This window comes from Trachypithecus francoisi, unplaced genomic scaffold (assembly GCF_009764315.1).
Source record: "Trachypithecus francoisi isolate TF-2019V2 unplaced genomic scaffold, Tfra_2.0 Lachesis_group15, whole genome shotgun sequence".
Taxonomy (NCBI): domain Eukaryota; kingdom Metazoa; phylum Chordata; class Mammalia; order Primates; family Cercopithecidae; genus Trachypithecus; species Trachypithecus francoisi.
In genome coordinates this window covers 47,150,613-47,222,701 of record NW_022681460.1, presented here as the reverse complement: position 1 = coordinate 47,222,701, position 72,089 = coordinate 47,150,613, and positions in this window count along the sequence as shown.

Below are 72,089 nucleotides of genomic sequence, written 5' to 3'. Positions count from 1 at the left end.
GATACCACGCCAATGCACTGCAGGCTGCGTGACAAGAGTGAAACTCTGCCCCAAAACAAAAATAAAGACAAAAACAGAAAACAAATTAGATTTAATAATGTAGCAAAAAGTAAAATTTCCAATAAAGAAATTTTGACTCATTTATTGACATGTTTGACTCCTTTAGTGACATTTCCAATTTAAATTCAGGACTGTGTATTTTTACTTAACAACATCTGTATTACACGTCTATCATCTTACTTCCACACTAGCATAAAGTGCATAGAAATGCAAGATCTCACAGAAACTAGTAAAAGGCAAACTGAAACCACCAAAGATGACATTTTCAGCAATAGACTGGACATTAACATTGAATATAAGTAATTAAAAAATACTTTGGTGAGGATAAGTGTGAAAAAATAAAATATAAATGATATAAACTCTGACAATTTATAAAATAATACAACTAAAAATAGGAGGAGAAAATGAAGAAAAGTTGAAAAGAGTAGTAAGCTTATGATTCTATTCTGTAAAAGCTGGGAATCAGATGTGATTTAAATGGAAAAATCATTCCAATTAAGTGTATCCAAGGAATACACAAAAATGAAATACAAATAATTTAATGAACAAAATCAAGTTGCAAATAAGAGGAAGACATGGAGGAAAACAAAGAATGTAAGCTTATTTTAGGATTATTTACTATGGAGAACCAACATAAATAGTGTCTAAAGAAAGAGGGTTCTAAGTATACTATGTAATGATATATAGGCAAAGGAACTGTTAGACAAGAACAAATACTACTGATACAAAACATTCAAAAGGTGAAGAGGACAGAGCTTGCTTTAAAATGCTTTGTGTGTGTAAAATATAAATCATAACGTAAAATGACAGAACTGAGACACGACCTGTTCTGGTTTTTCAATAGGTATAAATGAGCTTAGTTTATCTATAAAATTAGAGTAGGTCATAAAGAAAAAACAAAAAAAAAAACCATAATTTATTTCTTCTTTATGACCTCCTCTAATTTTAGAGTAAACTCAACTACAATAAACTCAACTAAAATGAAGTAATTCAAAAGTTAAATACCAGAGTTCATAAAGTTTATATCAGACAAAGTATAAATCATGTAAAAAATGGAAAATTTTGGAGTCTTGAAGTAGAAAAATTGGTTCTCAGAAGAGAACCACTGTGCCCAGCCCCATTTAGTTTTCATAAAGTAGTGTATCATGTATTAAGATTAATATAATCAATATTTAAGTGAGACCACATTTCTGTTGGTCATTAAACTCCCCTCGAGTATTATGAGTTAGTACACAGTTTGTTGAACTAAAAGTGGTGTTAAATGTTACTTATCCACAGCAAATTATAGGAACTAAGAAAAGTCAAAATACACGTAATTAATAATTGTATTAACATCTAGTTTTAGCCATCATAAATGTAAATATAATGATTTTACATATGACCCACTCTTCTTTAAATTTCTGGAAGTTAGGCAGCTTTCTTATTGTTTACATGAATTTCTATATTCAATAGATATCTTACTCTCATCAGACTAAACTAGGTAGGAATAACTCTCATAATGTGATATATATATATATATGTATGTATTTCCCGGCTCACTGCAACCTCCACCTCCCGTTTCAAGCGATTCTCCTGCCTCAGCCTCCTGAGTAGTTAGGTCAACAGACGTGGGCCACCATGCCCAGCTAATTTTTTGTATTTTTAGTAGAGATGGGGTTTCACTATGTTGGCCAGGCTGGTCTTGAACTCCTGATCTCAACCAGTCCCTCTGCCTTGGCCTCCCAAAGTACTAGGATTACAGACATGAACCTCCATGCCTGGCCTCTTGTCTGCTGTATTAAAAAAAAAAAAAAAAAAACAAATTATTAAACTTCTTTCACTGTAACAGTTTCTTAAAAAGTATTGTTATTCCTTTCCACCATAGCACTTTACTATAACATTTTACCATATAAATAATTTAACAGATGTTTTTGATTTCTACTTCACAATATTAGTTAGAACATAGTCACTTATCAAGTTTACTTCATATTTGGATATTATTCTTACTCAAGGGATTAACTGTAGTTATTTCTTTATTTCCAGTGCTTGCTCTCTCACCAGCTGCCACTCTCCTTTTTTACTCACTACCCATCTTTATTCTTTTTCTTTGCTTGGATGACATCACCCCGATTTTCAGCTACTTCTCTTCTAATTATGATCCATGTCTCCTGTGTCTTGCACCTCTTCTGTTTCTGTTTTGTGCCTTGGGCAGTAATCAAATTACATCAATATATTTGCCAAATGCATTAACCTTTCCACATTCCCAGAGTGACCACGGTTTTGGGTATCAGATAAGAAATGGACTCTTTTTTGTTTGTTTGTTTATTGAGATGGAGTTTCACACTAACGCTCAGGCTGTAGTGCAGTGGCGCGATCTCGGCTCACTGCAGCCCCAGCTTCCCAGGTTCCAGCGATTCTCCTGCCTCAGCCTTGTGGATAGTTGAGATTATAGATGTGCACCACATGCCTGGCTAACTTGTGTATTTTTAGTAGAGACGGGATTTCACCATGTTGGCCAGGCTGGTATCGAACTTCTGACCTAAGGTGATCCGCCCTCCTCGGCCTCCCAAAGTGCTAGGATTACAGGCATGAGCCAGTACACTCTGCCGAAATGGATTCTTTTAATGCTAAATTTAAGCAAATATTAGTAGATTTAAATGACTTATGAGAAAATAAATTATCAATGTCAATAAGTACTTAAAACATGGTTTAAATTTTTAAAAAGCATTAAAGAATTTCAAAAGATGTAATTAGAGCCCTTATTTGATTCAGAGCATGTTTAATACAGCATATAGTGCAACTATTCTAATCACCTCTTTGAATATTAACATGGCAACTAGCACAATATACATACTTTGGTAATATTGACACTTTCCTTATTTATCATGTGAAACTGCCAGCTCAGGAAAGCACCACCTTCACACAATTGTTTTACTGTCTTACAGATTAGAGTTATCAAGGAAGGCCATCCCTTCTCTGAATTATTCCTATTTTGTTTTCCTAACAGATTTCAATAATACTACCATTATATTGTGACCATTCAGTCATATAATGTCTACAAAATTATTAGCATATTATCTTATGCTATTAACACGTTTTAGAAACATGTTTTAGAATATAAACAATCTTAACATTTGATTTTCTTCCCTTACCACACACAAGATAATTACAAATGTTAAACATAGTTAAAGGTAATATCTTAAGATAAAAAATCATTAGTGGATTGAAAAACTGTGAAATAATTGGCACTGACTGGAGTTTTTCTTTTGCTCATTTGGAAAAAAAAGTCGGAATTTTTCATATTTCTTTCATTAATTAACTCAATATTTGCTTCTTTTTATTTTGGACTAATCTGTAATGTCAGAGACAGTATTACCTAAAATTTCAGGTTAGCAAAACTTAAATTATAAATGAATAAACTCAGCAAAATGATTTTTTGTAAAAACTATAAAAATTTTGCTTGTCTTCTAACTAGGTAACATATAAAATTCCATATATAATATACTTTGTTTTAATATTCTAACAATGGGAATTCAATTATTGAAAGTTTAATACAAAACATTTTGAGTCTTGGTTTAGTAAAGCAAGTCAAATGTGGTGAGACACATTCCTTCTCATCAAAGACAAAATGGAATGGTAAAATGTTTTTGTAAGAGAAAGAAGACTAAAGAATTAAACTTAAATATAATGTTATTCAAATAATATAAAAAGTTTTAAATAAAATTATGTGTATTTTTTTCACTGTTATTCCTGAGTATCATTTCATCATTATTTTTGAACAGTAAAATTAAAGATACTATTCACATTGTAAACATCTTTATCACTTTGACAGTTTTTGAAAAATAATTAGATTTTTTTGACTCAATAAAATAATAATTCATATATTGATTGCTAAATTTTTCCAGCACAAAACAGTAAAATATTCTCATAAAATCGGACATGAAAATTTTACACAATATAAACATTCCTTCTAATAGACCACATATTTTAGTCTACTTCTACTTAGGAAGATATTGGGCTTAAACATTAAAAAAAGCACTTTAATTGTTCAGATTCAGTAAATGATGCAGTTAACAGGGACTGGAAATTATTCTCCTACTTGAACCAAACCAAAGTAGATAAAATATATAGAAAAATGGTTTTCAAGACACTAGACATCAAGAAATGAAAACTCGTGATCCCTGAGAAGTTGGAAAAAGCTAATAAAAGCCACGAGTTTGCTCCAGTTTACTGCTGTGAAAGAGTTTTTGGCCATACTGCAGAGTGTGGGAAAACAGGCAAAGCCCATGGAAACCCTGAGCAGAGGAGAAGCAGCAGAGGCAATGCTAAGAGGTGCCTGGAGCTCACACGGAAAGTACTAGAAATGAGGAAGCTGAACAGAGGAAACTCTGGCCATGGGAGGGGATTCTCTGTAAGTATTCAGCCTAGCACTGTTCAGTGAATGTAATTAAGAAAACTAGTGGGAAATATGAATAGAATCATTGAAAGAATTAGAAGTGGTAATGCCCAAAGGTATACAGGAACAACAATATTTATTCATAAATAATAGAAAAATGCAAAAAGAATATAAAACAGATTTATAACATTAATGAGTGCTGAGGTCAGTCAAAATATCAATTTTTAAAGCAAAATAGCAGCCATTTATCATAAGATCTCCGATTTATGATTTTAAAATAATATTGCTGCATGTATATGTGTACATATACATGCAGCAAAATGTACTAAAAAACCTTGTTTAAATAAAGGATTAAACATTCTTTTCAAGATCCCTTGTTTTTAATAATGTATTTTAAATATCTATTTCATCAGGGTGGACCTAGTTTTTGTGATTCCTGGATATCTAACCATTTAAGAATAGCCTTTTCAGTATGACAGGAGGAAAGAGATGGCCCTATAAGAAGTTCACACTGGTTGGGAGATGGGTTTATTTTATTAATATGCTTCATATTTACATATATCTATAAATCTATTGCTTTTGTTCAAATATTACATAATAACATTTTAAATAGGAAGAAAACAAAATGTTCACACTGGTTATGTGCCATAAGCATCTATATGTAGATAAGGAATCATTTAACATCTGAAAACTTCATGTAATCTCACCATAAGGATTTTTTAAATAATAACTTTAGGAAGGTGATATACAAAACTTGTCAAATGAAAGCTATAAAAGGCAGATCTATACAGGAATCAATGGAATACTATAGTCAGAAATCCTGAATTACCTAACTAAGTGAATGCATTTATATGAATTCATGAATTAGAAGTCAATTTTCTCCAAATGTATAAAAAGATTAAATGCTATTAAAGCAAAAATGGCAGCAGGTTTTCAGTGGAAATAGGAAAGCTGGCTTTGAAATATATATGGAAATTCAGTTGTTGACACTAGCTGATAATTTGAGGAAGTACAAGGTACAAGAAAGAACCTAAGAGCAAAACGTACTATAAAATGCAAGTATTAAGACATATAAAATAGCATGTGTTGAAAGTGTAATTTAACTTAACTTGGATGCTTTAGTTATTTTGTAAATTTATCTTTACTATTTCTATTGTTTTACATGCTTGATACATGAGATCTTATAGCACTACTTTTCTGACAGTCTTTCATATTAGAAACAATTCTATGGCCTTTTCTCATTCCTCTGTGTTGTTAATCATTAATCTCATCTAGAGCACAGAGTTTCTATAAGTGAGGCTATTTTTGCCGCATGTATTAAACCTAGACTTAAACACTTTGATAAAAAATAGAACAGAAAAAGAGACATTTAAAGACAAATATTTCATGTCTTTTTTATATTTAAATAAAATAACAGAATTTTGGCTCCGCTTAGTCTAAGTACCGATATTTTAAAAAGCTTAATAATTACTCTGGCTAGATTTGACAAACTCCACTTCCTCTTCTTTAATATATTAGGAAATGGTATTGTTCACTTAAATCTATTAAACTGTTTCATGTTATTTCTTCCTATCCTAGAATGTCAGCCCACATACATTATTCACATGAAGCAGAGTGAACTTTAAATAGTGAGATTATACTGGAGGGAAATGAGAAAGCCATCATTCTCAGTTTTACCCCATACTGCTATTAAAGGTTACATAGGTGGTGATCTTTCTTTTTCTTTTTCCTACTTTTTAAAAAACACTTTATTTCTCCTTTTTTTTTTCCTTCAGACTCTCTTATCTTATTCCTTTTCATCTGCCATAATATTCACATAATTCTGCTTGTTTTCTATATTGTGTGAAGGAACTGGTTGCATTATTTTAAATGATTTACCATCTTCATGTTGTGAGTTAGACATTTAAATAACTTATGATGAATAAGGTATTGTATGCCATAGTACTTTCTATTCTTTGTGTAAAATGTGATCGAGGTAAATTACGAAGTCAGTAAATATGACAATAGTAGCCTGAAGAATTTGAACACCAAGATTTATTCTTGTGTAAATTAAATCATTAAACAATGGCAATTGAAATAAAATGCTAACAGACCTTTCACTAAACAGTAAACTACACAATTATAGATGGTATTTCCTGACAATAATATGCCTGTTTATGAGCAAAATGTTTCTATAACAGCACTTCATATTTGATGATCGATAAATGCTTAAACACAAAGGGATAACATAAACGTTGCGCTTATTACTTAATCAGTTTGTGATTTATGATAAAATATTTAAACTCAAACCATAAAATAAAAATACTGAAATGTATGGTTTTAAATGTTGGTTGTGCATATAAAAAGTCGTAGTATAATCTAGAACCTTTAAAATTATTAACTACAATAATTGGTGTTACCCGTAATCACTACATCTACTTGTCCTTGATGATCTTTAATATGCTTCATGTCTGGGCACATTAGAAAAAATGTAAAAATCAAGAGTTTTCAAAAGTCCATAACTGATATACATACATCTTGAAACTCTTCCTATACATTACAGAAAGACCGTGAGTTTTAGTGGATGAAACAAATGCTTTGAGTAATTACAGATCTAGTTTTTTTTTTCATTCACTTGTATGAGTAGGGGCAAGTTATTTAACTCTAAAGTTCAGTTTTATCATTAGCACAAAGAGGGAATAAAATCAATCCTATATATATATATATATATATATATCTTTCTATAAGAAAGAAGCAATAGAATGAAAATAAGTTCATCTGTCCTCTGTTTCCTTCATTTTCTGAAAATGCTCCTTTCTACGATTACTCTTACTTCCCTCCCAGTTCCATAACTATTTTTTTTACATATTTTAATTTTGAATTTATTAAAGACAACTCTTGGGTTTTTGGTTTCCTAAGTCCTTTCACTGAAAGATCTTCAAATATTGCCCGTGGAACTACTTTTAGACCTAGTCAAATTTTTGAACTGTTGTGACAAGTATCTGGCTGATGAGTGGCATCTTTCCTTGGATATCTCATCATTACTTTGATTTCCTAGGTTATTACTGAACTGACTTGAAATGTTACATCCACACAAAATCCTTCACACACGTTTATAGCAGTTATTTTAATAATTAAAAGACAAAAGCAACATTATGATATTATATTGATGCAAATAAATAATTGATACATTCATGCAGCCATATATTCATACATACACACATGCATCAGGAGAGTAGACATGGCTCCCATGTAGAAGAATCCCAGATAATTTATGTAGTTATTCCATCTTACAGTAGAAGAAGAATAATTCCTCACTACTTAGTGTGGGCTGTGAATAGTGACTTCCTTCCAATGAGTATAGGACTTGGAGAGATCAAGTAGCTTTATAGTGGAGAACCGTCACCAACGTTACTACAGCCAAATAATCAAGATTAACATCAATGGTGATGTCATGTCTTTAGTTTGTTCTCTTTTTAGTAAATGATGAAGAGCACTTTACCTCAGTGATCTTCCTGATCTTCCTCCCTAAGACATATAACCTTAGTCTAATCATGAAAAAAAATCAGATAAATACTATTGAAGCATCTTATGTAAATATTGGAACAATATGCGACGAAACTACCAAGGTTATCAAAAATAAGGGAAGTTAGATAAATTGTTACAACCAAGAGGAGCTTAAAGTGACATGATGATGAAATATAACGTGGTATCCTAGCTAGGATATTGGAACAGAAAGCATTCATTACATAAAAACTAAGGAACTCTGGAAAACTATGGACTTTAGTTAAAAATATGAAAAAATATAGTTCCTGAAATTGATAGGATCAAAGCAAAATATTGGTAAAAACTCTCAAAAATTAGAACATATATCACTGAACTGGAAACCTGATAAAATGATGACAATTATAGACAATATATTCCAGAAAACCTATTACATACACATTAACAATTCTAGAAAACAAAACAAAAGTGTAAATGAAGAAATGAATCATCATAGAAATAATAGATCATGCAATATTATACATGAGAACCACATCTATAATATTATGGACTATATGTGTGGGTCATATGGACGTGTGTGTGTGTGTGTATATATATATATATAAAATCATTATTATAGATAAGTGTTACATCAGAAAGACCCATCTTCATATGTAACAGGGCAAGCACCCAGCAAACAATGCAAAGAAAGACCTACATAGACACAATTTAATATAATTTCAGCTGGGCAGCATGGCTCTTGCTTGTAAACCCAGCACTTTGCGAGGTTGAGGCAGAAGCATCACTTGAGCCCAGGAGATGAAGACCAGCCTGGGCAACATAGTGAGACCATGTCTGTACAAATAATAATAAACAATTAGCCAAACGTGTTGGTGTGGGCCTTTGGTCCCAATTACTTGAGAGGCTGGGGCAGGAGGATCACCTAAGCAGTGGAGGTGGAGATAGCAGGATCACCACTGTGCTCCAGCCTGGCTAACAGTGTGTAAAAATAAAATAAAATAAAATAATAAAATACAATTTTAGAAAACCACAGGATAAAGTAAAGTTCACGTAATTTTCATTAGGAAAAAATCAAAGATTATCCATAATAGAAATCAGTCATACTGGCATCAGGCTTCTCATCCCCAATACTAAAATCTTGTGGCAGTGTAGAAATATCCTCAAAACACTGGTGACAAATAAAAACAGTAACAAATACAGTGCAAAAACAAAGAAGCTTAGAAAAACTAAATACATAAACAGTGTATGTGTAAACATTAAAGTATAATTTAGAGAAAATCAAATTTAAACATTAATAAAATAATTACATTCAAAGTGTAATACAGGTAGTGTTAAAATTCCCTAAGATAGCTGACACATGGTTACAACTCAGGAATTTTTTTTTTAACCATTTGCTTGTGTCAGGGTTGAGACAAATGTATTTGTATTCTTCTGGCGGATGAGTGGCCTGTTGATCATTATCCTGATGTTATAGCTTTTTACTGCAACAGTTTTCTAGGGAGGGCTGCTCTTTGACTCCAACCCCTAGACCCTGAACTTTGACTTTGGCAGTTATACCACATGAAGCCTTCAAAATTAAATCTCAAATTACCTGTATCAATAAATACTTTCAAATTAAAATATACTTTAATATGTATTTGTCTCACTGCTCTGGACTCCTGCTTTTTGATTTGATTTGGTTACTTTGATTTGGTAGGTCTTCTTATTTTTATTTTTCCAGTTACCGGAAAACATTTGAGGAGTTTTTAAAAAATATTTTTCTCAGCATTTTTACCTTTTTTTAGTGGAAAGACTTTTGAGTAACTTAGTCCTGTTACCAGAAGTTAAAATAATCTACAAACGCAAAAATCTTACTTCTACCTATTAAATATACAAAACCATTGGGGGACTTAAGAGATGGATGAATCTGACACAATGGTACCTTGTCTACTTTACCTCTCTATACCCTGTCTCCATTAGTATATTTATATCCTCTGATATTATGGGGGATGACGAGCTAGCTAAAACCGTGCTCACATAGTTCACATAGTGTTTTTGGTATTAAAATTCTTGTATGGAATGCTTAAAAGCTCAGACTCTTGATTTTCCGATATTTTAATTTCATATTTAACACTTCTCTATGCAAGATATTAATTTGATTTTTAAATAAAACCCCAACAATTTGCCCTCCTCCTGCAAAAACAAACAGGAAAAAAAAAACAAAAAAAACAGGCAGGCTAGCAGGTATTATCCTGATCTTGAAACAATAGGAAAAGAAGGCATATATAATTATAAACCTAAAGGTAGTGATACAAATACATTTAGATGTGGTGAGGGAGGAAGTTGTGAGAGTTCTTATTAGATAGATCCTAGCTATTTCAATGATATCCAAGATAAATTTGTCCTGTTAGAATTAAGGGAATATAGGCAGTATAAAAACGGCGATGAGATTAAGAGTTAAAATTGAGGAAAATGGAAGAGAGAGTCATCAGGTATAAAATGATTCATAGGCTATATTAAGGACCCAGCTAGAATGTAAATCAAGGAATAGTAGTTAATTCATAGATTTCTGTGAATTTTTTTCTTCAACACTTTTGGGAAACAGTTGGGAATTTTATGGGTTAGATTGGTTGCCATTGTGGTTGTTTTGCAGAATGATGTTGGAAAGACAAGATGGAAAGAGAGGTCAGGTAGAGGACAGAGAGTAAATAATGTGATGGCTCATGTAGTGATATCTGAATAGGTAAGAAAATTAGGCCAGAAAGATGTAAATATTAACAAATGGCAGTGATGTTAGGATTGGAGACTTCATGAGTTTTCACATTACGTTTTTCCGTAAGATATTCAAAGAGCACAAAATACACACTTTAAATATATGTTTGTTGATTCGTGAGGCAAAATTTCATATCATTACATTAAATTAATGACTCCTTATAATCAAAGTTTTAACCAACTTTATTTTTTTTCTTTCCACAAATTTGATGGCAGGTAGTTTATTGTCATAGTTAACTTTTAGAGCAAAGTGTTTTCACCTTGTACTCCATTTGATTATCAACACTTTGGAAATGGATGATTAAGCAGGAACAAAAATAACTTCGCTGGTTACATTACTAATTATTGTTCATGTCATGAAACATACATTTGACCTGAGTTAGTATTCAGTTACTGAGAGAAGGGTTTTGCTTGTATTTGCTTTAAAAGTGGATGCAAAGAATGAACTGGTACTCTTAAGTGTGAAATTTCTTCTAGCATGATTTATGTCTAAAATCCTCTGAACCAATTTTGTCATTATATCACATTAACACTAATTGAACAGACTCAGATTTAGAGTCTTGTTGTTTGTAGATGAAACATAATTTAAATTCCAAGAAATGCAGACTGTCATTGCTTCTTATGTTAAATTAAATTGCTAGAAAATTATGCTGATATGTCTTAAAGTAACTAGAACTTTACAACTAAAAACTTTCTCTGAAACATTTAAGGAGTAATCACAATCATAAGGCAACTATTTGTAATCCCAGCATTTTGGGAGGCCAAGGCAGGTGGATCACCAGAGGTCAGGAGTTCACCAGCAGCTTGACTAACTTGATGAAACTACGTCTCTACTAAATACAAAAAAAACAAACAAAAAAAATTAGCTGGGCCTGGTGGCACATGCCTGTAATCACAGCTACTTGGGAGGCTAAGACAGGAGAATCCCTTGTATCTGGGAGGCAGAGGTTGCAGTGAGCCAAGATCGTGCCATTGCACTCCAGCCTGGGCAACAAGAGTGAAATTCCATCTCAAAAACAAAACAAAACAAAACAAACCTGGTTGCATTACATACACCTGTAGAACACACAGGAAAAATAATAGTATAATTGTTGGCTTCTGTTCTCCAGGACCCTTCAAGTTTAAGTCCTGTTTTAGACCCATATTCTGGGACTGTAAAGAAGAGAACGATATCAGTAAAGCAGAATCTAGTTGTAAAAAGCTTTAACACACACACACATGCTTATAGATAATTTACTAAAATCTTCTTTTACAGTGGCGCTTCTTCTCCAACTTTCATGCTTCCATGAATATCTGATACACTCTCTTCAAAAATGTTTATTTCCTTCTAAAGGAACTATTAGAGAGCTGAATCAATGCCATATTTACAAACTAGGTTGCTGTAGGGGGTTATCCAGGGTTTTGGTTATTTTTACATTTCATTTACTATGTTATAGCATTTCTTTTCAGAAGTAATTAGGTAAGGCCAAGAGCCAATAATTATAACAGAAATTATGTACAAAATCATAGTGTTCAGGTAATCAGGGATACCTTTGAAATCAATTCATGTAAAGATACAATGGAAAGAAGTTTTCTAAAAATAAGATCTTGCTTTCTAAATCTTCTTTTGTTGCTGTTCAGACTTGAATTATTATTGAAAGGTCGGGTTTCTATTGTATTAAATAAATGTTTAGCTAAATGGAGACTTTTATCTATAATTGAATAGGACTTACAGTATGCACTTTTCCAGAAATATTATAAACAGAAACATCAAACTTTTATTATTTTGGCCAGCATCTTAAAAATCAGTCAGATGTGTTTATGTAGGGTGTTATAATAAGAAAGGCTAAACATAACATATCCAGTTTAAATTCAGTGTAAGATTTAATCACTTTCTAAATCAAACTTGTATGACCATTTCAATCTAGACTGGAAGACATTTACATAATAGTCTCTTCCCAGGAAATAAAGTAGCATCAAAACACTGCATATAAACCACAAAGATATTAATATAAAATTACAATTAATTTGAAAGACTTCTAATTCTATTAAGTTATAATAACAGAATTGTTTTAAAATGAACATTTAAAAATCAGGATAACTTGAAGTTTATTTTAAATTTGTATTCTATAGAGCTCCATAGATTAATTATATTTTAATTTCTAGTAACGTTTTCATAAATTTTAGCATTAATAATTTTCTTTGAGCAAAAAAATCTGCATCCTTTCTTTTCTGAGAATTGGAAATGCTTTGTTACAAATAAGCAAATATTTTAGGGTTTGAATTACAAGAAGTCATCTCTGTTTCCATTATTCTCTCTGTGAACCCGACAGAAAATAAAACTTCTGGTAAATCCGTTAGTTAAGCTTGGAAAGAAACAAACATTTGAAGATAGCTGTAATCTTATTATTGGTCAATACATTTAAAAAGTATTATAGGTGAAGTCAAACTTTAAATACCCTTTAAAATATTTACCCATGTGGACTATGCACATTTTATTTTCTATACTATCTCTTATATATGGGTATATGCTTTTTCTGTGTTTGCTGCCACTACCCAAATTTGATAACCATTTCTTTTTACCTAGATTGTAATTATATTCTCTCTTTAGATAACCCCACTCCAGTGATTTTACTCTTGATTGCCTTTTCCCAGATTTAAACATCCTTAGCCAATTAGGAATCTGTTCTTATATTGTCTGTAGTGACTTCTCTCCATTTATTAGAATAACTCTATTTCTAGACAACCAAATCACCCCTGGGCAGCTTTGCACTATATCTTTATTCTGATTTATTTCGATTATAATTTTACATTATTTTACTATATAATATCTTATATAAATCTGTTAGTGAAAGTCTGATTCTCGGTTGAATCACATTTTCGTATAACATTAGCTGAATTTACTTTTTACCCATCACAACAGCCTTATGTTGCCACTAGTTAAAGGTTATTTTTTTAAATTAAAAATAGAATATAAAAGGATTTTAAAAATTGTTTTAACCAAACTCTTTTTACATACCATTTTTGTATAACTTAATTTTATGTTACACATTTTTAGTCAGGCAATTACAGAGGAAACACATAGATTGTCCAATTTTTACAATAAAATTATAAATAATTTATAATCCCTTAATGCATGACTTTTTATATACTTTAACTTTTTATTATTATGGACTATTTTTCTAAATAGTTGCCATTACCTGTAAATATAATACATTCTGTAGGTAATTATATCTTTATTTTTTCCATTTTAATGAGTTATAACTTAAATACAATAAATTTCATATAAATTAAAAACTTGGACTAGTTTAACACAGTAGACAACTGTGAAACTATCATTTAGAATGAAGGAAATGAACAGCTCCTTCCCCCAACAATGTTTCTGCATATCTTCCTGTAATCCAATTTTCCTCCATTCCAGGCACCCAATGATCTGGTTTCTGTCACTATAGCCTTCATTTTCTAGAATGTGTGTGCATATGCATCTGTGTGTATGTGTGCTTACATATGTATATGTGTGTATGTATATAGGTCTATATATGAATACATATACATACATATATGTAATTATAGAGTTTTTCTTGGCTGGCTTCTTATGGTACACATATTTATTTTGACATTAATTTATATCACGGATGTATCAACAGGCTTTTCTCTTTTGTTGCTAAATAGTATATTCCATTGCACAAATGCATCACAAGCTGTCCATTCACCTGCTAAGGTGAATGGCTTTTCACCTTTCTTAGTAATGCTTTATAATATTTGAAAGAGAGTTGCCTTTTTCCTAATATCCAAAGTAAAAAATTCAGTCTTTCATCAAGTATGACTTAAGTGTATTTTTACTAATTTATCAGTTTGATCAAGTTTCCTATTATTTCTAGTTTGCTGAGAATTGAATTTAAGAATTTCCTTTCTGTCTCTATTTCAATGATTATATTTCCTTGTTTTGTTTGTTATTATGGTGAATTCCATTAATACAGTTTGGATGTGTGTTCTGTCCAAATCTCATGTTAAAATGTGATCCCCAATGTTGGAGGTGGGGTCTAGTTGGAGGTATTGGATCATGGGGGTGGATCCCTCATGAATGGCTTAGTGCCATCCTTTTAGTGAAGAGTGAGTTCTTAGTTTGCATAGGATTTGATTGTTTACAGGAGCTTGGGCTTTCCTCCTTCACTCTGTTCTTCCTGTTCAGTCATGTGACACACCTGCTTCCTGTTCACCTATCACCATGGTTGGAAGCTTTCTGAGGCCCTTACCAGGAGCAGAGGCTGACTCCATGCCTCCTGTGTAGCCTACACAACTAGGAGCCAAAATAAACCTCTTCTTTATAAATTACCCATCCTCAGGTATTTCTTTATAGTAACAAAAACTGAGACACACACACTCTGATTTATTGTCTAATGTTAAAATAACTGAATTTCTGTTGTAAAACCTTCTTGGTTATGATGGATTATTCTTTCACATATTTTAATACAATTTCATTGAGTTTTGCTTTGCCTTTTCACACTGTTTTCTATCACCTTTGAGCGTATCTTGTAATTTTTTGTTGAATGCCAGACATGATGAATTCAATATAAATGGAGGTAATTAGACACTTAGTTTCAGGCTTTTTTGTTAATCTGGTTAGATGTTATATCCTCCTGATGGATTGATTATTTTATCACTATAAAATGTTCCTCATTGTCTCTGGTAACATTTGTTGTTTTGAAGTCTCTTTTCTCTGATATTATTATAGCTACTCCACCTTTTTTCTTTTACTTTTACTTTCAATCTACTTGTATCTTTGAATACTAAGTATGTCAGCTACAGATGGCATGCAATTGAATCTTGTGTTTTAGTTCAGTCTGACAATCTCTGGCTTTTCATTGGATTATTTAATCAATTTACATTTCATGTCACTATTGATATATTTGAATTTACATATGCTACATATTCATTTTCTGTTTTCTATATGTCTCATGGCTTTTTTTCCTGTATTTCTTCTTAAGTGCTTTCTTTTGCATCATTTCCTAAGGTAGAATTTTAGCAACAATTAATATTTTTTACTATTTTTGAGTTATTAGTGGTTGTTCTAGGATTTACCATATACATCTTAACTTATCAGATAAAGCTTTAGAGTTACACTAACTTAATTCTAGTATGATATACAACATTATTCCATAGATTTCCATTCTCTTTCCTCCCTTTTGTGATGTTACTGTTATGCATATTACATTTAGAGATTTAAAAAAAATCAATGATTCATTGTTATAATTATGACTTTATATGTTTTATGTGTTTTAAAGAAGCTGAGAGAAGGAAAGTACACATTGATAGGTTTTTGTTGTTAATCTTCTTATTTATAATTTAATGTATCTTTATTTCTGTGGATTTAAGTTTTCATTTTGAGTATGTACTTTTGTTAGTTTTAAAATATACATTTCCATTTTTAGGGAAGTTTTAGGTTCACAACAAAATTGAGCTAAGAATGCAGAGTTCTCATACACTTCATGTCTATACACATGCACGATATTCTCCACTATTAACATCTCATAACAGAGTGGTACCTTTGTAACAGTTGAGGAACCTATATTTACATATCACTGTTACCTAAAGTTTCTAGTTTTTGCTTACTTTAGAGTTACTTTTTGTGTTGTACATTTTATGGATTTGGACAAATGTATACTGACACGTATCGAGCATTGCAGTATCATAAATAATAGTTTTCTTGCTCTAAAAATCCTCTGTTTTCCTATGTTCTTCCCTCTCCACTAATTTCCAGCAACCACTGATCTTTTTTTTCTTTCTACTAAATCCATAGCTTTACCTTTTCCAGAATGTCATATGTTTGGAATGATATAGTAGGTAGCCTTTTTTGGATTGGCATTGGCTTTGCTTTTACTTAGTAATATGCAATTAAGTTTTCTCCATGTCTTTATATGGCTAGATGGCTAATTTCTTCTTACAGCTGAATAACATTCTGTTGTCTAGATGGACCACTGTTTATCTCTTCACCTAGTCAAAGACATCTTGGTGCCTCTAAATTTTGGTAATTAAGAATACATCTGCTGTGAACATCCATGCAGAGGTTTGTGTGTGGACACAAGTTTTCACTCCTTTGGGTAAATAACAAGAGGCATGATTGCTAGATTATATGGTAGTAGGGGGTTTACTTTTGTAAGAAAGCTGCCAAACTATCTTCAAAAATGGCTGTAGTAGTTTTCACTCCCACTAAACATGTGAAAATTCTTGTTGTTTCCCATCCTTAACAGTATTTGATGTTGTCAATGTTCTGGCCATTCTAACAGATGTGGAGCAATATCTCGTTGTTTAAATTTACAGTTCTCTAATGACATATATGTTGAACATTTTTTCATGTGCTCACTTGCCATCCATAATTTTCTGTGGCATGGTGTCTTTCAGATCTTTTGCCCAATTTTCAATCAGGTTGTTTTCTCATTGCATTTTAAGAGTTATCTGTGTATTTTGAATGATGACCTTTCATCAGATGGGTCTTTTGCAATTCCTTTTTTCTCCCATAGTGGCTGGACTACAATTTAGATGTATCTTCAATTAATCTATCAATCCTTTACCAACTTTCTTTCACCACAACTTTTACTGTGGCAATATTCTTAGGTTTGAACTTCATACTCCATTGCAAATGAAGTCAGTTCCTGTGAGAGATATTTGGAACTCTCTGGGTCCCTTCACCTTCTCCCATCCAGTAATATCTCTGAGCCACAGCTTTAGTGCTATACATGGGGACAGTGGTGAAACCAGAGAGTTCCCTTATTCCCCTCGCAGGACATCAACAAGGGTGCGGCTCACTAGTTCCATTAGGCTGCAACTCAAACCTGCAGAAGGGCAGGTGCAGAAGCCTGCGTGAGCACTTTTAGGCTCCAGTCCCATGGCACTATCTAGCGGTGTCTGCAACTCCCAAAGCCCTAGTGGGCGTGCGTTACAAAGCTCTTTCAGATTTGCTATCTGCAGATGGCTTGTGTGTCAATAAGAGGGGCCAGTGTGACAGCCTTCCGTATCCCGAACTCTTGCTCAGTGTCCCAAAATAATTCGATCACACGCCGGCCCGAAGGATGAGTGCAAGGTTTTATTGAGCGGTGGAGGTAGCTCTCAGTGAAATGAATGGGGAACCAGAGGCGGGGATGGAGTGGGAATGTGGTCTTTTCCTGGACTCTGGCTGCCCGGGGGCCGGACTCCTCTCCAACCGCCTCCTTGGCCGAACTCCCCTTGGCATCCAGATGTCCCTCCTTTTCTCTGTTTCTCTGCCGTGTTGTTCCACCGTCGCTGGTCTTCTGGTCCACTGTTCTGCTGGTCTGCTGGTCTCGAAGTTCAGTCGCTTATATATATTCCCACTAAGGTCTCAGGTTTATACGGGCACAGAATGCGGGGAGTGGCAAGCCAGGGTCGTCTTGGAAAATTCAACATTTTGGCACCAAAACAGGAGTGCCTGTTCTCACTTAGGTCTGCAGGCAGAGGCCCGAGGGAGGAGCCTTCGCCAAGGACCCCGCGCTTCTCTACACAGTGCTTACCTGCCTCCCTCCCTTATTAGTTGCATACTTAACTCGAAGTGAAAAGCCTTTAGAAGCTAAGCACTTGATGGAGATGGGGAATGATTAGGTATTTTTCTAGCCTACCTTTCCTAGTATGGAATCCCTGCTTCATGAGCTGGGGCACGACTATTCTCACAGCACTGCATCTAAGGTAAGCCTCTACTGTATGAGTAGGGGCCAGGCAGAGAGGAAGGAACTCTCATATCTTAACCATAATTACCCAGAACATAGCATTAGCAATCGATAGAGGGGCTTATGCTTATTATCTGCCCCTTCCAGAAAGATAGCCGTCTGACTGGGAGCTTAGGAGAAAAGGCCCCCAGTGTTTTTCGCTGTACCAAACTAGAGTGGAATTTTAATCTCATTGAGCTGGAAGTGCGAAAAGAAGACATGGGTCATGGTTCAAATAACACAGATTCTCAGAGTTCTTTGCAAATTTTAATGGATGTTCTTGAATAAATATTTATTTGATTTATGTTTTTATAACTATTTTGTGTTTCTAAATGGTTTTATGTTTTTAATTTTCATCAGTTTCACTGTTCAGTTGGTCCACAGAGTTCCTCACACTGTCGTGGAGAAAGTAAAACTCCTGCTAACTCCTTTTAATTGTATTTTACCAAAGAACTGGTCTGTGACATGGAAGGAAAAGACAAGACTGTGGCAATACTTTAGGAATATTGCATGAGAAAGTTCCTTAATCTTTAGATAACACTTTAACGTTGTGTCTGCAAACAAAATTATTCTGAAATGTATGATTGAATTAGCTACACCAATCAAAGAGATGGTCATTGGGATCAGACAACCTTCTCTGACTTAAAAAAAAAAAAAAAAATCTGTTCAGTCAAAATTCCTAGAAGATTATGCTGATAAAAACACAGCTATAATGAATTATTTTCAACTATTAAAAAGATGGAAGGAAACAGACCCAGACATGATAGATAATCTGGATTTTAGTCTTGATTATTTCTCTAACTGAATGTATGACTATGGAGAAAACAATCACATTTTTGTTCTTCATTTTATTCATTTGTAAAGTAAAGGAATGGAACACTCTTATGGGCCAGATTTGGATCCTCCTTATGTGGATTCTATTTACTGTACTAACTTCAAACACCATCTCCTTCTGGTGGATTTTATGTACCTTGCATAGATATGAAGTAGTGTTTGGTGAATACTTCTGGAATATTACTTACTTCATTATATCAAAATTATCTGTTTACTTGACTCTTTCCCTCATGAACTATCATCTTATAAAAGGTGGGGTTATCTTCACTGAAAAAGTTAAAGAATATGTTTTATATAGGAGACACTCAATTCTATTAATTCAAAAATTTAAATTAACTGATTTTTTTTGCCAACTTTATTCACATTTTCTAAAGCCTGTTTCTTATTATGATTTGATATATTTTAGAAATACTTCTGTCTCATAATGATTCACCTTTTTAATTTCTTTAAAAATTAAATAACTTTAATCTTTGACCTTTGTCTTTTTGGCTACCCTTTCTTTCAGTTTTTCCTAAGACATGCAGCTATACTTTTCAACTAAGAATTACTATTCAGCCGTGCAGTGCATAGATGGTATATTTTCCCAACTTTCCGGTAAATGGTTAGAAAGGACAAATACAGAAAGTTCAGAGAAACAGGTCAGGAGGTTATTCAGCTAAGATTGCAAGCAAAAGTATTTGTTAGTATGTCACTATTTTATAGCAGTTCCGAAAACAGAATTTAATCTTTGCAGGTCAGGACGCTAAACTTACATATTAAGCTATAAGTTGATTAGATACTCTTTTATCAATTTTCACCCAAACCTAAAAAAAATATATTTTTAAAAATCTATCCTGCTAAATTCTATAGTGTACATTGAATGAATAAAAAGTGTTTTTGCGGCCGGGCGTGGTGGCTCATGCCTGTAATCCCAGCACTTTGGGAGGCTGAGGCGGGCAGATCACAAGGTCAGGAGATCGAGACCATCCTGGCTAACACGGTGAAACCCTGTCTCTACTAAAAATACAAAAAATTAGCCGGGCATGGTGGTGGGCGCCTATAGTCCCAGCTACTTGGGCGGCTGAGGCAGGAGAATGGCATGAACCCCGGAGGCTCAGCTTCCAGGAAGCCTAGATCGCGCCACTGCCCTCCAGCCTGGGCGACAGAGCCAGACTCCATCTCAAAAAAAAAAAAAAAAAGGAAAAAAATTGTTTTCCACGGTTGGTAGTTTTTAGCACATTGCTTTTAAAATGTCTAGACAAAATTATTTTATTTATGCTTTTGTACATAAATATATTCATCTTTCTTTGTGTTGGATTGGATAAACAACTGTTTCCTCAGTATCTTTTCTTCTTTCCCACAATTAAGAAAAGTCCATTGGCCCAAATTCGTGTGAGGGGTAGTAGTAACCAGACATTGGAGATAGTTGCCTTTTTCTCCATTTGTTTATTTCAATAAAAGGACACCAGTCCTCCTGCATTGTTTCCTCATTGTTAACAATAAAAACCTGTCCTCTTCAGGTTCTTCAGAGAAAACACCTCAGTGACCAACTCTTCTCAAAAGTAAAAATTTCATATTACGGGAATAATTGCTCAAAAGGGTTTATATTTTATCTTATAATTACAGAATTGAAAATCGAAAACTATGACTTTCCTCCGTTGTAGGATGCATTTAATGGAAAGATATTTAAAAGTTATATAGTAACTTACTTTGTGATATTAAATAAAAATTGCTCTTTTTATTATAATTATTCTACCATGTTCATTCTTTGCTATTCATGAGGTACTGGAAAAAAATCATTCAGTTCCAATAAAAGACGACTTTCTTCTGAGCACTATATATTTTTGTTCATCCTAGTGACTACGAGAATCTTATATATTAATTACGTTTGATTTTCTATTTAGGAAGCAAGCCAAATTTGTGACACACTTCTACCCATTATATGAGTTTAGATACTTCACAGGACTTTATATTTTTCTTCTGAAGATAACCACATGTTTCTTATTTAATATATTTACATTTATGCATTTTACTATTTTTTAGTTATTTGATTGAGATGTTTATTAGAAGTTGATTGACAACTGTAATATTGCTTCAAGTATCTAGAGAATGTCATTCTCAGACATTCAAAGTAGTGGTCAGAAGATTGCTTGCAGGAGATTCAGAAAAGCAGGAGACTGACAAAGGGGCCCTAAATTCAAGTTTTCCACACATCCTTCAAAAGCCTTATTAATCAACAAGCTGATATGGAGAAGAAAGAAAGTTTCTCCTCTTCAATTAGCTTGATAAGAAAGACAGTTTGGCTATATTCACACTGACTGGATTTGGAGTTTAGCTCTGCCACTCACTAGCTGTGAAATAGTTGGCAAGTCAACCAACCTTTCTGTATCTCAATTTTTAGTTCTATAAAATTAAAAAAATAGTGAGACTAAAACCTACCTCAAAATGTTTCTGTGTGTGTAACCACTCTCCTACGCACTCAAAATGTTGAATAGAGCTTGGTGGGGGGTGACTACTAAGTGAATGTTAGCTTTTTAATATCATTGGTTAAAGGATATATGAAATAATTAAGGGCCGGCGTGGTGGCTCAAGCCTGTAATCCCAGCACTTTGGGCGGCCGAGACGGGCGGATCACGAGGTCAGGAGATCGAGACCATCCTGGCTAACATGGTGAAAACCCATCTCTACTAAAGAATACAAAAAGCTAGCCGGGCGAGGTGGCGGGCACCTGTAGTCCCAGCTACTCTGGAGGCTGAGGCAGGAGAATGGCGTGAACCCAGGAGGCGGAGCTTGCAGTGAGCTGAGATCCGGCCATTGCACTACTCCAGCCTGGGTGACAGAGCGAGACTCCGTCTCAAAAAAAAAAAAAAAAAAAGAAGAAAGAAATAATTAAGGAACTATGTAATTTTGCAGCATACAAATTCCTGTTGAATTGGTGTTGCAAAATACATATGTGTGCATGTGTATTTTGACAGGTTTAAATATATGTATATATATATATCATTGCTGTCCTATGATAGTAAGACATCTTTAGAATATGTGAAATTATTATTTCAACTTGAACTAAGAAAAAAGTTGGACAAAAGCAACTTTTTTCTATCATCTTAACATTTACAAATTTAGAACAGATATATTATATATTAGTTCACGTAGAAATTAATAAAAAAGAATGTGAAAGAATTTTAAATATTTGACTAGAAATATTATGTTTTAGCTATACTCTTGCTTTCTGTTTTCATAAATACATTAGTGAATCCTTAGGTGAATAGACCAAGGTTGATTATTACTTTTGTTTCAGTTATCTTTGAACAAGATGTAACATACTAAATCATCACATAATGTGTATTATATAAATGATATTTTTGGTTATAGTTCAAGTTATAATAGTGGTTACATCAGCTGGCTTTGAGTTTATTACAATGTCTCCTTCTTCCAAGTTTGTTAGAAAAAAAATTTATGTTTGCAGCATTAGCAACTAGTAGCGATCACAATGTAGTAGCAATCACAGTGACTGTTTATGACCCCATGATTTGGTTCTCAGCATGTTAATGATTCCTTAAAGAAAGAAAACCAATTTGAATATAATATGGGAACCACTTATCATAAAATCCACTAGTGAAACACCATGAAGTTTAATCCATTTTTAATTTTATGTGTTTTATGCTATAATTTCTAAGAGACTTGATTAGATTCAAGGGGAAAAATATGACTAAAATAAAAATAATGACTCACATTGAATAATTTTCTTTCCTCCAAATAAGCTATGATAATTGAAAATTGTGACTTTAAGGGTTAGGTTTCACTATCTTTAAAATGATCTTTTCATTGTTGACTAACTATTCAAATGAGCTCTGATTTGAAACAGTCATCCTTTTTAAAGGCCTTTGACAAATATTACTAGGTGCCCTGTATCCACATTTCCAGTTCCATTATTTGCGTCTATGAGTTGGTTGTCAGAATGAAGTGCGGAATCAGACTGGTCTTTTTGAGGCCATTCTGCCTTGAGCAAGAGATTATAATCAAATCCCTTTGTGTCTGATTTACACAAGTAACATCTCTGGACTTTGTAAGGTGTTACTATTCCCAGTTTCTGAAAATTAAAGCAACCTTTTCAGCCTCTTTTACCAGAACAAAATACATTTACTAAATGTTAAAAAAAAAAAAAAAAGGAATGTGACACCAAAGAGGTGCCAGTTCATGGATTCATTAAGGCTGGGTATGCACTCTGAGGCAGTGCTGCTTTTGCTAAAAGAGCTGTATTCCACTGTGGAGAGTCCCTTTCTGTGAGCAAGCTGACAGCTGGCTCAGTTCTGCTTCGACACGTAGCTGCCCAGGAGTCCAGCTGGCTGTTTCTGGGGATGTGGTCAACAGGAGGACTGATGAGATTTCAGTTAATCAAATTTCACACAAGCCAGTAAGTTTAATTCTGCAACTCCTAAGCAAAATCCTGCCAAGTCCACTTTATGTGAGTTTTGAGCTATGAACTTAAAAACCTGCTGTGGCTGCTCTCTTAGGCAAAGATTTTCTAGTGGTAAGGCCTTATGGAAAGGGTGCCTGTGTTACTCGTTTTTCAAACACTGGGGAACATACGAGAAGTGAAGTAGTGTCAAGGGAGAAATGTAATGCTGACTTCAATAAATCAAGAGGCTTCTCATCATAAGCCAAAACTATCAAGATGACTCAGTAGAGATCAACCTAGCTGATAATGAGATGGTTCTCTCTTTCATTTACCTATACATTAAAGGAAAGTCAATTGACTTCCTGGATATAGAAAGTCTACCTTCACAGTGGAGTAGTCAGTAAGAGCAGAATATAACTGCTCTTACTGACTCTAGTATGTTGCCCCTCCAATCTATCTTCCACATTTCTGTCAGAATGATTTTTTCTAAACATTCATTTAAGAAAGGAAGTCCTCTCTGACTTCAAACTATTAGATGGTTTATTTTGCTCCAGTTTTCCTAAGACTGATTTTCAATATATTCACAACTAGATCTATTTAATTTTCTCAGTTTAATCTTCATAACTTACATCTCATTTCCAAACAAAACACTCAAATTTCTAATCAGCATGTAAGTCTTAATTTTCTACAGCCTGAATTGTTTACTTCTTCATTTATGCAACTTTATACAATTATTACATTTAAACATGATTATTCATTTATTTGCAGAGTGCCTCCTATTATCCTGGATTTCCTGGAGAAAAGAGACTACTTGAGAGACAGTTTTTTAGTCATTTATCAATATTACCTTGAACAAATGCAAAAATATTGTTGTTACTTGCTTCATATCCATTGAACACATAAGTTAAACGTAAATTTTAATAAGAAAGAAAATTTTGACAGCAGGCTATAAGTATTGATTGTTCATTTTCTCAATTAGATTCTTTTATAAAATGATCAATCAGAAAAATATTATGCAGACAACTTACAATGTTTGGCATGCATCTCAAAACATTTGAGGCTGATATTCAGTATTATGTAACTTCACACAGAAATTACCCTTTATTTTTAATGTCAGAAGGAGAACATTCAGTTGGAAATATCAGGGGACTGACCACTATAAATCTTATGCTATTATTTTATAAACCACAATCTCTTTTATGAGTGAGTTTGTACTAATGGCTTTAGCAATCCATTATTCACACATTTTAAAATATGTTAATTTAGAAGCTATGTTTTCTACAACTTGAATCACCAGTTGTATTTGTTATTTTAAGTTAGCAAAATATTAGTAATAGATAAATGTATTTTAATTAACCAAAGAAAATGTAACACATAGTATTTCACGGTGATGAATAGAAGACTAGATATGTTGACACAATATTAACACATCATAACTTAATGAAAAGTAGATATCATCTCAATCATGGCTCTATATGTACCATTATGCTTCATTTAGGCGTATGTTTGGAAAATGATCACTCTAGTACACATACATAGTGCATTATTATTTGATGTTGCAAAAAGATATAATTATCTTTGGATCTATTTTCAGAAATTTGGCAGTGTGATAGATTAATTGAAATGCCTGCCTTCCTTCCTTCCTTCCTTCCTTCCTTCCTTCCTTCCATCCTTCCTTCCTTCCTTCCTTCCTCTCTCTTTCATTCATTCTTTCTTTCTTTGTTCATTCTTTTCTTTTCATTTTTTAAGTTTTTTTTTTTTTTTCTTGCTTGTGGCTATCCAATTGCGCCAGTACCATTTCCTACTATCTTTTCTCTACTCAATTGCTTTTGAGACATTGTGAAAAACAGATTGCACATATTTTTTAATAAATCTAAATCTTGGCTTGCTATTCTGTTTCATTGGCCTATGGTTCTCTCTCTCCCTCAATATCAAAAAGGCTTGATTATTGTTGCTATATAAAAAAAACTTAAATTTGGGTAAACTGATTTCTCTCATTTTATTCTTCTTTTAAATTCTATGCTGGATATTTTAGTTACTTGTCTTTTCATACATATTTTATAATAGTCTCTATATTTCTAAAAGTAGATGAATGTTTGATAGGACTGAATTCAGCCTGTATATTAATTTGTAGAAAATTAATATCTTCACTGAGTTTTCCAACTTATAAACATGGTATGTTTTCCCATTTATTTGTACTTTATTTTTTTCTTTCATCAATGTTATGTAGTTTTTAGTATACAAGTCTTTCAATAGCTTGTTAGATTTATGCCCATTTCATTCCCTTAGTGATTATAAAAGGTTTAGTACTTTTAAATTTGGTACCCGTTTTTTTGTTAATATCTAGAAAAACAATGTTTCTGTTTATCTTGTATTGTGTGATGTGCTGAACTCATGTTTCATTTTTAGGAGGTATTTGTAGATTCCTTAATACTTTCTGCATAGATAATCATGTCATCTGCAAATAGGGGCAATTTTGTTTCTTCATTTCTATATGTATTCTATTTTCTTTATTGCTTTATTGTGCGGGCTAGAGATTCCAATAGTAGTATATTGAATACTAGCAGTGAGATAGCAAATATCTTTGCCTTGTTCATGATCTTAGGGGAATGCAGTCAGTCTTTTAGCATTATAATTTCCTTAGTCCATTTTGTGTTACTCTAACAGAATATCTAAGGCTGGGCAATTTATAAAGAAAAAAGGTTTATTTAGTTCTGCAAGCTCAGAAGTACAAGAAGCATGGTGCCATTGTTTGTTTGGCTTTGGGTGAGGGCATCATGCTGCTTTCATTCATGGTGGAAAGCCAAAAAGGTGTGGGTGTGTGCAAAGAGATCATATGGCAAGGAAGAAACAAGAGAAGTTGAGGAAGCAAGACCCTTTTAACAACCCGCTCTCTTGGGAATGAACCTATTCCCAAGACAGTGACAATCTGCTCACCCCTGTAGGAGAGCATTAATACTCATGAGGGATCTGCTCCATGATTAAAAGACCTCCTTTGAGGCCCCATCCTTCAAAACTACCATATTCAGGATCAGATTAAAAAATGAGGCTTGGTAGGGACAAACCACATACAAAGCACAGCAATAATATTAGTTTTTATTTTTTAATTGTATTCTCTATAAAGTTGAGGAAGGCCTTTGCTATTCTTGTTGTTTTTAGAATATTTACCATGTATGGCTATTGAATTCTTGAGAATGGTTTATCTGCATCAATTCAAAATATCATTTTTTTCTTTAGTTTGTTCAAATAATAAACTACATTAATTTTTTTTCTAATATTGAGCAAACCTTGCATCCCTGGAATATATCCCAATTGGTCATTGCTAGAGTTTGAATGTGTTCCCCAAAATTCAGGCATTAGAATCTTAATCCCCAATGAAATGGTATTAAATGGTGGAAACTTATAAAAGATGAGTAGCTCATGAGGGCTCTGCGCTCATTAATGAATTAATGTTATTGTAAGACTGACTTTGTTGTAAAAGTGAATTTGACAACCACTTGCCTCCATGCTTTTTTGCCCTTACACATTTTATCATGGGAAGATGCAGCAAGAAGTCCCTCACAGAATGTACTCCTAGATCTTGGACTTCCCAGACTTTAGAACCATGAGCCAAATACATTTCTGTTTATTACAAATTACTTATTCTCAAGTATTATTTTATAGTGGCATAAACTCATAAAATGGGCAGATACATTTATGGTATATAATCCTTTTTATATGTTGCTGAATTCTATATGCTAATAATTTTTAAAGACTATATTCATGACAAATATTTTTCTGTTGTTTTTCTTTTCTTCTTTTCTATTTTTGTATTGTTTTTGTCTGGTTTGCATGTCAGGGTAATACTATAAAAAATAAATTTGAGAATATTATTTCATCTTTCTTTTTTGGGAAAATACTGTTTAGAATTGTTATTAAATCTTTAAACATTAGGTACAATTTTCTAAAGGAATAATTTCAGCCTGGAGAGGTCTTGAGTGTATTTTCACTTTTAAGAAATTAAATGTTCTTAGTAAATATAGTGCTATTAAAATAATCTCTTTAATATTAGGTAAGTTGTGACTGTGTTTCTTATTGAATTAATATATTTCATCTCAGTTGTCAGATTTATGAGTAGTACTCCCTAATTAGCATTTTAATGTCAGTAGGGTCTATAGTGATACCTTCTGTTTCATTCTTGTTACTGGTGTTGGTGTCTTGTCTCTTTTTTTGTTTGTTTGTTATTCTTGTTAAAGATTTTACATTTTTATTGACAACATTTTTAATCTTTTCAATAAATCCACTCTTTGTTTCACTGATTTTCTCTGTTGTTTCTGTTTTCCATTTTATTTATTTGTGATCTTATTTCTTTTCTTCTGCTTGTTTGGGTTGGTTTTACTCTTCTTTCACTTGATTCTTGAAGCTTGGATTACTGACTGACTTCATTTATTTTTCTTATGCATAAAGTTAAGACTAAACTTCTCAGCAGTGCTTTGGCTGTATCTTACATATTATGATGTGCTATATTTTCATTTTCACATTTATTTCCATTCAGTAGTTTTTATTTTAAAATGTTTATTCACTCTTCTTTTATTTATTTATTTATTTATTTATTTATTTTAATTTTTTTAAATCTTTTTTTTTTTTTTTTTTTTTTTGAGCTGGAGTCTTGCTGTGTCACCCAGGCTGGAGTGCAGTGGCCCGATCTCGGCTCACTGCAAGCTCCGCCTCCCGGGTTCACGCCATTCTCCTGCCTCAGCCTCCCGAGTAGCTGGGACTACAGGTGCCCACCACCTTGCCCGGCTATTTTTTTGTATTTTCAGTGGAGACGGGGTCTCACCGTGTTAGTCAGGATGGTCTCGATCTCCTGACCTCATGATCCACCCGCCTTGGCCTCCCAAAGTGCTGGGATTACAGGCGTGAGCCACCACGCCCAGCTATTCACTCTTCTTTTTATCTTTTATTTCTTTGCTGAGACTTTGTATTTCTTTATTAGGCTTTTTATTTTTTATGTTTCAAGAATTTTAATAACTGTTTGTTGAAACATTTTTATCATGGCTGGTTTAAATTCTTTCTCAGGTAATTACAATATCTCCAACACCTTGAGGTTGAATCTATTGGTTTATATATATATATATATATATATATATATATATATTCAGTTTCAGAGATTCCTGGGTTTTAGTATGTTAGATGATTTCCAATTGAAATCTGTACGTATTTGCTATTGTGTTGTGAGATCCTGGATCTTATTTAAACCTAATGTTTTAACTGGAATTTTTTTTGTAACATTGGCCTGGCAGGAAAAAAAGAGGCTCTGCCTCATTATTGCCATATGGCATTAGAAGTCCAAGGTCCCCATTTGGCTTCCACTGATAACAGAGGTGGGAGCTTCTCATTATGTATTGGTGGAAGTGAAAATTCTGGCTGGCCACATCTCTTGAATAACACCATGATGGACTAGCGTTATTACCACTGGGCTGAGGTAAAATACCTAATTCTCTTTTGCCAACACTACATGGATGGGGAGGATCCTGGGTTGATCCTGGGTGTATATGAAAGTCCAGGATTCCTGCATGGTTAACTGATACCAAATTAAGAGATAGTTGCATCAGTGGCCAATGGGGATAAAAGTCTCAACTCTCTACTTGGCCTTTTCTGATAAGACTCTTGGAAGTATTGGGAAAGTTTGATAAAGCCTTGCTAGTTTGGATGTCTAGTCTCCCCACATAGCCTTTTTCTGGAGTTGCTGAGGATGGAAGCACAGGTTTCTCCCTAACCTCCACCCCTGTGATTAGCTGAAATAGAATGGCTGTTGTTTAAAAGGTTTCTGTCTTGTTAGCTGCTCCTTTTCCTCTCTTTTGCTACTGAAAGCAGATAGTTAGGGAGAATTTTGTGTCTGCATCCTCAGTTACAAGTCTAGAATATAGAAGGCAAACAGAAAACCCAGTGAATTCACCCCTCTCATTTCATTGAGGTCTCAAAGTCCATAGTTGATTTTTCTTCTCCTCCTTTTAGGGTTTTCTTATATTTATGTTCTCTTTTCTTTTCTTTTCTTTTCTTTTCTTTTCTTTTCTTTTCTTGTTTTCTTTTTGACAGAATCTCGCTCTGTAGCCCAGGTTGAAGTGCAGTGGCGTGATCTCGGCTCACTGCAACCTCCACCTCCCGAGTCCCAGTTCAAGCAGTTCTCCTGCCTCAGTCCTCCCGAGTAGCTGGGATTAAAGGCATGTGCCACCATGCCCAGCTAATTTTTGTATTTTTAGTAGAGATGGGGTTTCACCATGTTGGCCAGGATAGTCTTGAACTCCTGACCTCATGATCTGCCTGCCTCAGCCTCCCAAAATGCCGGGATTATAGGCGTAAGCCACCATTCCTGGCCTTCTTATGATTATGTTGTATGTCCATGGGTTTTAGTTGTATTTAGCATGAAAAATAGGGAAAGTAGATCTATTCCATTTTACCAGAGTCATAAGTCTTTAAGTTAATTTTTAATAAATATAAAATCAGGCATATATATTTATTAATTTTTACTAAATATAAAATTGGAGGAAGTATTATTCATTTTCCCCCAGTTTGTTTGTTTGTTTATTTTGTTTTGTTTTTCTCTTGACAGAGCCTAGTTCTGTAGCCAAGCTGGAGTGCAGTGGTGCGATCCCGGCTTACTGCAACCTCTGCCTCCCGGGTTCAAGCAATTCTCCTGGCTCAGCCTCAGCCCCCTGAGTAGCTGGGACTACAGGAGTGCACCACCACGGCCAGCTAATTTTTGTATTTTTAGTAGAGACAGGGTTTCACCATGTTGGCCACTATGGTCTCGATCTCCTGACCTCCTGATCGACTCACCTTGGCCTCCCAAAGTGCTGGGATGACAGGCATGAGCCACTGCGCCAGGTCTTTCGCCCAATATTAATGCTTTAATTTTTCTTCTCTTGTCCTATTGCAGTTACCTAATGTCCAATACAGTGTTGAGTTGAAGGGGTGATACAATGCATCCTTGCATTTTTTGATGAACTTAAAGTCAAAATATGAGCTTTTCACATTTGAGTACATTGTTAGTGGTACTATTTTCATAGAATCCTTTAATTGAGTTGAAGATGCTGTCTTCTATGTTTAGTTTGTTGACAAATTTTATGATAAATGACTGAGCAAATATTTGAATTTAATACTCAAACAGTATTTCTCTATATAATAAAAAATCATAAAAATTTTCTCCATTTTTAATTTAGTACAATGAATTACATGGACTGATTTTGTTTATTAAAACAATTACACTTTTCTTCAATAAAATATACTTTGTTATGCAGTATGATGGTTTTATATACTATTGGAATCTTCCTGCTAAAAATGGTGAAATATGTTTGCTCCATTAAGTTTATGTGTAAAATAGATATGTAGCCTCTTTTCTTGTAATTTTTTTGGTCTGGTTTGGACATAGGTTAATACTGACTTCACAAAACCAATCAGGAGTTCTTTCCTCCCCCTTGATTTTCAGAAGAGTTTTGTTAGTTTTGTAACTATTTCTAATGTTTAAGAAAATTGTTCATTGAAATAATCTGGGTCTAGGGTATTGTTGTATGGTAATAATAATAAATACAAAATTAATTTCTTATGTTAATATAGGAACATTCAGATTCTTTCTTTTTGTTGAATGTCCTTTTGAAATTTGAGTTTTTCAAAAAAATCTGTTAATTTTATTTAGTTTGTCAAACTCATTAAGTTGTCCATAATATTTGTTTATGATCCATCCAAAAAATATAGAATTCGTAGTGATGTCTGCGTTTTCAATTTTAATATTGTTCTTCATATCTGCTCTCTCTCTCTCTCTCTGACTCTCTCTCCTTGATAAATCTAGCTAGACGCTTATCATTTTAATAAAAGAACCAGGTTAGAATTTTATTAATTTATCATTTGTTCCATTTATATTTTATAGATTTTTCTTCTTATCTTTATAAATCATTTTATTTATTTATTTATTTTGATGGAGTTTTGCTGTTGTTGCTCAGACTGGAGTGCAATGGTGTGATCTCGGCTCACTGCAACCTTCACCTTGTGAGGCCAAGTGATTCTCCTGCCTCAGCCTCCCGAGTAGCTGGGATTACAGGCGAGTGCCAGCAAGCCTGGATAATTTTGTATTTTTAGTAGCAATAGGATTTCAATATGTTGTCCAGGCTTTTTATTTTTTTTTAAGATTTCATTTTCTTTTCCTTTCATATTGCTTTGAAGTGGGAAATTATAACATAAATATTAGTCCTTCTGTATTTCTAGTAAACATTTGGGCCATACATTTCCTTTTGAGGATTACTTTAGCTACATTCCACTAACTTTGATATAAAGTTAATTCCCCATATCTGTGGGTTCATCTATAGATTCAGGCATCCAGTGTTCAAAAATATTTTTGAAAGAAAACAGGGATGGTTATGTCTGTACTGAATATGTACACACTTTTTTCCTTGACATTCTTCCCTAACCTATACTCTATGACAACTATTTACATAGCATTTGCATTGTATAAGGCATTATAAGTAATCTAGAGATTATTAAAAGTGTGCAGGAGGATGTGTGTAGGTTATATGCAATTATGACACCATTTTATATGAGACTTGAGCATCTGTGGGTTTTGGTATTTGTGGGGGTCCTGGAGCCAATCCCTCATGAACACTGAGGAATGAATGTATTACATTCTCATTACCATTTATTTCAAGCTATTTTTTGCTAATTGCCTTTGTGATTTCCTCTTTGAAATATCAGTTATTTAGACTTTTAAATATTTTATTATTGATATTGATTTATTACTTAATTTTATTGTGGCCTAAGTACATAATTGACATAATATCCAACTTTTAAAGTTTATTGAGGCTCATTTTATAACCCAGTGTGTGGTCAATCTGGTAAATGTGTCAAGTATATTTGGAAATAATGTGTACTCTGCCATTGCTGTATATAGAGTTTTATGAAACAATCTTAAATCAAGGTGTTTGATAAAGTTTTCATCTTATAATTCACTAGTAGAATTTTTAGAGTATTAGCATATACACCATGGAATACTATACAGCCATAGAAAAGAATGACATCATGTTCTTTGGAGGATCAAGGATACAGCTGGAGGTCATTATTCTTAGCAAACTAATGCAGGAACAGAAAACCAAATACTGCATGTTCTCTCTTATAAGTAGAAGCTAAATGATAGCACATGAATACATAGAGGGAAAAACACACAATGGGACCTTTCGAAGGGTGGAAGGTGGGAGGAGGGAGCAGATTAGAAAAAAATTACTAATGTGTAGTAGACTTAATACCTAGGTGGTGAAATAATCTGTACAACAGACACTCATGACACAAGTTTACCTATGTAACAAACCTGTGCTTGTTTGTACACATGAACTTAAAATAGAAGTAAAAACAAAAAAAAAGGTTTTCATGTACAGTTTTGGAAAGCTATATTTCTTACTTTAATTTTGTCAATTATATTCTATGTATTTTGAAGTTATGCTTTAAGTCACGAAAGATGATTTCTATTTTTCTCTGATAAATTGACTTCATGATAATATTTATCTCTATCTCTGGTAATACTTATTGTCTTGCATGAGATCTATTTTATCAGACACTCCCAAACACTTACATTTACTGTGTACATATTGTGTTTTTTTCATCCAATTAGTTTCAACCTATGTGCCCATTATACTTAAACCCATTACCTACATAAACAATATGTAGTTAGTTGTTTTTAAAATCCATCTTCACAGTTTCTGCCATTTAATTTATTTTTAATCTATCAATGTTTAATTAAATCATTGATATGCTTATATTTGCTTTACTGTCTTATTAATTATTTCCTACTAGTCTCTCTTATTTGTAGTCTCTGTTCTGACTTCACAATGCTTTTTAACATTTGCATTGTAATTACCTTTTAGTTTTCCTATTATCTTTGGAAATGTGTATCTTTGCAGTTTTATAAAGTTTGTTTTAGGTATTTAATATTTATTTAACTTTTCAGAGTTCATTTATATTTAATTTTCATTAATTTGCATAAAATACAGAAATTGTATAATAATGTATATACATATTACCTACCTTTTATTTTATAGCTATAATATTATCTACATTCATTGTTACAACTCATAAGGCAATTTTATATTTTATTACAAATGTATTACACGTATTTGCATTAGTCCCTTTTCACATTGCCATAAAGATATACTACCTGAGACTGGATAATTTATAAGCAAAAGAGTTTTAATTGACTCACAGTTATGCATGGCAGGAGAGGCCTCAGGAAACTTACAATCATGTTGGAAGGTGAAAGGGAAGCAAGAACCTTCTTCACAAGGTGGCGGGAGAGAGAGAGAGCTCAGTGGAAACTTCCACTGTTAAAACCATCAGATCTTGTGAGAACTCTCTCACTATCATGAGAAAAGCATTGGGGAAACCACTCCTGTGATCCAATCATCTCCCACCAAGTCTCTTCCTCAACAGGGATATGAGTGTTACAATTCAAGATGAGATTTGGGTGGGAACACAGAGCCAAGTTATACCATTCCACCACTAGCCCTTCACAAATCTCATGTCCTTTTCACATTTCAAAACCAATCATGTTTTTCCAACAATCCCGCAAAATCTTAACTCATTCGAGCAATAATTCAAAAGTCCAAGTACAAAGACTCAGTCAAGGCAAGTCCCTTCCATCTATGAACCTGTAAATTCAAAAGCAAATTAGTTACTTCCAAGATACAATAGGGGTACAGTCAGTGGGTAAATGCTTCCATTCCAAAAGGGAGAAATTGGCTAAAACAAAGAGGCCACAGGCCCCATGTAAGTCTGAAACTCAGCCCGGCAGTCATTAGATCTTAAAACTCCAAAATCTCATTTGAGTCCATGTCTGACATCCAAGGCATGCTGATGCAAGAGGTGGGCACTCAAAGACTTGCGCAGCTCCACCCCTGTGGCTTTGCCAGGTACTGCCACCATGGCTGCTTTCATGGGCTGGCGTTGAGTGCCTGTGGCTTTTCCGGCTGCATAGAGCAAGCTGTTAGTGGATCTTCCTTTCTGGGGTCTGAAAGATGGCCCTCTTCTCACAGCGTCACTGAGCAGTGCCAGTTCTCCAGTGGGGACTCTGTGAGAGGTCTCTGACTCCACATTTCCCTTATGCACTGCCCTAGCAGAAGCTGTCCGTGAGAGTTTTGCCCCTGCAGCAGACTTCTACATAGACATCCAGGCATTTCATACATCCTCTGAAATCTAGGTAGAAGTTCCCAAAACTGAAGTCTTGTCTTCAGTGAATCTGAGGCCCAATACCACGTGGAAGCCAACAAGGCTTGCAGTTTGCACCCTCTGAAGCAACAGCCCAAACTGTACATTGGTCGCCTTTAGCCACCGCTAGAGCTGGAGTGGGTGGGACACAGAGCACCAAGTCTCAAAGTTGCATAGAGAAGTAGGGCCCATATTACAGTTAAAATATGCTTATATATTATTTGTGGTATAAGGTAATTAAATGTATAACAGTACAAAGAAAATAAAACTTTACTTGCTTACCTATATAGTTAATATTATGATATTCAATATCTTATTCTGAATAAATACATTTCTGTCATTACTTTCCTACAGCTTGAAGAATTTCCTTTAACTGGTCTCGACTGTAGAATTTTCTTCCTTTTTTTTTTTTTTTTTACATCAAAGTGTCTTTATTTCACTATTATTTTTGATGAGTATTTATACTAGATACAGAGTTACTGGTTAGGTTTATTTTTCCTATTTCCTGTTTATTGTTTTTTATATTATTTTGTTTCTCCTTTAAGCATTTTAAGGATGTTTTTGAACATTTTCATTGCTTTTAGTGTTTCTGATGTCAACAGTTTGAGTATGTTGTATCTCTGCATAGGTTTTTTTTGTATTTATGCCATTTGGTATTTAGCGTATCTTGTGCCAGTTAGATTTTGTTTTCATCACATTTTTTATGCTGTTAGTTATTGTTTCTTCAAATGTGTCTTTCTCTTTCTATCCATCCTTCCTCTCCTGACATTCCAATTTTTAGTCTTTTGGCATAATTGTATAGGTCCCTGTGTATTGGCTCATCTGTTTTACTCTTGTTTCCCCCTGTTCTTCAGATTGAATTATTTTTATTGATACATCTTCAAGTTCATCTATTCCTTCCCATATAATCTCTATTTAGTTTTAAGTTCATCTTGTAATTATCTTATTTCAATTATTTCACATTTAGAATTTCTAATTTTTAACAATTGTTATTCTTTTGTGTTAATTCCAACACACACACGGAATTTCATTGCATTAATACATCGTTTTATTTATTTGAATGTAGTATTAAAGCCACTTTAAAATTTTGTTGTTGCCGAATTCAACACTGGGTTCCTGTCACAATTGTTCTCGATTAACATTTTTATTTCTTTCGCAAATATGTTTTATTTTCTTAGTTTTTTGTGTTAGTTAATTTGAGATTATTTCCTTAACATTATGAATGTTACATTATGAAGATTTTATATTCTATTCTTATTCTTTTGATAAACGTTCACTTTTGTTTTATCAGGCAGTTATTTTAACTGTACATTAACTAAAACTTCTTTTTCTGGGTAGTAGTTTCATTCATATTTCTGAAAATTTTGTATTTATTATAGCTGCTTGATATGATTTGGCTGTGTCGCCACCTAAATCTCATTTTGAATTCCCATGTGCTGTGGGAGGGACCCATTGAAAGGTAATTGAATCATGGGGGTAAGTCTTTCCCATGCTCCTCTCATGATAGTGAATAAGTCTCAGGAGATCTGATGGCTTTAAATATGGGAGTTTCCCAGCACAAGCTATCTCTTTGCCTGCTACCATCCACGTGAGACATGGCCTGCTCTTCCTTACCTTCTCCCATGCTTGTGGGACCTTCCCAACCATATGAAACTGCAAATCCATTAAGCCTCTTTTTGTTCTATCAGGTATGTCTTTATCAGCAGCATGAAAAGGGGGTAATACACTGTTTTGAGTATACTGCACATCCGTATGAATCAGGTTCAGTCAGAAATGTGGATACAATTGACAAAATTTGGAAATCATCTTTTCTGGCTCCCTGGAATTTTTCCATTATGTTTCATGTTCATAGATATCCAACTTCTATGTATTTTTTCCTTGGCCACAAAAAATTGTTTTTGACCACTGACTCCACTATTTTGTCACCGGTGTCCTGTGAAGGGCACTTACGCAAGGTGAAAAGCTGCAAAAAAAATGAGGACTTGTAGTTCCCCTCCTCATGTTTTTTCAGTGTCTACTCGCTACAAGAGTCTATCAGTTCTGGCTCACTCTCCTGTTACTTTAGGTGATTGATGTTTACATATTGTCCAGATTGTATGCTTGTTTTATGAGGATAATATCCCTTTAGGGTCTTACTTCACTATTACCAGAAGTCAAAAGTCAGTAATCCATTTTTCAATTAGGTACCAATCATTACGTTTGTGTCTCTTATTGTCAAACCTACTGTTTGTATTCTGCTTAGAGACATTGCTGCTGAAACTGCAAACTACATTTCTTCATTTCTTTTGTGTCAGTAGACTCACTATTAGCTTTAATAAATAAGGACCAGTAGAAGGAATTTACAGTGTATTTAGGAAGGAAGGGAACTGATTATATTCTTTGATGTTATTGCAAAATCATGTTGATTGTTTGAATATTTCATATGACAACTGTATTCATTCTAATCTTTATCTTCTATTAACACTCCCAAAATCGACTACCATGCTCCTTCAGAGATTTTTGCATCCTAGCAACCTATAGCTCAGACACATTCTAAAAGCTGATGAAATACTGGCACAGTATTACCTTTAGAGAGTCCAGATTCCAGCACCTTCCCTCAAAGATTCTATTCCTCCCTCCAAGATTCTATTCCTCCCTCCATTTTTCCTAGAGTTCTAACTGTGGCAGCTGCTTCTGCTGGTGTTATGTTTGTGTTAGCCTGTTCACCCCTTTCTGATAGTTTAATTATTTGAATAAAGTTTTTAACAAATGTATTGTATTCAATTATTTACTTTAAAATAATAGTCCTCAAAGCCATCTAACACATTTGTTACATTTTGTCCGTCTGGTCTATTCAGCATTATATCAATAATGCAGTGCACCATTGTGATAGTTTATGTTATGTTTCACAACCTCTGTAGATTAGAATATAGCAGAAAAGTTGTCTTGGCCTGAGATGGAATCAAGAAAATGTATTAATAGCTACATCAAATAAAAAGCAATTGCTTCTGAGAGTTATTGAAAATTGGAATACAGAAACCACATAACAACAAAAAAGGTGTTTTCTAGGCAAAAAGTTTTCTGTGTTAAATGAACTCTATTTCTTTGCTACACTAAAAGACACTGCATAGAAAAAAAAGCTTCACATTTTATAATTAAATGATTATGACATAATTCTTTGTATTTTACTAGTGATAAGACACTATGTTAGACAATGAAAATACAAGGTATTAGACAAGGTAAATGTCTGAAAGTATAACATCAAATTTGAGGTCTAAATGGGACAGAGAAAATTGCCGTACTCTTCCTAGTAATATATTACTCAGAATTGTGCAGAAGGAATAGTCTTATAAAGTTGCTTTTGGAAGTCAATCTCCTCATATCATTCCTGAAGGCTTACTAAGGGGTGAACCCCAGCTGTTAGATATGTAAAAGTTACTGATCAATCATTTATAAAACTTAAAGTTAATTTGCCCAAAAAATAGACATATTAAATTTCATCAACCAATTGCTTGGTTTTACTGCAAAGATACAACTAAGGAAAAAGGTAAATTTATTTTATCTTCTGTAATTAAAAAAGAAAATTTAATATTCTAGTACCAACCTGAAAATAGATGTTAGTGTAAATCAATAATTTTCTTGCATTCTCCATACATTTTTGTAAGCATGAAGGTTTTGGAATGATGATAAATGAAATGATATTGCAATAAGAAGATAAATATGGATGTGTAAATATTGGTTATTTAAAAAATCCTAATATATTGTGAAATTGGTTTTTGTTTTCTTTCTACATAAGTGATATAGTTACTAACTGAGCAGAACATAAATAGGTTTTATTGTTTAGATGACTGAGTCAGGTTTAAATGTCATTTAGGAAAGCTTACAACATACGACATTGAGAGATGAAAAATAAAATTACCATTTCAAGTCGACTGTGACTTTGTCTTACATTTATGCAAGAAAGGACAAAACTCACTAACATATAAAAAGTGAGTTTATATTATTGTTTTGAATTTTTCTTATCTTGATATGACTCAGATTTACTTACAATGGAATTCTTTAGATAATCTGCTTATCTAATCACTATTAAGAGAAAAGAAACCCTCTCTGCCAGCTTCTATTTATTATTGCTGTAATTCTGTTGAAAATACTTGGTTCTGGAGGGTATTTGTGATTTCCCAATATTTCTGGAATAAAATTCTACCACAGAAAAGATATGGATGCAATCAGAAAGATCCTACTTTTTTATACTGTACACAGGTTTTATTTTGTCAAGTTGAAGTAAGGGTTTTACCCCAACTAGAATGTATTCACTTCTTCAAAAATACAAACAAACCAACCAACCTATATTATTCCTTTGGTCTTTTTCAAGCTCAGGCATCTGTAATATTCTTTAATTAATTTGTTTTTTTCAAATGAATAATGTTCTTTATTATAACATTTTAAAATACTTTAAATTTTGCTAGATATTGGCAAAGGAATAAGAAATGGAGGGTAAATAAACATATTTTTGAAGCATCTACTATGAATCACTATTGGAGCTAGTCATTTAGCAAAAGCTGTTGGAACTTGGGCATAACTTCTGCTCTGGATGCTCTGGAGAAATTAACCATACAGTTGACCTTTGAATAATATAGAGGTTAGGAGCATGTCCCTACACGCAGTTGAAAATTCATGTATGACTTTTGACCTCCTTAAAAGTTATATATAATTTTAGTATATATAATTTTCTCTGAAAATATGATTTAGTTTCTTGCTTTTTATTTTTTATGTATCCATTGTATATTTTTTGGTTTGAGGTTACCATAGGCTTGCAAACACTGTCTTATAACCCATTATTTTAAGCTGATAACAACTTAATACTGTTTCTATAAAAAAAAGCAAATAGAAAACTAATAAAAACTCTACTTCTTAACTTTATTTCCCAAAATTTAACTCCTTGTTGTTTCTAGTTATAGCTTATTGTACCCTCTATGTCTTAAGAAGTTGTTGTGTATACTATTTTTGATCGATTCATTATTTAGTCTTTCTACTTATGGTAAGAGTAGTTTGCATACTACAGTACAGTGTTATAATATTCTGTGTTTTTTGTGTGTATTTACTATTAGCAGAGATTTTTGACCTTCAGGTGATTACTTTTTTCTCATTAACATTCTTTTCTTTCTGTGTAAAGTACTCCCTTTAGCATTTCTTGTAGAACTCATCTGGTGTTGATGAAATCCCTCAACTTTTGTTTGGGAAAGTCTTTATTTCCCCTTCATGATTGAAAGATATTTTTCCCAAATATATTATTCCAAAGTAATTTTTTTCTTCAGTGCTTTAAACATGTCATGCCATTCTCTTCTAGCCTGTATGGTACCCACTGGAAAGTCTACTGCCAGATGTATTCAAGCTCCATTGTATGTTATTTTTGTCTTTTTTTTTTCTTTCTTTCTGTTTTTAGGATCCTTTCTTTGTCCCTGATCTTTGGGAGTTTGACTATTAAATGCCTGGAGGTAGTCTTCTTTGAGTTAAATCTGCTTATTGTTCTATAACCTTCTTGTGCTTGGATATTGATATCTTTCTCTAGGCTTGGAATGTTCTCTGTTATTATCCCGTTGAATAAACTTTCTACTTCTGTCTATTTCTCTACCTTCTCTTTAGGGCCAATAACTCCTAGATTTGTCCCATTGCGACTATTTTCTCGATCCTGCAGGCATGCTTCACTACTTTTTATATATATATTTTTTTCTTTTATCTCCTCTGACTGTGTATTTTCAAATTGCCTGTCCTCCTGCTCGGTATTTTTTCTTCTGCTTAGTCAACACTGCTAGTAAAACACTTTAACAGTTTTCCCAATTTTACGATATCCCAATTTCATTTTAAGTTCCATAATTTCTGCTTGATTCTTTTTAATTATATTAATTTATTTGTTAAATGTATCTGATAGAATTCTAAATTCCTTCTCTATGTCCTCTTTAATTTTTTTGAGTTTCCTCAAAACAGTTGTTTTGAATTCTCTGTCTGAAAGGTCATATATCTCTGCTTCTCCAGGACTGGCCTCAGGTGCCTTACTTACATCATGAATTGAATTCCTTACTTGAGATCCTTATTTGAGGTCATGTTTTCCTAGATTATCTTGATACTTAGAGATGTTCATCTGTGTCTGGGCCTTGAAGAGTTAGGTATTTATTGTAGTCTTTGCAGTCTGAGCTTTTTTGTACCCATCCTTCTTGGAAGGCTTTCCAGATATTCAAAAGGACTTGAGTGTTGTGATTTAAGCTATACCTGGTTTAGGGGATATCCCAAGTGCAGTATTGCTTTGGTTCTTGCAGACCCATAGAGGTACTGCCTTAATGTTCTTGGACAAGATCTTAGAAAGTCTTCTGGATTACCAGACAGAGACTCTTGTTCTCTTCCTTTCTTTCTACCAAAAAATGATGTCTCTCTCTCTGGTCTGATCTACCTGAAGCTGGAGGTGGAGTGACACAAGTAACCCTGTAACCATCACTACTATGATAGCACTGCGTCAGACCTGAAGCACTGGATCTTGCCCAAAGCTTGCCATAACCACTCCTTGGTACAGCCTATGTTCACTCAAGGCTCTGGGGCTCAACAATCATCAGGTGGCAAAGCCAATCAGGCCTTTATACTTCTCTTCAAGACAGTGAGTTTCCCCAGGACCGTGGCAGATCCAGAGGTACCACAGGAGCCAGAGACTAAAGTCAAAACCTTAGAAGTCTACTTGGCATTTTGCTGTATTGCAGCTGAGCTGGCACTCAAGCCACAATATGCAGTCCTTCTCACTCTTCCCTCCCCTTTCCAAAGGCAGAGGAGCCTCTCCCTGAGGCCAGTTCCATCACAGCCCTAAGGGGAGTTCTTACAGATGACTGTTGATGTTCCCTGAAGGCCCAAGGGCTCTTTAGTCAGCTTGCGATGAATGCTCCCTGGCCTGGAACTCACCCTTCAGTGCAGTGGGCTCCCCTCTGAGCAAGGGCAGGTTCAGAAATGGTGTCCAAGAACCAAGTCCTGGCATCAGGGCAACCCTAAGAGCCTGCTTGACACTCTAACTCTGAGTGGCTGAGCTGGTACTATGTGCAAACCAAAGTCCCCTTTACATTTTTCTCTGCTTTTCTCAGGAAGAAAGAGTCTCAACTCATAGCCACTGTAGCCAGGAATGTGCTGAGTCTCACCTGAAGCCAGCAAATCTCAGTCTCACCCAAAGTCTTCAACTGGGTATTGCTGCTGGTTATTCAGGGCTTAAGGGCTCTTCATTTAGCAATTGGCTAATGCTTTCAACACTGGACCCTTCCCTTTAAGGAAGCAGGTTTCCTTCTGGTCCAGGGTGTGTCTACAAATGTCATATGGAAATTAGGGCCTGGAAAAGGGGTCTTGTGGCTCTGACAATTGTCCTATCCTGCTGTGACTGAGCTGTTATCCTGGATGCAAGACAAAGTTCTCCCTACTCTTTCCTCTCCTCTTCTCAAGTACAATTAGGGATCTCTTGTTGAGCTGCAAGTTGTGCATCCTCGGGTTAGGGGAGGGTGATGCCTGCATTCCCTTAGGCAGCCCAGTTGGTGTCTCCGGAAGTTGTGTGTACCGCCAGTCTCCTGGCTCTGGGCCGAGTTCAGCAGTAAGATTTATCTAGGGTCTGCAGTCCTTGTGGCCTAGACCACCTTACCAGTTTATTTAAAGCCCCAGAGCACTGTAGCCCACAGTAGCGAGGCTTGTGGGAACTCAAGCTCTGATTGGTGGAATTAGTGATTCTCCCCTGGCTAAGGCTGGTGTAAATGTTTCCTCTGTGGGCAGGCATTAGTTGAGTTTGGCTTGATTTTCCTTTCTGTTGTAACAGGACAGCACTGATTTCAATGCCTCACAACTGCTGCTGTCTCCCTACCCAGCACCCAGAAATGCTCTCTGCACCATGCAGCTACTGCCAGTGGGTAAAAGGTGGGATCAGAGATTCAATATTGTTTTTGCTACCTCTTCTATGCCTCTTTCTTTCGTATACGTACTGTGAGTGCTCACCTAATTCTCAGTTCTTATGAAGGTAATTTATTGTGTGTAGATTGTTGTTACATTGTTGCCCTTGCAGGGAGAACTATTGGTGAAGCCTTCTATTCCACCATCTTGATCCATCTACTCCACAGACTCTTGTATAATATCCTTGATTGACTCTGTCACAAATTCTGCAATGCCGTATACAACATCAGGACACAGTTTTCTCCAATAGAAATTTTTTATTGTTTTGGTCCTGATGTGTTTCAAAGCTTTTTTTCTGTAGCAATCACAGCATCTTCAATGGTATAATTTTTCCAGACTTTCACACTTTTCTCTATTGATGTTCTCTTCTATAGTGTTGACAATACTTTCCATAAGAGTACCGAGTGCAATAAGCCTTAAAGATCCTCATGACTTCCTGATCTACAGGCTGAAATGGTGTTGTTGTATTTGGGGACAAGCAGATTGTTCAACACCTTCAATGTTGAACTCATGGAGTGCTGGGTGGTTAGGAGCATTGGCCAATATTAAAATAATTTTAAAAGGCAGCCTGTTACTGGCAAGGCACTACTTGACTTCAGGGAGAAGACATTGATAGAACCAATTCAGAAAAAAAAAAAAAAAAAAGATTCTCATTGTCCAGGACTTATTGTTGTACAACCCAAAGAATGGCAACTTTTGGGAACTCAAGTTCTGACTGGGATTATTGACTCTAACCTAGTGTTTATCTTTTCCCTTCAAGACTTAGGGATTAGCAGCTTTATACATAAGGGCAGTCCTGATCATAAACCCATCTGCATTTGCACAAAACTGTTGAATTAGCCTATCTTTTCCTGCTTTGAAGCCTGGTAATTGCTTCTCTTTCTAGACCAATAAATGCCATTTGTAACATTTTTTACTCCAAGATAGGGCACTTTAATCTACACTAAAAATTTCTTCAAGCAAATATCCTATTTCCTCAGTGATTTTCTTATCAACATCTGGGAACTTGTCTGCTGTCTCTTGCTGGACAGATGCTGATTCTTTTGTTATCTTGAAATATTCTTAATCTAAATCTATTTTTAAAATTATTAACCATCTTTTACAGACATTACATATTCCAGCATTAGATCTTTCACCTTCTTTTTGCTTTTACTCAAATCATATTAGAATCTATAGGTATGCTTTACTTATAGCAATGTTACAACTACATAAAAGTTGTATTTTTAATACAAGATAAAAAGGTATTTCACAAGAAGTGCAAGGTTTTTTGCCTTCTTGTGTGGATGCAGCTTTGGCTTCATGAATTTCCTTTTTCTTTGTTCACAATGGTCCTTACTCAGGATTCACTTATCTTAAAATTTGGATAACTGCAGCTATAGACCTAAAGCTATGATACACATCAAGCAGTTCAACTTTCTTGGAATACCATGACTTTTCTCTGCTTCTTGAGAGCATTTCCAGCATGGTCGTGACAATTTTTATGGTCTTATAGCATTTTTCAAGGATTGCCATATTGCACTAAACATGATAAAAATATGTAAGGACCATAAAAGATCACTTTTTACTGATACACAATTTACTGGAGAGATGGACTGCTCAGATGGAGATAATCACCATCCACTTGCAATAGGAGGTGGCTACAAAAGTTTTGAAGTAGTTCAGTATGTAATATAGTTAATTTTATGCGGTTTTAATTTCGTATTGCATCTTTACACTTGTTGATATTTCTCTAGACCGGGAATGGTGCCATGCACGGTCTGTAAATATTCATGTGCATAAGTTTTGATAGTTGTTAACATTTTATAATAGACTTGTGTATATTCAAAAGTAATAAATGATAAAATAGACTAGAATCTTCATATATTTTATGCATTCATATCTTTTTCTTTTTTCCAACATTTCTAGGATATGAGTTTCATCCACGATTTTTTTTCAAATTGATGCATATCTCCAAAACCTTTTCCTATGTATTTATTGAATAATTATTCATAAAAAAAGATAGCTAGCTTTCAAATGCTGTTGAGATGTAGATAAAATTGATCTCTGATAAACAATCATTGACCTGAAATGAATTGCTACTTCCAACATGTGGACAAAGGTCTTTAGTGGTGATTTTTTTTTTTTTTTTTTTTTGAGGCGGAGTCTCGCTCTGTCGCCGGGACTGGAGTGCAGTGGCCAGATCTCAGCTCACTGCAAGCTCCGCCTCCCGAGTTTAAGCCATTCTCCTGCCTCAGCCTCCCGAGTAGCTGGGACTACAGGCGCCCGCCATCTCGCCGGCTAGTTTTTGTATTTTTAGTAGAGACGGGGTTTCACCGTGTTAGCCAGGATGGTCTCGATCTCCTGACCTTGTGATCCGCCCGTCTAGTGGTGAGTTCTAAGATTTTGGTGCACCTGTCACACAAGCAGAGTACCTGTACCCAGCATATAGTCTTTTATCCTTCCCCCTCTCACCCTGCCCTCCGAGTCACCAAAGTATATTATATCATTCTTATGCATTTGCATCCTCATAGCTTAGCTCCCATATATAAGTGAGAACATAAAATATATTTATTTTTGTTCCTGAGTCACTTCACTTAGAATAATGGCCTCAAGTTCCATCCAGTTTGCTGCAAATCCTACTATTTCATTCCTTTTTATGGCTGAGTAGTATTCCGTGTTGTATATATGCAACATTTTCTTTATCCACTTGTTTGAAAGCCAAAAGATTGTCTCATGGAAACAAACATTAAAACAGTTTAACTAAGGATATTATATTCACCAATGTTTTATCCACAAATAGGTCAAATTATATAAATAATGAAGAATAGTAACTGGATATGGCAACTAGACATATAATGTGATTAATAGAGAAACTCAGTGAAACTATAATAGTAATTATATACTGTGAAAGGGCAAAGATTAAAGCTATAATAGACCTGAGAGATCTTCACCAGAAGGCATGTGCATTACCCACTTTATTCCATCTCAGCATGCCTACAAGAAGACAGTGAATCTTTTTTTTTTTTTTAACACTTTAAGTTCTAGGGTACATGTGCATAACATGCAGGTTTGTTACATATGTATACTTGTGCCATGTTGGTGTGCTGCACCCATCAACTCGTCAGCACCCATCAATTCAACATTTATATCAGGTATAACTCCCAATGCAATCCCTTCCCCCTCCCCCCTCCCCATGATAGGCCCCGGTGTGTGATGTCACCCTTCCCAAGTCCAAGTGATCTCATTGTTCAGTTCCCACCTATGAGTGAGAACATGCGGTGTTTGGTTTTCTGTTCTTGTGATAGTTTGCTAAGAATGATGGTTTCCAGCTGCATCCATGTTCCTACAAAGGACGCAAACTCATCCTTTTTTATGGCTGCATAGTATTCCATGGTGTATATGTGCCACATTTTCTTAATCCAGTCTGTCACAGATGGACATTTGGGTTGATTCCAAGTCTTTGCTATTGTGAATAGTGCGCAATAAACATACGTGTGCATGTGTCTTTATAGCAGCATGATTTATAATCCTTTGGGTATATACCCAGTAGTGGGATGGCTGGGTCATATGGTACATCTAGTTCTAGATCCTTGAGGAATTGCCATACTGTTTTCCATAATGGTTGAACTAGTTTACAATCCACCAACAGTGTAAAAGTGTTCCTATTTCTCTACATCCTCTCCAACACCTGTTGTTTCCTGACTTTTTAATGATTGCCATTCTAAGTGGTGTGAGATGGTATCTCATTGTGGTTTTGATTTGCATTTCTCTGATGACCAGTGATGATGAGCATTTTTTCATGTGCCTGTTGGCTGTATGAATGTCTTCTTTTGAGAAATGTCTGTTCATATCCTTTCCCCACTTTTTGATGGGGTTGTTTGTTTTTTTCTTGTAAATTTGTTTGAGTTCTTTGTAGGTTCTGGATATTAGCCCTTTGTCAGATGAGTAGATTGCAGAAATTTTCTCCCATTCTGTAGGTTGCCTGTTCACTCTGATGGTAGTTTCTTTTGCTGTGAAGAAGCTCTTTAGTTTAATTAGATCCCATTTGTCAATTTTGGCTTTTGCTTCCGTTGCTTTTGGTGTTTTAGACATGAAGTCCTTGCCCATGCCTATGTCCTGAATGGTACTACCTAGGTTTTCTTCTAGGGTTTTTATGGTATTAGGTCTAACATTTAAGTCTCTAGTCCATCTTGAATTAATCTTCATATAAGGAGTAAGGAAGGATCCAGTTTCAGCTTTCTACTTATGGCTAGTCATTTTCCCAGCACCATTTATTAAATAGGGAATCCTTTCCCCATTTCTTGTTTCTCTCAGGTTTGTCAAAGATCAGATGGCTGTAGATGTGTGGTATTATTTCTGAGGACTCTGTTCTGTTCCATTGGTCTATATCTCTGTTTTGGTACCAGTACAATGCTGTTTTGGTTACTGTAGCCTTGTAGTATAGTTTGAAGTCAGGTAGCGTGACGCCTCCAGCTTTGTCCTTTTGACTTAGGATTGTCTTGGCAATGCGGGCTCTTTTTTGATTCCATATGAACTTTAAAGCAGTTTTTTCCAATTCTGTGAAGAAACTCATTGGTAGCTTGATGGGGATGGCATTGAATCTAAAAATTACCTTGGGCAGTATGGCCATTTTCACGATATTGATTCTTCCTATCCATGAGCATGGTATGTTCTCCCATTTGTTTGTGCCCTCTTTTATTTAACTGAGCAGTGGTTTGTAGTTCTCCTTGAAGAGGTCCTTTACATCCCTTGTAAGTTGGATTCCTAGGTATTTTATTCTCTTTGAAGCAATTGTGAATGGAAGTTCATTCATGATTTGGCTCTCTGTTTGTCTGTTACTGGTGTATAAGAATGCTTGTGATTTTTGCACATTAATTTTGTATCCTGAGACTTTGCTGAAGTTGCTTATCAGCTTAAGGAGATTTGGGGCTGAGACAGTGGAGTTTTATCATGTCATCTGCAAACAGGGACAATTTGACTTCTTCTTTTCCTAACTGAATACCCTTGATTTCTTTCTCTTGCCTGATTGCCCTAGCCAGAACTTCCATCACTATGTGGAATAGGAGTGGTGAGAGAGGGCATCCCTGTCTTGTACCAGTTTTCAAAGGGAATTTTTCCAGTTTTTGCCCATTCAGTATGATATTAGCTGTGGGTTTGTCATAAATAGCTCTTATTATTTTGAGGTACGTTCCATCAATACCGAATTTATTGAGCGTTTTTAGCATGAAGGGCTGTTGAATTTTGTCAAAAGCCTTTTCTGCATCTATTGAGATAATCATGTGGTTCTTGTCTTTGGTTCTGTTTATATGCTGGATTACGTTTATTGATTTGCGAATGTTGAACCGGCCTTGCATCCCGGGGATGAAGCCCACTTGATCATGGTGGATAAGCTTTTTGATGTGCTGCTGAATTCATTTTGCCAGTATTTTATTGAGGATTTTTGCATCGATGTTCATCAGGGATATTGGTCTAAAATTCTCTTTTTTTGTTGTGTCTCTGCCAGGCTTTGGTATCAGGATGATGTTGGCCTGATAAAATTAGTTAGGGAGGATTCCCTCTTTTTCTATTGATTGGAATAGTTTCAGAAGGAATGGTACCAGCTCCTCCTTGTACCTCTGGTAGAATTCAGCTGTGAATCCATCTGGTCCTGGACTTTTTATGGTTGGTAGGCTATTAATCATTGCCTCAATTTCAGAGCCTACTATTGGTCTATTCAGGGATTCGACTTCTTCCTGGTTTAGTCTTGGAAGACTGTAAGTGTCCAGGAAATTATCCATTTCTTCTAGATTTTCTAGTTGATTTGCATAGAGGTGTTTATAGTATTCTCTGATGGTAGTTTGTATTTCTGTGGGGTCGGTGGTGATATCCCCTTTATCATTTTTTATTGCGTCTAGTTGATTCCTCTTTCTTTTCTTCTTTATTAGTCTTGCTAGCAGTCTGTCAATTTTGTTGATCTTTGACAGTGAATCTTAAAAACACCTTGGTTTGAGGATTATATAGAGAGCACGGTCCACACAAAGAGATTCTGAAAAAAGAATGTAAGAATTTGCTAATGTTTTTTCTTAGATTTTGTACTTGAACTAGGGTTTCCAGACCTTTTGGTGCCCTTCTGACAGCTTTTCCACTTCCTACTCCTTTGTTATATCATGAACATATATTTCAATTGTTATACATACCTAATAGAAATTCAGTTTATCTCTGTAGGGAAAATATATCCGGAGATTTTATTTTAACCTATGTCACTGAACAAAATTATAAGAACTGTGAACATCTGCTTTAACATAACTCAACTATTGAAACTGAGAATGAGACCACCTGGGTCAAAATAATTTAACTGTGCCCTCTGGGATATTCTTGCCCAGAAGATGACACACCAAATCAACAAATAAGTTTACTGTTCACTTCTGGAAATTCTTGCAAACAAATTTATGCAGGCCAGAATTTGTTCATCTGGTCAAGCAGTTCTCCTATCATGACAATTTAGTCATCAACATTCTCATTGAGACCCTTATCTTATCATTCATAAATTATATTTACTTAATCCTAAACTCCTACTTGAAAGGCCTCCCTTAATCATTCATTCTCAGATTACAAAATTCAATAAATTTGCTTTCTTAATTTACAACATTTGGGAAACTTAAAACTGTCAAGGTGCTATTTTCCTTTGCTGCAGTAATTTCCATCAACCCAATTTTGCGTGCCTGACAGGTTTTTCTAGTGTCTCTATGTTTCAGATGATATGCCTAATGGCATATTATGGAAACTAAAACAAACAAACATAATAATCTATCCTAAAAGTCATGGAGAATCAGATATAGATACCTTATTTATATATATAATTTTAATTGAGCACACTACAACATAGTTATAGAATATAAATAATAGGCTGGATGTGGTGGCTTATGGTTTATGCTTGTAATCTCAGCCCTTCGGGAGGTCAAGATGGGAGAATCCTTTGAGGTCAGGAGTTCGAGAGTATGCTGGGGAACATAGGGTTTCTGGGGAACTCTGTCTTTACCAAAAACCAAAACAAAACAAAACTAGCTGAGCATGATGGCTTGTACCTGAAGTGGTTTGCCCCTTGGGAGGCAGAGGTGGAAGTATCACTTGAGCCCAGGAGTTTGAGGTTACAGTGAGCCATGATTGCACCACTGCACTCCAGCCTGAGCAACAGAAATATTCTATCTCTAAAGAAAAAAAGAAGAAAGCAAGCTAATGATGATAGCAACACAAATTTTTATAGTAAATGTATATGTCAAAAATTAATAATAAAATTGAATATATCAGCATACCTGGAAAGTTTCATGATCAGAAAGTTCAGCATAAATGTTCTCTTAAAGTAAGAACATTCATATGTTCTTACATCTGAGAACATTAATATTTGTTTTTGAATACCCACCTTTTCTTTTTACAAGTGTTAATTTAGCTTTTTTGTATCATATTTTTTGTTGGGAGATATTACTATTTGCTTCATATTACTAAAATGCATAGTCATTTGAGTGCAAATCGAGGGGTTAATAGAAGTATACGTATATGGATACATTTTGAATTAATAATTACCATATACCTTTTAGGAAAATTTTATTCTTTTTTTAAAAATTAAATATTAAAAGATGTAGACCCATTTCATATGAATATACAGTTATACCTACATATGCACAGGCAAATATTTATTTAGTTGATTTCAAAATTTATTTTAGATGCAGGGACTACATGTGTAGGCTTTTATACATGGGAATATTGTATAATTCTGGAGTTTGGTATGTGGATCCTATCACCCAGGTACTGAGCATAGAGCCTGTTAGGTACCTTTTCAATCCACACCTCCTCCCTACCCTCTTGACTAGACCCCAGTATCTATTGTTCCCAAGTTTATGTCCATGTGTACTCAAAATTTAGCTCTCACTTATTAGTGAGACCATGTGGTATTTGGTTTTCTTTCCGTCTTAATTGACTTGGGATTATGGCCTCCAACTGCATCCAAGTTGCTGCAAAGGATGTGATTTAATTCTTCTTTGTGGCTGCATGGTGTTCCACAGTGTATATGTACCACATTTTCCTTATCCACTCTACCATTGATAGGCACTTGGATTGATTCCATATCTGTGCTACTGTGAATAGTCCTGCCACAAATATACAAGAACATGTGTCTTTTTGGCAGAATGCTTTATATTCATTTGGGTATATACCAAATAATGGGATTCCTGGATTGAATGATAGCTTGGTTTTCAGTTCTTTGAGAATTTCCAAGCTGCTTTCCACAGTGGCAGGACTAATTTTTCATTCTCAGCAACAATATATAAGCATTCTCTTTTCTCTGCAGCCTCACCAGCATCTGTTGTTTTTTGACTTTTTAGTAACAGCCATTCTCATAGACATGAGATGGTATCTTACTGTGGTTTTGATTTGCATTTCTCTGATGACTAGTGATGCTAGGCATTTTTTCATGTTTCTTGTCTGCTTGTATGTCTTTTTCAGAGAAATATGTGTTCATGATCTTTGCCCATTTTTAATGGGGTTATTTTTTCCTTGCTTGTTGATTTTTTAAGTTCTCTATAGATTCTAGATATTAGGCCTTTGTCAGATACAGTTCACAGATATCTTCTCCCATTCTGGAGGTTGTCTGTTTACTCTATTGGTCATTTCTCTTGTTATGCAGAAGCTCTTCAGTTTAATTAGGTTCCACTTAGACAAATATTTATAACCTCAATTTGTCTGACTATATATGCATATGTATTTCCTTAGTGTTTTTATATATCAAGCTATAACACTTTTATATTTGGATATATTAATCTCCAAAACACAAACAACCACTGTGTTTTTTAGGTTGTAATATGATATTTAAACAAAATAAATGACATGACATTTAATAAGATAAATAATATGTTACACTCTAAGATTTCATTGAGTAATACATGCTGGTGTTACATAAACATTCTTTCTGGTATGCCACAAAAGCTTAGATGACCTTGGGTGTAGAAAACAAACTGGAAAGTAAATCCTGTCATGTTTAGTTTCTCAGCCATTTAAAAATGTAATCAAATGTCAGCACAACAGCTTGCACGCTAACAATATCATGTTCCAATAAAATATTTGGAGTGCAACATTAAATTATTGGATACCGATTTTTATTAGATTGGATTTTTCCCTTGAGAGATTTGATAGAACCTTCAGACACAGTCATATTTTATGAGGCTGAACTCTATTTTATTTCAAAATTATCATTTATTTTATGCCTGGTTTGTGAAATAAATGTGTAAAAACAAAATAATGCCAATAATTAGGATATTTTAATGAGCCTATTATGTATAAATCTATTTTGTTCTTTAATGGTAATATAATATTTTGGTTACACAGTAGATATCCCATGCTCTTTTCCAGAGAGATCACATCCAACAAAATTTTCTTTGCAATAAAAGCAATTTATTAAAATAATATTGTGAAAAATTTCATATACTAAACCCCAGAGCAGACGTAGTTTTTCTCTATTATCTGTAATTTAGGAAATTAATGTTCAATACACTTCACAAACATTATATATATATAAGATACATAAATTTTTAAAATAGGAAATTAAATTATCATATAAATGAGTAATGAAATTTTAGAGTTTCAAGGTATAAGTTTGGTATTTGTGCTATACTTTTCACTTTATGCTAGCTTTACTTTTACATTTTTCCATAATAGCCTACTGATAAACACTATAGTATACATTATTACATCTCATTTGTAAAACAAAAGAATAAAAATAAGAAATATTTACTATTTTAAAAATAAATTAATGAAATTTATATTTTCAAACAAAGAAGAAAATAATCATAGCTATTTCACTAAAAGTAGAATAATATTTGGGTAAAATTAAACATTCATTGGCATTAAATGTTTTGAGGAAATGGAGATAAGAAGAATATTTCTTCATCTGAATAAGTCTATTTAATATACAGATCAGCAAAATTCTGAAGGAAATGTGATCTTTAATACTTAAATGTTGAAATCTTTCCTTTAAAGATCTAAAACCAGTAATGTTAGCTAATAGCATCTCTAGTCCAGTAATTTAGTTCAAAGATCATTTTTTTTTCTCTTTTCTTCTGTCTATACTCTCATATTGTCAATAATGGCAGTTTTTTGTCTTTTTTTTTTCTCATCCGCATTCTACTACAGCAGGGAAGAAATTAGGTCTCTATGCAAAATATCAGGCATATGTGTACATGTATGATACAAAATTTTTAGATAACTGTAAGAAATTTATGAATGAAATGTTAAAAGATGTAAAGTTAACTTCAAAACGTCAAATGGTAGAAATAAATGTAACAAAGATGTGCAAGACCTCTTTTATAGACACCTATAAATCATTACTGAAATAAATGAAAATATCTAATGAATAGTAGTACATAATGTATTCATGGTTTGTAATATTCAGAATTGTGAAAATAATGTAAAAGTAATGTTTTGCTCTTATTTATCTACAATCCACTGTCAATTTCATGTCCAATAAAAGATTCAAGTGTTTTTTGAGGAGAAATTGACAAATTCATTCAAAAATTTATATAAAAAAGCAAAGAGCCAAGACCAGCAAGATAATTTTGAGCAAGACAAAGGCGAGAGGTTATCCTCTATATGACATCAAGACTTACAATTCACAGTAATTAAGATCATTTGGAATTGTGAAAAACTCAATAAATAAACCGATGAAATATAGTAGAGACCATGAAATAGATCCTCTTGATTTATAACAAGGTTGTTCTTATGGAACCAAGATCTTTTGAGTAAATGACAATCTTTTCAATAAATAGTTTTTCTTAATAAATGATTCAGATTCGTTTAGTATTAATACAAAGGCAGTCGGATACAGCCCCTAAATCACACCGTTTAAACGGTAGCAATTCCATGTTGATGGCAGATTTAAAGGTAAATAAATAACTTTGGAGATGAGATAGATGATTATCAACATAAACTTGGAGCTGAGAAATAATTTCAAATGGTATAAAAATGCAATAACCCAAAATGAAAATATTTCTTATTTTGCTTATAAGCAGCACAAAAAAATCCTAGATACTATATTTATGAAAAAAAAAACATTGAGACTAAAAAGACAACCTACAGAGTGGCAAAATATCAGTAACTCTCACAAGATAATTTTAAAATGTCACAAAACTCAAAGACTAATTAGTAGTAGACTTAAACTGACAGTTAACCAGAGATGATATATCAGTGATTATTAAAAAGTATGAACTGATAGGAAACTTTATTAGTAAGAAGGAGAATGTAAAGCAGAACAACAGAACCACTCCAATGCCCATCATTAAAAAAAAACAACACAAATCAGATAATATAAAGTATTCATAAGGTGGAATAATTGAAACATTGATCAATATTTGTGGGAGTAGAAATTGACACCACAAGTTTGGATAAGTCTGGCATTATTTATTACATTTGAATATTGGCAAAAAAATTCTTGCATGTATAGACCATGATATGTATAGATATAAAAAATCATTTGTAGTAGCATTTTTCTTAAACCAGAAAAATTGCAACTGTTTAACAAATATAGAATACATAAGTAATTATGGTATAATCATACAATGAAATGCATTACATCAGAACAAATGAATGGATTATAGATACACATAACAACAAAGATGACTCTCATATACATAATGCTCAGTGAAAGGAAGATAGCCTTAAGAAGAGTAAACACACTTAAGGATAACTTTTATGTAAGTTAAACATTTTTTAAAAACAGGCCAAACTAAACAATAGATTTTGAGATACTAGCTTACATAATAAAGCTATCTTTAAGCATGTTTCAAACTGATATCCAAAAATGTCAATGTTAACTTCAGCATGATGGAAGTAAGTTTAAAATGGGTAGGCATTAGGGGATAATGGGGATATAAACTTGTGTTTTGTGCATGTTTGTGCTTCTGTGATATATTTCATATTTTAAAAATTTAAAAATATATAAACCAGGCTGGGCGCAGTGGCTCACGCCTGTAATCCCAACACTTTGGGAGGCCGAGGTGGGCAGATCACAAGGCAGGAGATCGAGACCATCCTGACTAACACAGTGAAACGCCATCTCTACCAAAAATACAAAAAATTAGCTGGATGTTGTGGTGGGTGCCTGTAGTCCCAGCTACTCGGGAGGCTGAGGCAGGTGAATGGCATGAACCCGGGAGGCAGAGCTTGCAGTGAACAGAGATCGTGGCACTGCAAGCCAGCCTGGGCAACAGAGTGAGACTCCGTCTCAAAAAAAAAAAAAATATATATATATATATGTATATAGTTTATATACATATATATGTATATAGTTTATATACATATATGTATATAGTTATATACATATATATATCAAATAATCAGAAAAATGACTATAATCTAATATTTAAGTCATTATTTTGAATGTGAATTGCAGGTATTTAACTTTAGGGAAATAAAAGTAAAAACTATTATCACATATATTGTTTATTTTGTTTGAAATGTATACAATAAGCACATAGGAATATATCATTCAGATAGCATGCATATTAAAAGACAGATTCACAGCAAATAACTATTATTGTTTTTAACCCTTGAATTACGTAGACAAAAAAGAAATTTGATTTTATATAATTTTATTTTAATTGCTATTTATTATTAAAATGTAGACTTTGGAAACATACATATTAATCACACATAAGCTATACGAATACATGAAAACAATGTACATATGAAAGTTAAAAACATGTAAAACTTTAAACATGAAAATTCCTAGTTATTTTCATCAGCTATTGATATTTGTCATGCTTGTTTGTATGAGCAATGTCATACTTCGATATAATAAAAATATCTGTTTTCTCATACTTATATCTCCAGGGAATTATCAACTTTAGTAATTGACTTTCTAAATTTTATCTTTAAAATATTTAATGCCAATTTTATAGATTCAGCTTTATCCCATAAATTTACAATAAGTATCAAGCTTATTTCATATTACCAATTGTTTTGAAAAAAAACATTTATTATTGGTAATATAACTCAAAATAACAAAATTTGGAAAGATTCAAATTATACACAACAAAATTTTAAAAATAATAATAATTTAAAAATATTCCTATTTTCTACCAAAGACCAGGGAAAAGACATTATTGCTTCTTCCACAGTACAATTTCTTCCCATTGATTTGGATCAATTTATCTCTTCCCTCCTCCCATTTTTATATGCTTTATTGTATTATTTATCTAATGTATCTGTTGCTGCAATTGTTTCTGTACTTTTCTAGTTTCTCTGATAAAATTTATATCTTTTGAAGGTTGTGTGTGTGTGTTTGTATCCTTAGTTCTCAGTAATGCCAAATTACATTAACTGCCTCAGTTTGAGTTGCTTTAACAAAATACCATAAACTGGGTGGGTGGCTTATAAACAACAAATATTTATTTTTCACAATTTTGGAGGCTAAGAATTACAAGATCAAGGTGCCTGCAGATTCTCGCCCGGTGCGACCCTACTTATGGACAATGCCTTCCTTCTATGTCCTTACAGGGTGGAAAGTAAGAACTCTGATTTCTTCAGCCCTTGTAAAAGCACTATTCCCATTCAGGAGTGCTCCACCCTCAGGACCTAATTGCCTCCCGAAAGTCCCACCTCCTAATACAATCACATTGAGTATTCAGTTTCAAAATAGGAACTTTGGGGAGATGTGAACATTCAGATCACAATGATATTTATTAAGCTATTGTTTTTCATCATGTGTCCATTCTCTGCTTAATAATGAGTTTATGACTGGGAAGCGATCAAAAAAGTTCTTTGTTTGACAAATGATTCCAACTCTACCAATAGAGTTTGCTAGAGTGAGATTAGAAGACTAGAGGAGGAAGAAAAGACTTACTTGTTTTTAGATGTTTCCTGTTTGACTCTTCATTCCTCTCTGTTGGCTAGTCCTTTTGTCCACTTTTTATTTGTGATAGACAGAATAATACTCACCTTCCTAAAGGATGTCCATGTCCTAATTCCTGAAACCTGTGAATCTGCTGCCTTACATGTGGAAAGGGACTTCGCAGGTGTCACTACGTTAAGGATCTTGAGATGGGTGTATTATCGTGAAGTATCACAAGTGTCCTTAAAAGGGAGAGGCAGGAAGGTCAGAGTCAGAGAAGGAAATGTGACAGTGGAACACAAGGGAGAGAGGAGATAATGCAATAGAAGCAGAGGTTGGAGTGTTAAGTTTAGAAGATGGAGGAAGGAGCACAATCCATGAAACGCAGGTGGCCCCCAGAAATTGGAAAAGGAAAATAAACGGATTTTCCCATAGAGTTTCTGGGATAAATGCAGCAAAGACAACGTCTTCATTTTAGACCCTAAGATTCATTTCAGATTTTTCACTTCCAAAGGTACAATATAGTTTATTTGTGTTTATTCAGTAAACAAATTTATAATAATTTGCTACAGCAGCAATAGGGTAATTGAGGGAGGAAATTCTGCCTTTGTGATAACATGGATGAATTTGGAGGACATTATGAGTGAAATAAGCCAGACCCGGTAGGAATACATATTCAGGGCCGGGCGCAGTGGCTCAAGCCTGTAATCCCAGCACTTTGGGAGGCCGAGACGGGCGGATCACGAGGTCAGGAGATCGAGACCATCCTGGCTAATACGGTGAAACCCCGTCTCTACTAAAAAATACAAAAAACTAGCCGGGCGTGGTGGCGGGCGCCTGTAGTCCCAGCTACTCAGGAGGCTGAGGCAGGAGAATGGCGTAAACCCGGGAGGTGGAGCTTGCAGTGAGCTGAGATCCGGCCACTGCACTCCAGTCTGGGTGGCAGAGCAAGACTCCGTCTCAAAAAAAAAAAAAAAAAAAAGGAATACATATTCAGAAATATTATATGATCCAATCTATACAAGGAATCTGAAATAGTCAAACTAATAGGTACAGAAGGTGGAACAAGGGTTACCAGGGATAGATGGAAGGGAGAAAGGGGATGGTAATGGTCAAAGGGTACAAAATTTTAGTTATGTAGGATGACTAAGTTCTGGAAATCTACTATATAGCATAGTGTCTATAGTTAACAATGCTCTTTTGTGTACTTATAATTTACTAATCTACTATTTCTGTCATCATCAGGCCAGGATTGCTACTTTGCACCAGCAATGGCAGTTACTTCCAGTAAAAACAATGGATTTCAGTCTGCATTTTTCTGGTACTGAAACTAGCTACACCTCTTCCTCAGGGGTTTGAGTTTTAGCTCTGTGGGATCCCTCTGTCTTTGTTTTTCTATGTCTAGCCTAGGTAGCTGCTTCCCTCAGGAGCTGTCACTGTGATTGATATATTAGTGTTCTCTTTTTGCCTTTTTAGTTGATAATTCTTGAAATAGTTTAGATATTTGTCACCCCAAATCTCATGTTGAAATGTAATCCTCAATGTTGGAAATGAGGCCCGATGAGAGGTGCTTGGTTCATGGGGCAGATCCCTCATGGCTTGATGCTGTCTTCACGATAGAAGTGAGTTCCGGTGATACCCGGTTGTTGGAAACTATGTGGCACCTCCCTTGCCCTCTCTTGCTCCTGCTCTTGCCGTGTGACACACTGGTGCCACCTTTGCCTTCTGCCATAATTGTAAACAGCCCAAGGCCTCACCAGAAGCTGAGCAGATGCCAGTGCCATGCTTCCTGTGGAGCCTGCAGAACCATGAATCAATTAAACCTCTTTCTTTATAAATTATCCAGTCTCAGGTATTTCTTAATAGTCATGCAAGAATACCCTAATGAAATTCTTTATATTAAATTATCTCTGCCAAAATAACTTATATAGTTTCTGACTCTTGACTGGCCCCTTAACTGATATAGTAGGAAATCAATTAATTGATATTAATAAAATGGAATTATGATACAATATGGGACAGCATAGAGTTTATTTATTGTTATATAGCTTACAGAATTTCAAGCAAGAAGAAATTGAGTCAAGTGCCAAAAAGTCTCTACTCCTAAAAATTTCCATTGTCAAAGAACAACATTTTTTTGGTAAATTGATATTTTAAAGAAATAAACTAAAAATCAGAAGTTTCTCAAGGATAGTCCTGAAACTCCTTCAACTATCTCTCATTCTCTCTCTCTCTATTTCTCTCTCACGCACACACACACATTTTACAGACTCTTTGAAAAAATGTTGATCTTTATATTGTCTACCATACTCCTCCAAAATATTCTTCAATTAGTAAATTTGTTCATCATCTTTTCATTTTTTTGTAATTATTCTCTGTTTCTCCAAGAAATTAAATTCAAATGTGGAGATCAACATGCTACTATCTTGTGAATTATGAGGAATTGCAAAGTTTATTCACAATAGCCAAGATATGGAAGTATACTTAATGTCATCTGAAGGATTAACAGATAAAGAAAATACAGTATATACACACAGTGGATTACTTTTTAGCATTTTAAAAAAGGAAATTCTGCCCTTGTGACAACATGGATAAATCTGGAGGACATTATGATAAGTGAAATAAGCCAGACTGAGAAGGAATACATATTCAGAAATATTATAAGATCCCATTTATACAAGGAATCTGAAGTAGTCAAAATAATAAATGCAGAATGTAGAAGGGTGGTTACCAGGAACATATGGACGGGAGAAATGGGTTGGTAATAGTCAAAGGGTATATTTCAGTTATGCAAAATCACTAAGTTCTAGAGATCTACTATATGGCATAATGTTTGTAGTTAACAATACCCTTTTGTACACTTAAAATTTGCTGAAAGGTTAGGTCTTATGTATTTTTTAATCACAAAACAACAATACTGTTTTGTTGGTTCCATTTATTCTTTTTTCCCCATTTTCTTTTTCTGCCTTTAAATTTTTTTCTGCCTATTTTTTAATGATTCAATTTTATTTCTTTTGTTGGTTTATCCTGTATAATTCTTTGTTTAGTTATTTTAATGGCTGCGTTAGGCTTTCTATTATATACATTACTGTGGCACTGTCGATCTTGTATTATTCCACTTCACATGTAGTGTTTGAAACTGGCAACAATATACTTCCTTTTTTTTCCCACCTGGTCTTTATGGTGTTCTTGATTGATATTTCACTCATACTTCAAAAATAAACATATATTGGCCGGGCACAGTGGCTCACGCCTGTAATCCCAGCACTTTGGGAGGCCGAGGCGGACAGATCACGAGGTCAGGAGATCCAGGCCATCTTGGCTAAAACGGTGAAACCCTGTCTGTACTAAAAATACAAAAACTAGTCAGGCGTGTTGGCAGGCGCCTGTAGTCCCAGCTACTCGGGAGGTTGAGGCAAGAGAATGGAATGAATCTGGGAGTCGGAGCTTGCAGTGAGCCGAGATCGCGCCACTGCACTTCAGCGAGACTCCATCTCAAAACAAACAAACAAACAAACAAAACATATATTGTATTGGTTTTTTTGCTCAAAATTTTAAATATCTTTAATAGAACTTGAAATAAGAAAATTCTCCTGTATTTACCATGTCACTACCATATCTGATATTTTTTGGGTTTTACTATAGATTTATATTTTCATCTGATGTTATTTTCCTTCAACCTGAAGCACTTATTTTAACATATCTTGTGGTGTGGGTATACTGGTAATTTATTTTTCATCTTCTATACATCTGAAATTCCTTATTTCACTTTCATATCCTGAAAGATATATGTGCTACATATAGAATTCTAGGTTGCTATTTTGTTGCTGTTCTTTCAGTGCTTTGTAAATGTCTTCTTGTTTGCTGTCATCTTGCTTGCATTCTTTCTAACTAGAAGCTTGCTAATACTCTTATTTTTGTTCCTCTGTACATAATGTGTCTCTTTTCCTCTGGCTGTTTTTAGGATACCTCTTTACTACTGTTTGAGTAATTTGATATGGTATAGGTTGGTGTAGTGTTCACCATGGTTCTGTGCTTGGATTTGTTTTATTTTTCAGATAATTAGATCTGTAGACTTGTAGTTTTTATCAGATTTCACATTTATTTATGCAAATTGTTTGTTGCCTTCTTTTGAGGACTTTGGTTACACTTGAAGTTGTTCCATTTTTTAAAATTACTTTTTCTTCATGCATTCTATTATGAATAGTTTCTATTGCTGTGTTTTCAAATTCACTTATCTTTTTCTATTAGTGTAATGACTAATTTACCACTAATCATACCCACCCGATATTTTTTATCTCAGACATTTCATTTCCACTTAAAGTTTTATTTGAATATTTTAAATAATTTCCATGATTTTACTTAACTTTTGAACATCTGGAATCCAGTTTAATAACTATTTTAATGCCTCTGTTAATTCTAACATCTGTTTCAGTTCTCTATCAGTGTGAGTGATTTCTGTCCTCATTTTTTATTATATTCTCCTACTTCTTTTCATTGGAAGCCATATATTAGGAATTTTACCCTATTGAGTGATCTATATTTTTATATTACTATAAATATTCATGAGCCTCCCCTCTGCCATGCCAGGATGATGTTAAATTACTTGGAGACAGTTTAATTCTTTTGAGTTTTGCTTTTAAGATTGTTAAGTGAAGCCAGAATGTTTTTTAGTCTAAGGTTAATTATCTCCCACTATTGAGGCAAGACCTGTGTGAATATATTCCACCCAGTGCCATATGAATTACAAAGTTTTTACAGTCTGTGAATTCCAGGCACTTTTATCTCTAATTCATTTCAATAAGTATTTCTCTCTAGTGTTCAGTAGTTTCCTAAAGCAGTTTCAACCCTGGTAAACAGTTAATGGGGAATTTCTGCAGATGTCCATAATTCTGCTATGGTGCGGCGGTGCAGCTTTCTCTTCTCTGTGATCCTGGTCTACAAACAGTAGCTGATGTGCTCTCTCTAAGCTGAAATCCATCTTATCAATTCAGAGTATGCCAGACACCCCTGGGTCCCTCTTCCATGTACCTGGGAACTATTTCAAGGCTGTGGCTGGAGGCAGTTGTAAGTGTCGCCACATTTGTTTGCTCTATTTGAGGAGCACTATCCTTTATTGACTGATATTCAGTGTCTCTAAATCCATCGTTGTGTGTTTTTGCCTATTTTCTTCTTTATGTTTTCTGTGGCAGGAAGACAAATCTAGTCCTTGTTATTTCATTTTGGTCAGAAAAAAACATCCAAACATGTATTCTTAATTTTTTTTTTTTTTTTTTAAAGCAGCTGACCCGCCTGGACAACGTGGTGAAACCCCATCTCTACCAAAAAGTACAAAAATTAGCTGGGTGTGGTGGCACGTGCCTGTAGTCCCAGTTACTCGGGAGACTGAGGTGGGAGAATTGCTTGAACTCAGGAGGCGGAGGTTGCAGTCAGCCAAGATTGCACCACTGCACTCCAGCCTGAGTGGCAAAAGGAGACCCTGTCGAACGACAACAAAAAAGCAGCTGAGTTTTTATTCTTTTATTATTATTATTATTTTAACTTTCATTTTAAGATCAGGGATAAATATGCGGAATGTGCGGGTTTGTTACACAGGTAAACTTGTGTTATGGGGTTTGTTGTACAGATTATTTCATCACCCAAGTATTAAGCCTAGTATCTGTTAATTATTTTTCCTGATCCTCCACTTCTTCCCACCTTCTAACCTCCTATAAGCCCCAGTGTGTGTTGTTCTTCACTGTGTATGTATGAGTTCTCATCACATAGCTCCCGCTTGTAAGTGATAACATGCGATATTTGGTTTTCTGTTCCTGCATTAAGATTGCTAAGGATAATGACCTCCAACTCCATTCAAGTCCCTGAAAAGAACAACATCTCATTCTTTTTGTATGGCTGCAAAGTATTGCATGGTGTATATGTACCACGTTTTCTTTATGCAGTCTATCACTAATGGGCATTTAGGTTGATTCCATGTCTTTGCTGTCATGAATAGTGCTGCAATGGACATAGGCATACATGGAGTCTATTCTTTTTTTTTTTTTTTTTTTTTTTTTTTTTTTTTGAGACGGAGTCTTGCTCTGTCGCCCAGGCTGGAGTGCAGTGGCCAGATCTCAGCTCACTGCAAGCTCCGCCTCCCGGGTTCACGCTATTCTCCTGCCTCAGCCTCCCGAGTAGCTGGGACTACAGGCGCCCGCCACCTCGCCGGCTAGTTTTTTGGATTTTTTAGTAGAGATGGGGTTTCACCGTGTTAGCCAGGATGGTCTCGATCTCCTGACCTCGTGATCCGCCCGTCTCGGCCTCCCAAAGTGCTGGGATTACAGGCTTGAGCCACCGCGCCCGGCCAAGAGTCTATTCTTTTAATCAAATCTGGCAAGGTTTTATTTAATTAGATACCTAACTATTTTATATTTATGTTTAATGCAATTATTGATATGTTAGGCTTTAAGATTATTATTTTTATTTGACTTTCCATTGTTTTATTTGATCTTTTCCTGCTTTTTTTTGTTGAAATTGCTGTTTTACAAATATTTTATTATTTCTCCTCTATTTACTTTCAATGATTTCTTTCTTTCTTTCTTTCTTTCTTTTTTTTCTTTTTTTTTTTTTTTTTTTTTGGCTATCTTTCTAGCCTGCCCTAAAGTCTGCTGCAAGCCTTATGGACTTATATTCTTTGTGTGTGTGTGTGTGTGTCTATGTGTCTGTTTGCATGTGTGTAGAGCTCTATGAATAATGTCATTGTAACAATAATATGAACTGTATAACAGTACATTTCCAATTCCAGTTTCAACAATCCCACCCTTGTCATATATTCTACTTCTATAAACCCATGTTTCATTTTTATTATTTTAAATGTAAACAATTAAAGGTCTTTAAATGGTTTTTATTATAAATTCTTAGAAAAGAGTTTTATATTTAAAACACACTCTTTCTGAAGTTTTCTAATCCTTCCTGTGGAACCAGTCTTCTATGTGGCATCAATATTCTTGCAAACAACTTTTTTTGATACTGTGTAACTTCTGGAAATAAACACAGTATCTTTCTAAAATCATCTTTATTTTTCTTTCATTTTTGAAGGATTTTCTTTACTGAACATATAATTTTGAATTTGTAGCTTCCTTATTTTCATATGTTAAATATTTCATTTCATTGCCTTCTGGCCTTCATTGTTTCTTATAAGAAATCAACCATCTATTATATTATTGTAATTTACATGTTATATGACTTCTTTTTCGACTTTTTTTTTTTTAGCCATTTCATTTTAACATTACAAAGTGTGCTTTTCTTTGTGTTTACTCTTTTTGAAATATCTTGAGCTTCATGGATTTATGAGTTTATGTTTTTCATTGATACTGGAAAATCTTTTTTTTTTTTTTTTTTGAGACGGAATCTCGCTCTGTCGCCCAGGCTGGAGTGCAGTGGCCGGATCTCAGCTCACTGCAAGCTCCACCTCCCGGGTTTACGCCATTCTCCTGCCTCAGCCTCCCCAGTAGCTGGGACTACAGGCGCCCGCCACCTCACCCGGCTAGTTTTTTTGTATTTTTTAGTAGAGACGGGGTTTCACCAGGTTAGCCAGAAAGGTCTCGATCTCCTGACCTCGTGTTCCCCCCTCTCCGTCTGTCAAAGTGCTGGGATTACAGGCTTGAGCCACCGCGCCTGGCCAATATTGGAAAATCTTAATCATTATCTCTTTATGCACTTTTCCTTGCTCTTTTCTTTTGTTTTTTTCTAACTTTTTGTCTTTCTTTTGACTTTTTTTTTTTTTTTAACTTTTTAAACTCCCATTTCACATTTGGTAAAGCATGTTACATTATCTCACTGATCACAGAATGCTGTTTATGTTCTTTTCTACACAATCATTTTTATTTCTGGTTTTATAAGTTACATTGGTCTGGTTTCAAGATCAATGAGTATTCCCATGCTGTGTATAGTCTTTCGTTAAGTCCATGGGATAATTTTTGCCTCTATATATTTTCTATAATTCACATTTTGTCCTATGTATTTGCTGTTCTTCCCCACTTATTCACACATGTTGTTCACCTTTTCCAATAGATCCTTTAACATGTTTACTGTAACTAAAGATAATACAGATAACATATTTATCACATTTATTTTATAATGCCTTTATGACCACATCTGGCCAATCTTTTTATCTGGTTTTATTGACTATTTCCCTTCTTGGCAATAAGTTTTACTTTCTTGCATTTTTCACGTGTCTGTTAATTTTTGATGAATGTTAACCATGATGTTCAAAAATCTGGTGTAAATAATATTTAAGTCTGGAAAAGGACGTGCTTCTTTTTCTGCCAGGCCTACAGTGTGGGGAATTGAGTCAAACAAGTCTGTGGTGGATTGGTTCTTGGTATTGTGTTTTATCTACATTCAGTTCACCACAGGTTTCAAATTATATGATGGTAAGGTTACACATTTTGTTTAGCAGCGATCAAGATCTGAGTGTCTAGAGGGTTTGACTGATTTCTCTCTACCATGCGTCAGGCATCACTAGACCATGAGGATGTCTCTTGGGTCTCTCTACTTTTCCAGTGGTGAAGAATTTCCTCCGAGGAACTGGTTACAATCTAAGTGCCTATGGGATTTTCCTTAGTAATGCCCTCTGCTAACAGTGCACGTGAGTCTGTCAAGAGCTCTCTATCAACTCTCCTATATCTTCCCCAATAGCAGATACTTCTTGCCTGATTCTCAGTGTATGACCTAGAGTGCTTGTGGATTTTTCTCAGTTTTCCTCTCTGCAGTCAGAATTCAATAAGTCCCATATGCCTATGCTTCAGGATGGTTGTTCAACCCTCTTGACCTCCGAATACTAAACACATAAGTTTGTACTTCATCTGTCACAAAAATATTGCTGATTACTAATGTATACACTGCCCTGATTTTTTCTGTATCTTTATTATAAGTAAATCTGTGACTGTGTCATTTTCATCATCAACGAATATGTCCTATTGCTATTTGTCTCTACAGTGATCTTGCGGTGAAGAGGAATAGAATAAATGACAGCTTTGGGAATTGTTCAAGAGATTATACACATATTTCCTTACACATCTTACTTTACCTAATAAAACCTTCTCAGTAGCAGATAATTACAAATAAATATTTGTATTTATTGTGTGCCATCTATAATAAAAATTAAATAATAATAACTTGTCAAACTGATTAAAAGGTATTTTCTTTTATAGATTTAAATAAAATATAATAGAAATGTCATATGGGCTTAAAAATGTAATTTTAAAGTTACGTATCAATTTCATATTAATGTCAATATGTTACAAAGTACAAGCTACTAGTTTGGTGAAGCATGTGGTTTATTTTTACATTTTGTTTTTGTTGGAGAAAAATATAAAAACTCCATTTTCAAAGATACATTGTAACAAAATAAAAAGTATTAACTGTGTGTTTTTTTAAATTATCCAGATATCCATATATATTAGGCTATTTCAATCACACTAAATTATTTCATCTTAAATGTACTTTTTTCTAATTTGTAGAAAGTGAAAGCTATAATTTTTATTTTCATTTTGAAGAAGCACAATTTTTGTTTGTCTGAGTTAAATAATTCAAGAGCATTTCCACTGGAAACTGTTTCTTTTCATTACAGTTGTGTAGAGAATTAGCTTATGGAATAGATAAAACCTTGAAATCTGTTATTACAAAGATTTAGTTTTGATCACTTATGTGATTTTTGGATATATTACTTAACACCTACTGACCTCAGTTTTCTATTTTGTAAAATTTGAAAATAATAGCTTACTATTTTAGGATTGCTATGAGCATCAAATGAAATAATACATATTCTATTAATTGTTTTTATGCATTTTGCATTATTCCGTATAGCCTATAATATCCGAAAATGTAAGTACCTTGTTGATAGACCATAGCATCTATTCCAATAATTTGCATAGAGCAAATGGTCCTTCTTTTTGAGAATTAAAACATTCATGAATAATTTTTAAAATAATTAAACAATCCTCTTTTTTAGCCATTTGACTGTCCAGAAATAGTGTCTAATAAAATTATTTATGATAGAGATGTTTGTACGAGGTTGGTTGACAAGTTCCCTAAGTATATTCTTAAGTTCAATGGTCTGTTTTAGGATTTTTCATAGACTACCATGCTAAAGGGTAGATATTTCCTAGGCATTATCTCTGATTTGGTTTTACGACTTTGGAAAAATAAGTCATTGATTGTTACTAGATTATGACTGTTTCCTAATCAGGGCTTGTCCAACTTCTCTTTAATTTTTCTCTTTTATATCTTTAATTCAGTCTTCAGATATCTTCCTCCCATTCCAGATAAAATCTAGAAAGATAGAGAGTAAGAGCTCAAATTAACACTTCTTTAAGTTACAGATAAAACTCTACTCTCTGGCTTGATTTTCATCTTGAATATGGAATGAAAAATATGGAAAATATGATTATCTTAGTTTATCCCAAATGAATATATAAAAATTAGGGGTCAAAGTTTACTACAAAAAATATATTAATCTACATGACTTTATATTCTGAACATTTATTTCCCAGAGAGACCTCATGGAGGAGTGGTTTTTGTAGAACAAGAATTGACTACTAGGGTCTAAAACCGGTCATTCTCAGGATTAATTAGAAAATTGGAGAATAAACTATGATAGAACATATTTGATTCAGGAATGTTAAATATAAGTTTCCTCCAATTATTAGCATTGTGGTGTTGGTATGGTCTCATAGATACAATCAAATAAGTTTATCAAGCCAGAGCAGCAAGAAGAATTTTGGGAGTGTGGTATCTGCCATAAGGAAAACATTAAAGATGATTAAATCAGAGCCTATTTATTTTATAAGAAAGCTCACATATTTTATGGAGTAAAGTGAACTTACCATTATTCAGGAGTCACATAACATACTTAGGCAAGCAGTCATTAATAATGGCTCTCTTTAAACCAGTGTTGCCTTTTTATATCTTTTTCTTTAATAGCTTCTATATGTAGATGCTATTAAAATTTATCATTACAAACATCAATTCTGAAAGAGCTCTATGTAGTGATCCCCTGAAACTTACTGAATCTCCATAAAAGACATTTATATTTTATTACTTAGTAGTATTCTCTCTTAAAAATGACATACATTCCAAAATCTTATTTTTACTGTAAACATAAATAAACATAGAAAATTTTTTTTATCTTAGAAAACATTTAAAATTGAATACTGAATGCTGTGGTTTTCAGATAAAAGTATCTATTAGAATAAAAATAATGCTAATTTATTTCTATAATATCCATATTAATAAAATATATTCTAGATTATATTCCATAGATATGTGCTAAAATGGCTTTTTACAAATATTTTCATATTATTGGTGTTAATTTAACTAAACACTGAAATTATTGTCTGAAAAAGGATTAAGGTGTCTTCATTATATGCAATTTTGACAATCCATTTAGACTCAGGATAAACATTATTTTTACATTAAAATAAAAGAAAAAATTGCTAATGAAATATAATGTAGAATTATATTTATGCATATTTCTGGGGTTTTGTAATAATATAGTATAATTTTTTTCTCCCCCTTATTTTTTTCCATTAGCCCACACTTATATTTAAGTCACAGCATGCAATTGAGCTAGAAAATTATGAAATAATTTTAAACACAGTATGACTCCTTTAAATAAAATAGTTGTGAAAATTGGAGGTATGCACTGTTTTGCCCAACAGGACAAGAGAAGACTCTTCTATTTTAGTAATGTATAATCAGGTGTTGTCATTCATTTCTAAAATTCCTGTTGACTCTGAGGTGAACCATTGATGTGTTTATGTATAAGATTCACAGTTTGTTTTGATTTCACTTGTTTCAGCTGACATTTTAGAGGTTAAATACATGACTTGATTATTTTATTATAAACTTAGGCAGTAAAGGTCTCAGTTCTACTTACTAAGTAACAATTTATTTTCTTCTCTTTAACTAAAAACTATTCTTTTTAGGCCAGTAAAACCACACCAGAAAAGAACATTATAATTGTTATTAATTATATAGCTGTGTTGTAGAAGTAATAATGGTCAGCTCTAAATGTGATTTTCAGGGTTTATCTTAAGAATATGTAACAACAGGGTTATAAGAACAGTCTGAGTGTTGGCTTCTAGCACCAGTACTGACAGACTGAAGTAGAGAGCAGCCTGTTTCATGGAAATCTGTGAATATGTTCTCTTTGATCCATAATGCAGTTAATTATAATCAAGTACACAGGAAGTCCACAAAGTTTTTTTTGTTTTTTTTTTTTTTGTTTTTTTAAGTAATTGTACCACTTAGATTTAAAAGGATTCATACATTTCAAAGTTAAAAGACGCCATTGGACTTGAAATCTTCTATGGACAGGGCAAACTTATAGAAATCTCCTGCCTCAGCCTCCCGAGTAGCTGGGACTATAGGCGCCCGCCACCTCTCCCGGCTAGTTTTTGTATTTTTAGTAGAGACGGGGTTTCACTGTGTTAGTCAGGATGGTCTCGATCTCCTGACCTCGTGATCCGCCCATCTCGGCCTCCCAAAGTGCTGGGATTACAGGCTTGAGCCACCGTGCCCGGCCTAAGTGCTACAAAAGAAAAAAATGCAAATAAAATGGAAAGAAAGAAATAACACTGTATTTTTTGACAGATGACATAGTTGTCAATGTATAAACTTTCAAAGAATCATCAAAAAAGTTTCCAGAATAAGTGATTATAGCAAGGCTGCACAATTTACAATGTTAATATACAAAAGTCAATTGCTTTTCTGCATACAAGCAATGAACAACTGAAGTTTAAAATTAAAAACATCATAATATTTCTCACAGCAAAAAAACAAAAATCTATATGTAAATCTATTTGTAGAAATAATACAGTGCTGATTAAAGAAATAAAATAAAATAAAAACAAGCAATGGGGAAAGGATACCATTCCATAAATGGTATTGGAGTAACTGGATAGCCATATGAAGAACAATAAGACTAGATCCTTATCTTTGACCATATAAAAAAATTAACTCAAATGATTTAAGTATTTATATGTAAGATCTCAAACTATAAAAATCCTAGAAGAAAACCTAGGAGATATTCTTCTCGACATCAGCCCTGGCAAATAATTTATGGCTAAGTTCCCAAAAGCAATTGCAGCAAAAACAAGCAGGACCTAATTAAAGCACCTCTGCACAGCAAAAGAAAACATCAATAGAGTCAACAGACAACCTACAGAATGGGAGAAAATATTCACAAACTGTGCATGCATGTGACAAGGGTCTAGATTAATCCATTCTCATACTGCAATGAAGAAATACTCAAGACTGGGTAATTTATAAAGAAAAAGAGGTTACATGGACTCACAGTTCCATATGCTGGGAAGGACTCACATATATGGCAGAAGGCAAAGGAGGAGCAAAGGCAAGTCTTACATGGCAGCAGGCAAGAGAACATGTGCAAGGGAACTGCCTTTTATAAAACCATCAGATCTCGTGAGATTTATTCACTATCCTGAGAACAGCATAGGAAAACTCGCCCCCATATTTCAATTACCTCCCGCTGGGTCCATCCCATAACATGTGGGGATTATGAGAGCTAAAATTCAAGATGGCATTTGGGTGGGGACACAGTCAAATTACATCATTCCACTCCGGCCCCTCCCAAATTTTATACCCTCAAATTTCAAAACCAATTGTGCCTTCCCAACAGTCCTTCAAAGTCTTAACTCATTTCACTATTAATTCAAAAGTCCACTGAGTCATCTCAGTGTCATCTGAGACAAGGCAAGCCCCTTCTGCTATGAGCCTGTAAAATCAAAAGCAAGTTAGTTACTTCTTAGATAGAGTGTGGGCACAGGCATTGGGTAAATACAGGGAGAAATTAACCAAAATGAAAGGGCTACAGGCCCCGTGTAGGTCTGAAATCCAGCAAGGCAGCCAAAACTTAAAGCTCCAATATGATCTCCTTAAATTCCATGTCTCACATCTAGGTCACACTGATGCAAGAGGTGGGCTCCCATTGTCTTGGGCAGCTCTGCCCCTGTGGCATTGCAGGGTAAAGCCTCCCTCCCCACTGCTTTCATGGGCTAGCATTGAGTGTCTGCAGCTGTTCCAGGTGCATGCTCTGCTTCCCTTGTAAAACTGAATGCCTTTAACAGCACGCAAGTCACCTTTTGAATGCTTTGCTGCATATAAATTTCTTCTGCCAGATACCTTAAATCGTTTCTCTCAAGTTCAAAGTTCCACAGATCTCTGGGACAGAGACAAAATACCACTAGTCTCTACATAGCAAGAGTGACATTTACTCTACTTCCCAACAAGTTCCCATCTCCATCTGAGACCGCTTCACTCTGGACTTCATTGTCCATATCACTGTCAGCATTTTGGTCAAAGCCATTCACCAAGACACTAGAGAGTTCCAAACTTTCCCACATTTTCCTGTCTTCTTCTGAGCCCCCAAACAGTTACAACCTCTGCCTGTTACCAAGTTCCAAAGTGACTTTTACATTTTCTTTTTTTTTTTTTTTTTTTTTTTTTTTGAGATGGAATCTCGCTCAGTAGCCAAAGTTGGAGTGCAGTGGTGCGATCTCGGCTCACTGCAAGCTCCGCCTCCCGACTTGACGCCATTCTCCTGCCTCAGCCTCCCATGTAGCTGGGACTACAGATGCCCGCCATCACACCCGGCTCATTTTTTTTTTTTTTTTTTTTTGCATTTTCAGTAGAGACGGGCTTTCATTGTGTTGGCCAAGATGGTCTCGATCTCTTGACCTCGTGATCTGCCCACCTCAGCCTCCCAAAGTGCTGGGATTGCAGGCGTGAGCCACCGAGCCTGGCCTACATTTTCAAGTATCTTTACAGTCATAACCCACTCTACTGGTACCAATTTACTGTGTTAATCCATTTTCATACTACTATGAAGAAATATCTGAGACTGAGTAATTTACTTTTTTAAAAAGGAGAGTTTTAATGGATTTACAGTTCCACATGGCAGGAGAGGCCTCACAATTATGGTGGAAGGGGAAGGAGGAACAAAGGCAAGTCTTACCTGGCAGCAAGCAAGAGAGTATGTTCAGGAGAACTGCCCTTTGTAAAACCATAAAACCATCAGATCTAGTGGGACATATTCACTATCATGAGAACAGCAAGGGAAAACTCACTCCAATGATTCAATTACCTCTCATAGAATCCATTTTATGACATGTGGGGATTATGGGAACTAAACTTCAAGATGAGATTCGGGTGGGGACACAGCCAAACCATGTCAGGTCTAATATTCAAAATCTATAAATAATTTAAACAAATCAACAGACAAAAAACAAATAGCCCCATAAAATGTGGGCAAAGGACATGAACAGACATTTCTCAAAATAAGACATTCAAGTGACCAATAAACACATGAAAAATGCTCAGCATCATTAATCATCACAGAAATACAAATCAAAACCACAAATCAAAACTATCTCACACCATTCAGAATAGGTATAATTAAAAAGTCACAAAAATAACAGATGCTGGTGAGGCTGTAGAGAAAAGGGAGTGATT